This window comes from Cricetulus griseus, chromosome 7 (assembly GCF_003668045.3).
Source record: "Cricetulus griseus strain 17A/GY chromosome 7, alternate assembly CriGri-PICRH-1.0, whole genome shotgun sequence".
In the NCBI taxonomy this organism is placed as follows: Eukaryota; Metazoa; Chordata; class Mammalia; order Rodentia; family Cricetidae; genus Cricetulus; species Cricetulus griseus.
The window spans coordinates 69,245,082-69,311,514 of NC_048600.1; the positions used below are offsets into that span (position 1 = coordinate 69,245,082).

Sequence of the window (66,433 nt, forward strand, 5' to 3'; positions counted from 1 at the left end):
ACTAGCTAGCTATTACCGTTAATATCTGCTTTCTCCATGATTCATTCACTGTTGTTGGTTTTGTCTGCTTTATTTTCAAGACAGGGTTTCTCTGTGGTGTAGCTTTGAAGCCTGTGCTGGAACCCGCTCTGTAGACCAGGCTGGCCTCAAGCTCACAGAGATCCACCTGCCTCTGCCTCCTGAGTGCTGGGATTAAAGGAATATGCTACCACCGCCTGGATGTTCTGTCTTCTTTTGAGACAAGGATTCACTATAAAGCCATGGCTTGCCTAGAAGTCACTATGCAGATGAGGCTCTCCTCCATCTCTATCTGCCTTTCCTTCCTGGATGCTGGGAATGAGGGTGTGTGCTGCTACACCCACCATGATTTCATTCTTGGTATAGACTCAGAATATACATGGCAAGTGAAAACTAACTGTGGTATGATTTCCAGAACTTGAACATTTCAAGATGGTTTATTTCCAAGGCTGTCTATGCCAGACACATATTACCCACACTGTAAATTGCCCAAGACTAGACACCAGGAAGGGAGTGACTTTTCCAGTTTCATAATGTATCCTGGACCTCTTGTCCTCATCTATCCTTTGTCCCTTCAGAAATCCTTGGATTAGAAAAGAAGGTGAAGCCCTGTCCCTGCTATTAAAACCACCCATGTACTCACCCATGCACTCATCCATCCATAAATATACTCACTTATCTATCTTTATATCTAGCCATTCACCAATTCTCTCTATCCACTGATCCATACATTCATCAACTTACTCATCTATCTGGATACTCACCCATCTAACCCCCAACCCAGCCATTTGCTATCCATCTATCCACTCATCTGTCCACTCACCCATCTACCCATCCATCTACCCACCCACTCCATCCATCCACTCACCAATATGTATCTAAAGCCACAAAGTGCCAGGTGCCTTTCTAAGGCTCTGGGAGTCAAGTATGAGTAATCCAGGCCTGATCCAGCTTTGAGGGCCACAAGCTCACCCCAGAAGGACTAGAGGCAAACTGAAAAGTACAATAGGGTAGAGAGGAACAGGTGCTCTGAGAGCCTTCAATGCCCCCAGGCTGGATTTAGAATCTATATAGCACACTCGAGGACATAAAGGCTCACTCCCCAGGACCTTGAGCAGATCCTGCATGCTGGATATCCCGGAGACGCGGACACCATCCATGTGAGGCTTATCCCCTGCAAACTCAGAGTGTGTGTTCTGAACAGATCTCAGCACATCCTTCGAGACTGTTGAGTCTGAGACAGCAGTTAAACCACTGCTCTCCTTATGCATCTTCCAACCTTTAGGATCAGTCACTGAAGAACGGGAGAGCCTGGGGAGCCAAAACTGTCCTTAAACAGATAGGAAACCTAGGCCTCGATGAGGCAAGGTCAGCCAGCAGGGGGCAGAGCAATCAGTGAGGACCAAATTCACTAGGCTAGTTGCCAAGCTCTGCAGAGAACCCTGGAGAGATTCTCCAGGCACAGGCCCTCCTTAGGTGCAGGGAAGCAAAAATCTAATTCTAAAAGCAAAAGCCCAAACCAAAAACATTAAAATATGCAAAGCGTAAAGCTGTAAAAAGAAAACAAACTCTTAGAACTATGATATATGCACCCCGCCCCTTGTTTGAGATGAAATTTCACATAGCCCAGGCTGGCCTTAAACTCATTCTGTAATCAAGGACGACTTTGAACTTCTAATCCTCCTGCCTCCACCTCCTTAGTGCTTGAGATTATAGTTTTGTGATATGTCACTGGGTTTATGTGGTACTTTGTGTATGCCAGATAAGCACTACATCCCAGCCTTAGTATTTAAGGTTTTTCTGTATGGTTTGCTCTCTGAGAAGATTCTTTATATGTCATTTAATGGAAAATGCTTTTAGGGACATCGAAGGTCAATGTCTGCATGCCTTTTCTGTATGAAGCTGGACACTCACGATCTGAGGTTAGATGAGCCAAGCTTCTGCTGTAGTGCAAACATAACCACGAACAGTACATGTGGCTGTGTTCAAGATGTTATATGGACACTGAAACACCAAATACTATTTTTCCTTCATTTAACATTACTTTGGGTGGGTGGTGGTGGCGCACGCCTTTAATCCCAGCACACGGGAGGGAGGCAGGCGGATCTCTTTGAGTTCGAGGCCAGCCTGCTCTACAAAAACTAGTTCCACGACAGCCTCCAAAGCCACAGAGAAACCCTGTCTTGAAACCCCCCCAAAACAATCAAACAAACAAAAAATCCCCCCCAACAACAACAACAACAAAAACCAAAACAAAACCCCAAACCAAACAAAAAACATTACTTTGGGGGGTTGTGACTTTAATCCCAGCACTTGGGAGGTAGAGATAGGTGGATCTCTGTGAGTTTGAGGCCAGCCTGGTCTACGAAGTGAGTTCCAGGCTAGCTAAGGCTACATAGTAGAGCTCTGTCTAAAAAAAAAAAAAAAAAAAAATGTTAGTCAGGAGGATTGAAGAGATGGCTTAGCAGTTTACAGTTCTCTCCCAGGGGCAATGTGGGGAGACTTGAAACCATGCAACTTCCAGTGCCCTCTTCTGACCTCTATGGGCACCTGCAAGTACACCTACTCAGGTGCATGCACACACGAGCGTGTGTGTGTGTGTGTGTGTGTGTGTGTGTGTGTGTGTGTGTGTGTGTGTGTGTGTGTGAGTAGTAGTAGTAGCAGCAGCAGCAGCAGCACACTTGTAATGCCAGCCCTCAGGGGACTAAGGCAGGAGCATCAGAAGTGGAAGGCTATCCTGGGCTACATAGACAGTTTGAGGGCAGTTTGGACTGAATGAGATCCTGTCTCAACAAACAATAAAGTTAAAGGCTTTCTTCCCTCAGAAGTTACGCAGAGGAGTTGGAGAGATGGCTCAGCTGTTAAGCCCGCCAGCTGCTCTTCCACAAGACCCAAGTTTGATTCCCAGCACCCATATGTTGGCTCACAACCATCAAGGGCACCAGGCAGACAAAAAAAATCCCATAAAATAATTTGAAAAAATTATGCAGAGGCAGTAATAGCCAGCATAAGTCTCACCTCCTCCCACAGCTACACTCACTTATTTTTGTCCTAACCCCTCCCCGTGACCCTTCTGTGACCCCAATGCTCCCTCTCAGTTCCTCCTTTCTGGTCTATATCCTTGTTTCTTTTCTGAGCAGGGCTCTGATTGGCCCCATTCTCCATGACGGACCCTGGGAAGGGACTTTACTTGCTGTTGCTGTCCTGGAGAAGTCAGGACTGGAGATTTTGGTTGGCCTCTGCCCTCCCACACCACTGCTCCCTGGCTACTTCTCTACTCATAGTTCCTGTCCCCAGCAATAGTCTCCACAGGCATGCATACACCTGCACCAGCACACACACACACACACACACAAAAAAAAAAAAAACAAAAACAAAAAACAAAAACAAAAAAAACCAAACAAACAAACCAAAAAACAGGAATTTTTTTTCTAAAGAGACTAGAGAGATGACTTTGCAAGTAAGAGCACCCATTGCTCTTCCAAAGGACCTGAGTTCAGTTCCCAGCACCCAAGTCAAGTGACTCATGTTACTTTTGACTCCTGCTCTAGGGGATCTGACACCCAGCTCTGGCCTCTGCAGGCACCCGCACACGGAGGCACGTGCACATATACATAAATGAAAACAAACTGTTTAAAAAGTGTGCAAGACCCCTCTGCAGCCCACCAGAGGTGACCCTTCTGACAAATCAGTATAAGAAAATGATCTGTTCAAAGATGGCTACATGCGATATTTCAATTAGAATTGTTTCAGGGCAGCTTAGAATGTGAAACTATCCAAATCTGATACACCATCGGATCTCAACCTCCCTAATGCTATGACCCTTTAATACAGTTCCTCATGTTGTAGTGACCCCTACCATAAAATTATTTTCGTTGCTACTTAATAGCTGTAATTTTGCAACTGTCACGAATTATAAGTATCTGATATGCAGGATATAACTCCCAAAGGGGTTATAAGTATCTGATATGCAGAATATAACTCCCACTTCCCTACACTGACCTATGTGGTATACTTTCTAAGAACACAGCATGTAAAAGGATTAGCATGTCCTGACAAATGTGGTTTGAATATGACATGTCCCTCATAGGTTCACATGTTTTGAACACATGATCCCCAGCTGATGTCACTGTTTGGGAAGGTTTTGGAACCTCTAGGCCACTTCCTTGCTGGATGAAGTATGTCGCTGGGGATTAGCCTTCAGGCTTAATAGCCTTGCCCTCTTTCCTGAGTGTTGATGCCCCATGACAGGCAGGCCTCATGCTCCTGTTCCCATGAAAAACTCTATCCCCCTGTAACCCTAAGTCGAAAAGAGCCCTTCCTCCCTTAAGTTGCTCTTGTCAGTGAATTTTACCACAGCAGCAGCAAAATAAGACAACACAGGATGAAATATATCCTCACTGAAAGGAACATGAAAATATAGTTTTATTTTTAAAAAAAGATTTAATTTTCACATTAAGACCTTAGATAAATATGCTTAAAAATATTTACAGTGCTTAGCACTACAGCAAATTCAACTCTTTATCTGGCTGGATGTGGCTGCACATGCCCGTGTTCCCAGCACTCAGGAGGCTGAGGCATGGTGGTTTTGAGTTCAAGGTTAGGCTACATGGTGAGACCCCCATCTCAACAGAAACACTCCTGTATTCTTTCTTCTTGGATTGTGTTTTGCAGTTTTTCTCTGAGGAAGAATTACAGGTGTGATAATAAGAACTTGATGGGTTGGTGTGTTATCAGTAAAGCTGATGGTCTGGCAGGGGGTGCTGTCCCCTCTTTGTCAGATGAACAAAAATGGTGCCAGCTGCCATGAGAGAAGTCTTGAAAGCCCTCATGAGGACAGGGTGGGTGGTCGGGGTTTGTGGGTGGGGAAGCAAGGGGACAGGACATGACGACAACTACAACTCTGCTTGCTTGTTCCCTGGGCCAACTAAGGGAAGGCACTTCTTGGGTGATTCTGGTAGCGCAACCTCTGCCATCAGCGTTGCTGCCTATATACATCTCCTCCTGATCCATCCTGGGAGAAGAGCCGAGTCTTGCTCTCTCCTCCACAGACTTCGGAGGGAGCAGTGAGTCTGGGAGCCATGGTAGGTCCAGGCCTTGTGTCTACACGATGAGGACAGAGGCCTCTGAGGTGCAGCAGAGGGCAGGGTAATATGGAGGAGGAGGAACGGGCCCCCAGGACTCAGATGGTTCAGTGGCTTCTCCGTCTGCTGCAGCAGTGGCCAACCTGTGACTCCTTCTCCAGGTCCTGAAGTAGATCTTTCTGGAACTGCCTGTGGTACCAACAGAACAGGGGTTGCCTGAGGGAGCTTGAACCAACCCATTCCCCCATTCCTGAGGCGGGGGTCACCAGCTCTCTCCAAGGTGTTCCTCCAACACCTCCCCCCTCTGCCTGCAGGCATGTGAGGGGTGATTCTATTTGTTGACCAAGTGCCAAATCCTCACAGGTGTAGCTCTGGGTGGCTCCAGGCCGAGCCTCAAACCTAGCTGGGTCACCTTAGGTGACATGGAGTTTCAGTTTCCTCATCATTGAACAGAGATAACAGGACCCAGCTCTTAGGATCCAGAGGAGGATTCCCACCAGAAAATATGTCAAGTATTCAACTGCCGATGACATGGGACATTAGCGCTCACTTACAAAGCCTCAGGACCCATCTGTTGCAAGCATGGCTGTTCAGGTGGATTGTGTCCTGTTTCCTGTTTCCTCTTTCTCATGTTGAGAAACTGGGCTTCTTGACTCCCAAGGAAAGAGGAGTCATGTTCCCAAGACAGGTCCTGGGCTCACTTGTCAATCTAGTCCCCAGGCTCTTCCGGGTCCCTCTCAGCTGGAAATTCTGGCAGAAGGTTAGCAGTGGGAGAAAGGGGGATGATTACCTTGATATGGTCAATCTGTTCCCAGCTTGGTACTGTAGGTCCTCAACCTCCTGCCGCAGGGTGGTGTTTTTCAGTGCTAATATCAGATTCTTTTCTTTCTGTAACAAACCAAGAAGGAGCTTGGAAGGCTGTCTCACTTGGCACAGTGGCAGCCATCATCTCTCTCCTGGACACTGCTTCTTTCTAGACTAGCATTTCACTGTATGGAGCAAAACGGTAACTGGAAACAAGGTCAGAGTAAAGGTGGATTGTCGACTTGATCTTCACTATTGGAGAGTGTTAAAAACTAAAACAGTGCAGGTACAATGACTCAGTGGTTAAGAGTACTGGCTGCTCATGCCAAGGACCCAGGTTTGATTCCCAGTACACACATGGCTTCTCATAACTGTCTATAACTCTTCCAGGGGATCCAACACACTCTTTTGGCCCCTGTGAGCACTGCATACATGTGGTGCACATACAAATATGTAGGCAGAACACTCACACACATAAAAATAAATCTTAAAAGGAAAGAAAAGGTTGGGGGCTGGAGAAATGGCTCAGTGGTTAAGTGCATTGGCTGCTCTTCCAGAGGTTTTGAGTCTGATCTCCAGCAACCACATGGTGGCTCACAACCATCTGTAATGAGATCTGGTGTCCTCTTCTGGCATGCAGGCATACACATGCTGGCAGAACACTCTACATAATAAATAAATAAATCTTTTAAAAAAGCTTTAGAAAGCTGGGTGTTGGTGGTGCACGCCTTTAATCCCAGCTCTCAGGAGGCAGAGGCAGGTGGATCTCTGTGAGTTTGAGGCCAGCCTGGTCTCCAGAGAGAGTGCCAGGAGAGGCTCCAAAGCTACACAGAGAAACCCTGTCTCGAAAAACCAAAAAAAGCTTTAAAAATGGCTCAGGGTGCAAAGGGTGTTTTCTGCCAAGCTGGACAACCTGAGTCCAATCCCAGCAACCCAGATGGTGAAAGGACTCACTCCTGCAAGTCGTCATCTAACCTCTTCCACATGCGTGCTGTGGCATGCGCTGACCCACCCATGTGTACACAAAATAAATCAATCTAATAAAAACCCAAACAAGTCAATCCCACAAATTGACAGAACCTGAGGGTGATGCTGCCCCAGGTTCTGAGGCCTCAGTCCTGGGTCCTCAAAGGACCTCCGTTCTCCAGCTCCACCTTTGTTGAGGCTAGCCTCCTCTGCCTGCCTGGCCTCATCTCCATCCTCAGCCCCTGACTGCAGTGTGACAGCTGCCACCCCTTCTGTGAAGCTGGGGCTGATGGGGCCCCAGTGCTGCCCTAGTTAGAGCAGCCTGAGGACCCAAGACAGGAGTCGGGTGACAAGGAGCCGCTGCTGCTGCCTGACCCAGACCAGACTCCTGGCAAGTACAGCAGAGCCAAGCTGTCGGGGTTGGGGGGGGGTGAGGGGCGGGGTGTAGGACAAGCCAGAACTGGAAATACCCAGAAAGTGTCAGCCTGCTGCCCTCCCGGCACTGACCAGCATCTCCAGGAGGAGGAGCTGCTTCTCCAACTCGTGAATTCGCTCATTCTTCATCTCAATAACATGGTGCAAACTCTCCAGCTCTTGCTCCCAGAATGGGCCAGGGCTCCCATAATCCTAGAGAAGGACACAGAAGGACCCCATCAACCAGGAGGTAGCAAGGGACATGTGTAAGATTAAGGTCTCTTTATTCCAGAAGACACTAAGGTAAAACACAGGCCAGAGCTAGGTTATAGAACCCAGCCAGCGCGGCCAGAACAAAAAAGGGGCCAGCGTTCCCACGTGCAGCCCCTTAAGAAGCTCCCTTACGTCACCCCGGCTTTCCTTCACCATGCCCTTCTGGGCGAGTCCCCGGGTCCACCTGGTACCTGCCCCAGGACTATTGGGCGGGGCTAGGGTGACTCCCTACAGACATGGGTCTCCCCTGCTCCCCTCCCTATCCTGACAGCAGCTCACTGCATTGGTCTTGTGTGATCTCCCTGTCACAGCCAAGGTTGCATTTCTCTTATCTCCTTCCAGGGACACTCTTGGAGGCATGTGCCTGATAGGCACACAGCTGTAGTTCAGTAGGCTGATGTGCTATCTTGTGTCAGGTTTGCTAGTTGTCCCTAGTGCCCTCTGGAGCCACACAACTGTGTGCTCCACCATCTGTCTGCCTCTCACAGTGTAAATTGAGGACCCTCTTGCTGCGGGGATCTCAGTGAAGGGAGATGTGTCAGGTTTGAGGCTTGCTCTCTATGACTACCTACCCTTGACCTTCCCACAACACCAAGGATAAAGGCCCGCCAATGTTCTGCACCCACCTGGATGTGTTTCTTATACAGTCGGCTAAGGATGGACCCTTCCACCTCGTTCATCTGGGCCTGGATGGCCTCCTGTGATAAGGCTGGCATTGCACAGGAGTTCTGGAGAAGGGAGCAGAGAGGAGACAGCAAAGAGCTTGGCTTGTCAAGGTGATTCCCTCTCTGTTAGTTAAAAGGGAAGGACTGGGGTTCTTCAGTGTGTTTCTGGCCTGCACCATACACCGTCCAGGAGAGCAGGCTGAACCCACTGTTACTAGGGCTTGAAACATCCCAGCTCTGCCTCTCACTGTATAGCCTTTAATGGCTCTTGTGATGGTTAATGTTTATTGATACTATGACAGGATCTAGAACCATCCAGGAGCATGCCTGTGAGTGTGTTTCTATATCAGGGTCACTGAAGAGAGAAGAGACACTTGGAATCTGGGTGGTGCTGTGCCATATGCTGGGGTCCTGGACTGAATAGAAAGGACAGAGCAGGCTGAGCACCAGTGCTCGTCACTTCTGGGCTTTCTTACCACGGGTGCAATGTGACTGGCTGCCTCAGCTCCAGCCACCACACCTTTCCACCATGATGGAGTGACTCAAACCATGAGCCAACATGAACTCTTCTCCCCTAAGTTGCTTCTTGTCAGGTATTTGATCACAGTAGTGAGGAAAGCTAACTAATACAGATCCTTAAACTCTTGGGATGATGTCCTGGTTGTTTCAGACCAATGCCAACCTACATTCAAAGCTCAGCCAAGCTGGACTCCACCTGGTTTTCATCCTCCACTTCTGTCTACACAGGGGCTCAACATCACACCAGGTCCCCAACTTCAGGGCACATACTCTGTACCTTTCCCTTGACAGAGATCTCTTTAGCCATTCCCTTTGTGGCAGAGGCCAACGTCTTCCTATACTCCCAGGCTCAGTCCCACCCTATGGCTCTTGCCTCCCCTGGCCTTTCTGCAACTCTGGTATTCTGAACTTCCTTAGCCACCCTGTTTTCTCCCTTCCTCCATGCTTTTGAGCAAGTTGCTTGATGCTGCCCAGGGCTTCCATTCACTGAAGGATCCTGAGTATCTTCCAGGCTTAGACCTCATCCCTTTGGAAGTCTCTCTGAACATCTGCTTTCATGACACCATAGTCCCTGGGCCTCTTTGCAAGTCCCATTCTACAGTCCCTGCCATCTCCAAGATCCTCCTGACGGTCCTTGAGAAATACTCTACTTTGCTTTCTGTTGCTATGTGATAAAACATCCAACATAAAACAACATAGGGGCAAAGAGGATTCATTTCCACTTAAAATTCCAGGTTGCTGTCCATCATTGTGGGGAAGTCAAGGCAGGAATTTTAAACAGCTATTCACATCACATTCACAGTATTTAAAAAACAGAGAAATTAATGTATACATGCTCACGTGCTTTCTCAATTGTGCTAGCTTGATCTCACCACCCTTACATAGTTCAGGACCCTCTGAATTTCCTGGGTGTTGGGTGTTGTCCACATCAGGCTGGGTCTTCCCACATCAGTTAGCTTAATTGAGGCAATACCTCCCAGGCCAACCCAATGCAGACAATTCTTCATTGAAACTATGTCCCTCAGTTACACTAGGTTGTGTCAAGTTAACAATTAATAAAGCTGATGTGTTAGAGATATGGCTCAATGGTTAAGAGTGCTACCTTCTCTTTTAGAGGATCAGACTTCAGTTCCAGCACTCATGTGATGGCTCACAACTGTCTATAGCTCTTTCCAGGGTATTCAGCAACCTCTACTGGCCTCCAAGGGCATCAGACATACAAGTGGTACATAGACATACATATAGGCAAAAACATACACATAAAGTAACATAATAATAAGTTAATTACCCTTCCCTCCAGCCCTCCCCCAAAAAACCGCAAAGCAGAAAACACCATAGAAAAAGAAGCCAAACCTGATAGCATGCCAAGTCTCCTTAAGCAACTATTTGGTCACCACATCAAAGGGCCACGATGCATGGAAAGCAATCACCTCAGCTGCCCTTAACCTATTAGCATTAGTTTTTGGCTGCTTTGGGGCTCCATGTGGCTTCCTTGCCATTTCTCCACTACCCACACCCAAATGGCCAGGCCCTTCTCACCTGCAATGGGGCTTTGGCCTCTTGGACGGAGATACCAGAAGTGTCTTTCTCGAATGCACATGATGTCTGCAGGGCTGTGAAGAAAGGAGATCCCTATAAACTCAACACTTTCCACAAAACCTCTGTCAAGCTCCTGAGGTTTAGAAGGTTCTGATGATCACCCAAGGGCCCACTGGACCCAGGAGCTGAGCAATGAATGACCTTCTTCATATTTCTCTTTCCCAGGCTGGCTCAGGAGCTGTGTTGGTTAGAATATATTGTCAACTGGATACAATCTAGAGTCACTTAAGAGGAGAGGACCCTGTGGGGTGGTGGTGGCGTATGCCTTTAATCGAAGCACTTGGGAGGCAGAGGCAGGCAGATCTATGTGACCAGCCTGGTCTATAGAGCAAGTTCCAGGACAGGCTCCAAAGCTACACAGAGAAACTGTGTTTTGTTTTGAAAACAAAACAAAACAAAACAACAACAACAACAAACAAAATAAATAAATAAATAAATAAAGAAAGAAAGAAAGAAAGAAAGAAAGAAAGAGGGGCTGGAGAGATGGCTCAGAGGTTAAGAGCACCGACTGCTCATCCAGAGATCTAGGGTTCAATTTCTAGCACCCATATGGCAGCTCCCAACAGTCTGTGACTCCAGTTCCAGGGGATCCAATACACTCACACAGAAGGCAAAACACCAATTCATATAAAATAAAAATAAATTATAAAAAAAGAAGAGGGGACCTTTCCAGATGGTGGTGGTACATGTCTTTAATTCCAGCACTTGGGAGGTAGAGGCAGGTGGATCTTTGTGTTCAAGGTCAACCTGGTCTACAGAGACAGTTCTAGGACAGCTAAGGCTGCACAGAGAAACCCTATCTTGAAAAAAACAAAAAAACAAAATAAAATAAATAAAATAAAAAGAAACGGGACCCTCAGCTGAGAAACTGCTTATGTCAGGTTGGCCTATGGGTATTCTGTGGACCATTGTCTTCACTACTAATTGATATGGGAGGGTTCAGCCTACCGCAGTCTGGCAAGAGGCCTGGACTATTGTAAGAAACTAGCTAAGCATGGGCAAATGAGAGCCAGAAAGCAGGCTAGCAATCAGCATTCTTCCGGGGATCCTGTCTCTAGGTTCCTGCCCTACCTTCCCTCAATGATGGAGTGTGACCTGGAAGGAAAAGCCAAATAAACCCTTTCCTCTCCAAGCTGCTCCTGGTCAATGTTTCATCACAGCCACAGGAGGGAAGCAGGGCCAGAGTCAGACATTTGAGGGGCTTAACAAATCCCGGGGAACAGAAATGTCTTATCCTGAAAGAGAATGAGCCCTACCAGAGCAGTGGGCACTCACATGTCCCTAAAGGTCAGCCACAATGACCCTGCAGCAGGGATCCTGCAGCAGGCATGACAGTGTCCTGCTGCAGCAGGCCGGTGGAAAGGCATGCAGCTGAAGCTGCATCATGAAATTTCAAAAAGGACAGGGCACCTGTGGCAGGAATCCCCACAGTCCTGCCTTCCCTTCTTCAAAACTGAGAGACTGAGACTTGACAGCATGTGGCTCAAAGTCTATTGCTTCAACTGTGAAGTGGGGCCAGGCTGTCTCTACAGTCAGGGTCCGGAGAAAAGAACCCTGTCAGGTCTTCCCAGATGGGCAGGGCAGAGTGGTGGAGCACCACTCATCCTACTATGAGTCTGGTTGGAGTTACGACTCTACCTTCCCAGAAAGCCTCTTGGGAAAATCCCCAGGCCTGTGAAATTGATGACTCAGAAAAGGCCAATCAATGATCAGGCAGAGGGGTGCTACAGGGGTAATGGGGAAGCACCAGCCAAAAGGCCAGGGTTACAGAGGGCAGGGCCCCAGAAGACAGAGTCCACAGTTAGATATGGTGGTTCTCACCTGCAAACCAGTACTTGGAAGATTGAGATAGGGAATTACCAGAAGTTCAAAGTCAGCCTAGGTTATATAGTGAGACCTTGATACAAAAATCCCAAATAAAACCAGGTATGCTAGCACACACCTTTAATCCCAGCTTTAGGAGGCTGAGGTAGATGGATTTTGGTGAGTTCCAGGACAGCCTGGTCTACATAGTAAGTTCCAGGCCAGCTAGAACTATACAGTGTAGCCCAAACCATGACAACCACCATCAGCAGCAACAAAAATACCAAATAAATCTTTGTTTGCTTGAGTTAGGGCCTCACTATGATGATCTGAGTTTGATCCCCAAGACCCATGTAGTAGTAGGAGAGAACTGACTCCCAAAGGTTGTTCTCTGACCCTCCTTCACAAATGTTGTGGTATGTGTGCATTCACACCCAAACATGCATGCACACACACACACACACACACCACAAATAAATGCAATACACTTTACAAAAAAATAGAATTCTGAGTATTGAGAAGATCCTCCATAGGCATTCCCCTCAGGCTCCATAGTGGGTTACTTTCCATCTATATATTTATTTTACTAAAAAGTTTAAACCAGTGCCCACAGGGCAAGGTTTTCCCATGTGGCCATGTAGGCAGAGAAGGTGGATTTTAGACAGAAACTGGCAGAGTGGATAGATGGCCAAGCAGCAGTTCAGGCTTGTGAGGGTGTGTGTTTGATGTTAAGCTATCTTCCAGGGGTTCTATTGCCAAACATTCTGTGCCAATGTCAATATTTCAAGAGTTTGAAACTTGTGCCGGGTAGTGGTGGTGGTGGTGGCGGTGGCGGCCGCAGCGCACGCCTTTAGTCCCAGCACTCGGGAGGCAGAGACAGGTGGATCTCTGTGAGTTTGAGACCAGCCTGGTCTACAAGAGCAAGTTCCAGGGCAGCCTCCAAAACCACAGAGAAACCCTGTCTCGGAACACCCCCCCCCCCCAATAACGAGTTCGAAACTTGTTCAGACCTCTGTCATAGTTACTATGTTACTGGGGGTGGAAGAAGGATTGAATGTCAATGGAGAAGCAAATCTTCATGAAAAGGATCACTTTAAAGAACCAAATCTAGATGTCTAGACTCTGAAGAAGCAAGCAAACCCTTGTGTGTTATGGTCTAGTCTTACTTCATTTTTTTATGAGACAGGGCCTCACCTTGTAGCCTAAGCTAGCCTCAAATTTCATCAACCTCTTGCTTTAGCTTCTTGAATGTTGGATTACAGGCATGAGCCCAGAAGCCTGGCCTGGACCAGCCTTCCTTTTTGTAGCTTTACTGGTAACATGTTTGATACAGTGTTAAATGCAAAGAACAAAAACTGGAGAGAGGCTCAGGGTCACAAGGACATGCTGCTCTTACAGAGGACCAGAGTTCAGGGCCCAGCATCCACATAGCACAGCTCATGATCACCTGTAACTCCAGCTGTAGGGAATCTGACACCCTTTTCTGGCCTTTGAGGCTACTACACACATATGAATAACACACACACACACACACAATATATATATATATATATATATATATATATATATATATATATATATATATTACAGATGAATTCCACATGATCATGATGCTTATAAAAGAAGTAATTCTGGAGCCAGGTGTGGTGGTGCACACCTTTAATTCCAGCACTCAGGAGGCAGTGACAGACAGATTTCTGTGAGTTCAAGGCCAGCATGGTTTACATAATGAGTTTCAGGACAGCCAGAGCTACATAGAGAGACCCTCTCTTGAACAGAACAAAACAAAAAAGAAGTAATTCTGGAGAAGGGTCAGGAGGCTGTATGTTCATTTTCAAAGTCAATTTCAATGTTGTTAAAACATATATACCTTTCCCAAAGTAGCTATACAAAATGCCAACAGCACACAAAAAGATGTTAACTAGTTGGCAGTTAAATAAATGCAGATCAAAAGCCCAATTAACTAGGCATGGTGTCATACCTCTATGGTGACCTCAGTACTTAGGAGGTTGAGCTCAGGCCCCAGTTGGCTTAGTGACAAACAGTCTCAAAAGCAAACAAATTGGCTGGGTGTGGTGGCATATGCTTTTAATCCCAACACCCAGGAGGCTGAGGCAGGAGGATCACTGCAAGCTGGAGGCCAGGCTGGGCTATTAGTAAGTTCCGGCCATCCAGGGTTACACAGTGAGCTTATGTCTCAAACAATAGCAATAAAACAAGCAGAACTCCAAAACAAACACCCTCAATGAGATGCAACCTCATGCTCACCACAGTGATGACAGCAATGGACAAACAACGTACACCGATAAGGCTGGGAGTCACTGGGACCCTTAGACCTTGCTGGGAAGAGCACAACGTAGAACACTTCTATGGAAAGAGTTTGGGAGTTTCTCAAAAGGTTAAGTATAGAAATATCATATTCTCCTCTTACATGTAAAGTGAGGTGAAATGAAAACACCAGTCCAAGTAAGTTCTACAGTGGCTGGAGGCAGAGACAGCTTGGATATCCATGATGAATAAGTAAACAAAGTATGGTATGTCTATTTGGTGGAGTATTACTCAGCCATAAAAAAGAAATGGAGTCCGGATGTATGTTGTAACATGGAAGCATCTTGCTGGGTGAAGTAAGCCAGGCTATCTGATACCATGAAATCAGGGAGCAGGTTAGCAGTTGCCAGAGGCTGGTGGGAAGATTCAGAGTGACTACTCCTGGGTGTTCCTTTTTTTGGGGTGAGGAGAATGTTCTGGAACTGAGTGGTAGTAATGACTGCATGCATGGTGAATGCACTAAATGTTACTAGTGTCACACATACCAATGCTGTAGGTATGATTTGCTAATCTGAAAAAGTATACATGAACTTAGTCATTTCAATTCTAAAGTATTTAAAAACTAAGAATGTGACAAAACTTATTTAATTAAAAAATTAGTGTGTGTGTGTGTGTGTGTGTGTGTGTGTGTGTGTGTGTGTGTGTGGTATACGACATGACCATAGTACCTGTGGAAGCTGGAAGAGAGGACTTGTTCCCTCAGGACTGGAGTTCAGGTGGTTGTAAGCTTCTAGATGAGGATGCTGGGATCCAGACTCAGGTCCTCTGGAAGAGCAGCACATACTCTCAACTGCTGAGCCATACCTCCAGCCTTTGCTTAATTTTTTGAGACAGGTTTTTGCTGTGTATCTCAGTTGGCTTTTAACTCACTATGTTGCCCAGGCTGGCCTTAAATATATAGTCCTCTTACCTTTAGCCTTGTGTGATGGGATTGTAAGCCATGGGCCAAGTCTGACTATCCTAGCTGTAATTTCTTTTATATCTCTGTGTGTAAATGGTGTGTGTTAAGCACAAACACAAGCAGAGGTCAGAGGGTAGCCTCAGATGTTGATCTTGTTTGCTGCTGCAGACATTAGGTTAGTTGGACTGTGAGATCCTGGGGATCCACCTCCAATCTCACCTTATGAGAGCAGGGATTATAGGCACATACTGTGGTCCATCTTTACATGAGTTCTAGGGATTTGAACTCAGGTCCTCACATTTGTGCCACGTGCATTTTTATTCATGGAGCCATCAACTAGCCCTGTTCTAGCCTTAATTTTTAGTAGTCATCATTATAGGGATGGAATTATAAAATGAGTGATTTCATTTGTCTAGTTTTTCTAGACTGGGAGACCTCCCTTTTTGAGACACGGTTTGGAGTAGCCCAGGTTGACCTCCACTTAGTGTGTAGCAGAGGTTTACTTTGAATTCCTGATCCTCCTGTTGCCTCCATCTCCTAACTGCTGGGATTATAGGCGTGTGCTGCTACGCCCACCTAAAGTGGGTAGACTTCCTGTAGATGCTTTTAAAATGGAAGAAAAATGGGTGTGGTGGGGAGGATGCTCAAATAAAGGAAAGCAGAGCATGGTGACAGAATAGCAAAGGCACACCCCGAGAGAAAAGCCAAGGGCTCCCTGAGGAGCGTCCTGCGCCTCTCAGTCCTCACCTTGCCAAGCCTCCTCATGCCTTCCTTCCAGGATCCTTCCCTCTTTGTCCAGTGTCTCCAATTCTGTCTGTCTGTCTTCCACCTAGAGTGAAGAGGGGGGTCAGGAGTGAGATGGGGTGGGCTAAAGCACACTGTCTCTCAGCTGCTCACCACATACAGCCTGGGGCTATCTGGAGCTTCTTGATCGGCACCCCACCTCCTCTATGACTGATGGTAAAAGGGTGGTGAGGCAGGACAGAAGCCCTATGAGACACATCAGACCCTGGAGGTCCTGTCATCCTGAGGCTCAGAGGACTGTCTAGATAGAAAGTGTTGTGGGAGTCTTTTATTGCTCATATTCCATGGGGCAGGACAGGCCTCTCCTGGTCTACATAGAGCAACTCCCCTCCCCACCCCCACGATGCTCCAAGTTCTAAAGACTACAGTTCACTTCTGCCTTATGCTGTCAGGTTCCTGATCTGTCCCATAGAGAGCAGCAGCAGTCCCCCTTTCTCCCGGCTGACCACTTGTAGTCAGTATCACTGTCCCACACCTGAGCTGTGTGGTACTCCCACTGCACTCTGGGGACAAGGCTCAGTTGACAGTGATCTATCACAGCTGTCCCAGGAGAGCCTGTGTGCCCTGGGGGCAGCTCCTTTTCCCCACCCCCCAGGCACTGGTATCCCTCATTCAAATAAATCTTACAGTTAAGGATGCTGCAGGTCAGGGGTGGGGCCAGCAACATCAGGACAGTTGTGTTATCAAAACACCTTACAGCCCCACAGTTGTGCACATCTGACTCACCCTCTCAGAAAAGGCGGACTTTGGAAACTTCATCTAAGCAAACAATGTTCCAATGTATTCAGGGGGCTCCCAGAAGACCTGAGTTCCTGTTTTCCTGATGCTGTCTGAGACAGCACCCTCCTTGTCCACGGTTCTCTCAGGCTTGTCTGCTAAGCCAATAGAGACCAGCAGAAAATCTTTTTTTTTTTTTTTTTTTTTTTTTTTTTTTTTTAAAGACAGGGTTTCTCTGTCTTGGAGGCTGTCCTGGAACAGCTCTTTGTAGATCAGGCTGGCCCCAAACTCACAGAGATCCACTTGCCTCTGCCTTTCTAGTGCTGGGATTAAAGGCGTGCACCACCTAAATCTTAAAAACAATCTGGGTATGCACCAGGTGTGTAGAGGTGAGAAGTGTCAGTCTTCACCTTCCACCTGGTTGGTTTGAGACAGGGTCTCATCTCTGCTGCATCCTCCAGGCTAGCCTGTCTGCAACTCTCCAGGATTTCTCCTGCCACTCACCATAGGAGTGCTGGGATTACAGAGGTGTGCCACCACGTCTGTCTTTACATGGGTTCTGGGGATCTGAACTCATGATTGAATGGCAAATGCTTTTGTCCATCAAGTCCTCTCCTCAGCCTAAAATTACTTTAAATATAAAATTAACATTTATTGGATTATTGAGATGGTTCAGTAGGTAAAGGCACCTGCCACCAAGCCTGACAGCCTGAGTTTGATCCCTGGGACCCCACAGTGGAAGGAGAGGGTCAGCTCTTGTAGGCTGTGGTCCAGATTTCCACATGTTCACTGTGGCATGCTTGTACTCCTTCCTACACACAAAAATGTAATTAAAAGAACTGTTATTTATTTATTTATTTATTTATTTATTTATTTGTGGGTGTGTGGGTGTCTATGGGTGTGCACCAGCTGTGGTTCATGGAGCAGGGAGCAGGCTGTGGAATTGGTTCTCTCCCTCCAGCACTTGGGCTCTGGGAACTGAACTCAGGTCTTCAGCCTTGCCAGCAGCATCTTCACATACTCTGCTTTCTCATTGGCTCCCACAATTCTTTTAAAAAGCCACTCTGGGGACCTGGAGAGATGGCTAAATGGTTGAGAGCACTGGCTGCTCTCCCAGAGAACCTAGGTTCCATTTCTAGCACCCATTTTATTCCAAGGAACCTGATGTCCTCTTCTGGCCTCTGTGGGCACCCATATGCATGTGAGTATAACCTTCCCCCCTACCCCAATACACATCACAGATGAAAACAAAATAAACATTTTTTAAGCCACCAATTTAAAGCCAGACATGGTGATGTTTGCTGTAATCTCAGTACTGAGGCAATAGGGACAGGAGGTACAGAAGTTCAAGGTGAACTTTAGTTACATAGTGAGCTTGAGACCAGCCTCCAGGGTACATGAGATCCTCTTAAAGAAACAAGAAAAAAGCCGGGCATTGGTGGTGCACGCCTTTAATCCCAGTACTTGGGAGGCAGAGGCAGATGGATCTCTCTGAGTTCGAGGCCAGCTTGGTCTCCAGAGCGAGTGCCAGGATAGGCTCCAAAGCTACACAGAGAAACCCTGTCTCGGAAACCCCACCCCCCAAAAAAAGAAAGAAGAAAAGAAAAAAGAAACAAGAAAAAACAGAAGTGATGTGTCTAGAAGTCATTCTGGTCTTTCTGTCTCTCTGTTCATCCTCTAGAATTAGTTCAATGATCCAATCCAACCATGCCATGGGCATAGAAGGGCACTGAGGCCATCAGCTCCAATAACTGGCTGTTGTCATCAACTCCCTTAGTGATTGTGGCTGCATGCCCTATGGGTGGCAGCCAATGTTCCCCAAACTAAAGATCAAATGTGCGTGTGTGTGTGTGTGTGTGTGTGTGTGTGTGTGTGTGTGTGTGTGTGTGTGTGTGTGTTACAGTGCACGTGTGGAGAATAGAGTACAACTTTGGGGAATCAGTTCTCTCTACTATGAGTCCTTGGGGTCAAACTGAGGTCATCAGTCTCAGAGGCAAACACCTTTACCTCCTAATCCATCTCACCAGTCCCAACAGTTCCTTTCTCTTTTAAAAATTAAGTTTTATTTTTTACATTAAATTTTTTTAGTTAAAAAGTTTATTTATTTATTTAATATGTATGATTGTTTTTTTCCTGGATGTATATCTATGTCCTATGTGCTTGCCTGGGGCCTGATGAGGCTAGAAGAGGGCATCAGATCCCCTGGGACTGGCATTTATAGACAGTTGTGAGTGGCTCTGATGGTTCTGGAAACTGAACCCAGGTCCCCTGGAAGAGTTGTCAGTACTCTTAACCGCTGAGCCAACTCCCTGGTCCCAAAGGTTTTCTTCTTGACAAGATGAATATGAGATATTTATAAAAATAACCAAAGTAGGGCAGACGAGATAGCTCAGTAGGTAAAGGAGTTTGTGACCAAATAGAACAACTTGAATTCAATCCCCAGGAGACACATGGTGGAAGGGGAGAACTGATTGCTGTTAGTTGTCTTCTGGCCTCCATATGTGCACCACTGTATGCGAGTACACATGTACACACACAGAGTAAATAAAAAAAAAAAGTATTGTGAAGCTCCAGCTATGACAAACAAGGAAATTGAGGCCTCATGGGGGGGCTTTCAGGTTCAAGGCCAACCAGAGTTACATGAAGAGTTCAAAACAAAAATAGGACCAACCCAGGGCTGGAGAGAGGCTTGGTGGTTAAGAGCACTTGCTGCTCTTCCAGAGGATCAGGGTTCAATTCCCTGCAACCACATCAGGTAGCTCATGATTTCCTGCAACTCTAGCATCAGGCCATCTGATACCCTCTCCTGGTCTCCCTGGGAACCTGCATTTGCATGGTATTCACTTATATAAACATAGCTTATATATAAATAAAAAGATGAAACTAGACAACGAACAAAAGACATGATCACATGCTCCAATCAGCATAGAACCACTCAGACGAATATTAGCTAGAGTAAAGTGACGGAGATGGCTGGGGTTCTAGAAGCACCTAGCTCTGCACTCAAACTCTAAACTCAAAACTGTGTGACCACACAAGCTTCCAGACCTCAGTTCCCTCAGAATGGTAGAAATGCCTGCGGTATCTAGCACTACAGAGTTCAGAATGCTGGAGGTTCTTGCTTTATGTCTGAGAAACACGGCAGGCAGTCTCTGCAGAGCTGCGGTGGAGCTCTCAGCTTGCCTCCAAGTCTCAGGATATCACCCGAAACAAGATCACAAACTCAGGCAACACTGTGTCCTTCCACATAACAACCACTACAGACAGGAGACCTTGTCTCCAGGAGCATCTGCCAGCTGCAAGAAGGTCATAGCCTTCTCAGGGCCTGACAAAACCCTCTCCAGGCTAGCACTTGCACAGTGACACCTGGGGCTCCTTCCAGGCAGTTCCTAGTCTCCACTCCTCATCCGCTGCATTCCTGTTACACTGGGAATCGAACCCAGGGCCTTGTGCCTGGGAGGCAGGCACTTTGCCACTGAGCTACATCACTCTTGAGGTCCCTGTCACTTTCTTAAACATGAATATACAATGCAAATTGTTTCCAGTTACACAGGAGTCAGAATTTTTTGTAGAAATTAGGAAGAATACAGAAAAATGTAAAAGTAAACTCCTGTGATACATAGATAAGTCTGGAAGACGGCAGTGTATATTATACACCTCTATAACCATGTTTGGAACTAGAGTGCTATGTGTGGCTTCTAATACCTTAATTCTTTTCAGACATTATGAATATTTATCATGTTTCATTAATTGGCCTGTGAATATGTTAATTATAATGACATAGGTGAAACATTCTGGGGATAAACTTAGTTTTTTAATTTTACTGTGAGGCGTTTAGGTTATTTCTTTCTTTAAAAATTATTTTCACTGGGTGGTGGTGTCACATGACTTTAATCCAGCACTCGGGAGGCAGAGGCAGGTGGATCAAGACCAGCCTGGTCTACAAGAACTAGTTCTAGGATGGCCTCCAAAGCCACAGAGAAACCCAGTCTTGAAAAACATATATATATATATATATATATTTTTCCCCCCCTGGGGCTGAAGAGATGGGTCAATGGTTTAAAGTACCTGCTGCTCTTCCAGAGGACCTGGATTTGATTCTCAGCACCCACATGTGGCTTATACTTATCTGTAACTCCAGTTTCTAGGGAAGCCAACATCCCCTTCTGATCTCTTTGGGCACCAGGTACACACACAGTACAAAAACGTACATGGAGGCAAAACATTCATACTCATAAAATAATGTAAAAAATTTAAATTATATGTATATTAGTGTTTTGTCTGCATGTGTGTCTATGCACTGTGTGTGTCTGGTACCTAAAGGGCTGCTGGATCCTCTGGAAGTAGAGTTACAGATGGTTGTGAGTCACCACACACAAGTGCTCAGATTCAAACCTGGGTTCTCTGGAAGAGCAGCCAGTGCTCTTGCTGGCCATCACTTCAGCCCCTTATTTCTATTTTTGATTTTTTGTTTGTTTTTGTTAAGACAGGGTCTCTTGGAGCCCAGGTTGGCCTTGAACTTGCTGTGTAGGTGAAGATGAACTTGAATTCATGATCCTCCTGTCCTTACCTCCCAAGTGCTGGGATTACAGGTGTGAACTGCCATGCCCAATTTTCGTTTCTTTTAAGACAGGTTTTGTCTGGCCTGGGACTCACTCTGTAGATCCACCTGCCTCTGTCTCTCAAGGGCTGGAATTAAAAGTGTGTGCTATCATGTCTGACATTATTTCTTTTTTTTTTTTTAAAAAGATGCATTTTATTTTTAATTATGTATATGCATGTATCTGTCTTAGGATGTAGATGTGAGCACAGATGCCCATGGGTACCAGAAGAGGATGTAAGATCTCCTGGATCTAACTGGAGTTACAGGCAGTTGAGGGCCACTCAGCTTTGGAGCTGGGAGCAGAACTCCGGTCCTCTGAAAGAGCAGTACATGCTATCAATCACTGAAATATCTCTCTAGCCCCGTTATTTCTATTTTTAATCATCAAATTATATTTTATGAGCATACTGGTTTACAAAAGCTTGAGCAAGGGTGGGACAAAGCTCAATGGCAAGGCTTGTACAAGGCCCTGGTGCAACCCTTTCTTAGTGACTTTTCTCATTGTTGTAACTAAATGCATGACAAGAAGCAAAACAGAGGAGGAAAGATCCATTCTGGCTTAGAGTTCAAGGGGTTCAGCCCATCATGGCAGGGAAGGTATGGTGATTAGTGTCTAGGATGAACGGTTCCATTGCTTCTGAAATTAGGAAGCAGACATTGGACCATAGGAGACCTAAGAGCCCTTCTGGCTTTGATATGCCATAGACAGGAATCAGGGATAAGGTGATGTTATCTTGCCATCTCATTAATCATCAACCCTGACCTGTGTTTGCTTTGAACAGGGAAGGGGCTGGAGGTTTGACATACTTAGCTGCATGAGCATCACGGAGGAGGTATCACTGGAGTAGAGGAAAGGAGGTACTTGCTTATGGGGATTCGGGCAAGCCTGGAGTCTTTCACACTACCCAGCTTCTCAGCAGCCCAGATCAGAACAATACAACCGATGGGCAAATGCCTATGATGGTGGTTCTCAGCCTTCCTAATGCTGTGGCCATTTAATATAGTGCCTCTTGTTGTGTGTGGTGAATACCCCAACTATAAATTATTTTTGTTACTAAATAACTATAATTTTGCTACTATTATGAATCGTAATCAAAATATCTGTGTTCTTTCTCTCTCTTTCTACTTCCCTCCCTCTCTTTTGTTTTTTGTTTGTTTTGGGGGGTGGTAGTTTTTGTTTGTTTTCTTTTGAGACAGGGTTTCTCTGTGGAGTCCTGGCTGTTCTGGAACACAACACACTCTGTGGATCAGCCTGGCCTCAAACTCAAAGATCCGACTGCCTCTGCTTTCTAAACTCTGGGATTAAAGGTATGTGTGGCACCACCCCTGGGTCCAAAGGGTCTCAATCCACAGGTTGAAAACCATTGGTCTAGGAGGAGAGTATACCAGCACAACTGCCATCTCCCATCAGTGTGCTCCCTGGTCTTCTAGTTTCACTGCGAGCAGTAAGAAGTCCCTTTTTCAAGAACAGAGACTATAGGCTGCCCAGGGTAGGATATTTACAATCAGAAAGTGCAGAAACCAACTTCATGGCTAGTATAATAATGGGCTTGACACTCTAATGGGGCTGGTATCACACGAAGCCATTTGCTCATCTAAAACTAGATCCAGGTGTGGCAGCGCATGCCTGTCATTCAAGGCAGGAGAATCTCATGTTCTAGACCAGCCGGGGCTACATAGTAAGAATCTGTGCCAAAGAGAAGTAGGTTCTCTTGGAATGTAACAGTGGCCCTGGCAGTCAGTGGACAGAGAAAGAAGCCTAAAGACACAGAAGGGCAGTTGAAGAGTGGGCCAAATCCCAGTTCCCAGGAGGTGCTCCACTCGTCTTGAGAAGATTGTTCACAGGATAACGGGTGGTGTCAGTCTGAACAGTGGTCACTCAGCTTTGTGGCACAGGCTTACTCTTCCCAAGGCAGGTTTTGTTTAGTTTTATTATTTGTTTTTGAGACAGGGTCTCATGTAGACTAGGCTGACCACCAATTTGCTATATAGTAAGGATGACATAGAACTCTTCGTCTTCTTGCCCCTACCTCCCCAGGGCTATGATCATTGCTTGTTTCTAGGCAGATTACAGATGTCTCTTCATTGTATGATCTATGAACACACAAGTCAGATGTATTCCCTGCCACCCAATGATGCATATGATGGACCCAAATGGCTCTCCTGGGTCATTAACTTGAACTTTCACCATTTTAGGCTATCGCTATAGAAACTACAAGGTGACAGGAAGCACAGACTCAAGCATAACACCAATGGAGGCCAATGTGGGTGTGTTTACAGGAGGCTGGCATAGTCAGCCTCTCAGGGAAAGATTCTAGCCTTCTCCTATAAGTCCAACCACAAACCAGAAAGCAGAATTAAGGAGCTGTATGAGCTCAGAAGGTATGTCACCAAAGGTTGTGTCTCAAAGGTTCCTAGAATTTTTTTTTTTTTTTTTTGAGTCAGGTTGTTATACAGACTACCCTCAAACTCACTATCTAGCTAAAGATAACTTTGGATTTTTTGATTGTTTGTTTGTTGTTTGGGGGCTTTTTGTGTATCCTAGCTGTCCTGGAACACATACTGTAGCCCAGGCTGGCCTCAAACTCAGAGATCCACCTGCCACTGCCTCCCAAGTGATGGGATTAACTTCAAACTTCAACTTCAAACTCTTGATCCTCATGCCTCCACCTCCCTAGTTTTGGGATTATTGGCATGTACCACCATACCCAGTTTTATGTAGTGCTGGGGATAGAACCCAGGAACCTATATATGCCAGATAAACATTCTCCCAGATGAGTTGCGTCCCCAGGACCTAATTCTTAGGAATTTTTCTGGTGCATTTTAGGTTGAAAGGTCTAGCTCATTGTGTAACAATGGCTTTGAGGGAGCTCTGGGTATGGAAGCTGGCAGCGGATTTATCCAGAATGATTGATTTATGGAACATTATTTTCTGGCTAAAAGCATTAGCTCAGAGGCCATGTGAGAGCCAGAGCTGCTGTGACTGCTGGAACAGAGGCCATGCGCATGCCGGTGTGATGTGTCAGTAATGGCTAGGGCAGAAGGTGCAGTGACAGCTGCCGCATGATCAGACCAGCAGCTTCTCCCACGCTCCCTGACATGCATGCCTTTGGCAACCCCGGGGAAAAGGTCAAATCTGCTTGGGACCCCCACCTGCATATCACGGTTAGCCAGTGACAGTCTCATCCCTACCCACCTTCAAGTCTCAGCCAAGATACCATTGTTCATGTCACTCTCACTGATCTAGGGACAAAGTCACTGTGCTCCAGGTTAGGAGAACACAGGAAGTCCATCACTAGCAAATGCAGAGGGCTGTAAAGAACCAATGCACACACACAAACCAGCTAAACAAGAAGGACAATAGCCAGGCCCTTAGGTGGCCATTAGACAAAGGTGCTGCAGGCTAATTCTCGTGGGAAAATGCCCCTCGTGGGAAAATGCTCCTCGTAGAGCACCAGAAGCTAGCCAGATGCAATATAGTCCCAGATTTAGGGCTGGAGAGATGGCTAAGTAGTTAGGAGCACTTGCTGGCCTTCCAGAGAATTGCAGTTCAGTTCCTAGCACCCATGTCATCAGCTCACAACTTTCTGTAACTACAGCTGGCATATGTGTGGTATGCACGCACGCACACACACATACACACCAAAAGATCTTATAAGATTTATAAGATCTAGATTTATAAGAACAGTCACCCTCATCTATATGACATATGTGGAGAAACCAGGCTATTTCTTCTTCTTCTTCTTCTTCTTCTTCTTCTTCTTCTTCTTCTTCTTCTTCTTCTTCTTCTTCTTCTTCTTCTTCCTCTTCTTCTTCTTCTTCTTTTAAATCTTATTAACTCTTTGAGAATTTTTCCCAGTGTATTTTGTAGAGGCTATTTATTAATGGTGAGCTTAGAAGCAATTTCCAAATTTCCTACCTTTCTAAATTTTAAAACAGTTTTAAACTGCAATGATAAGAATAATGAAGTTTCCATGGTGGACTTGTAAATGCTTGCTATCTGGGACTTGTATCACTTCTACATCTGGCCTCTGCTTGAACCCCTCCAGTAATGAGGAACTCACTACTTCTCTCTCTCTCTCTCTCTCTCTCTCTCTCTCTCTCTCTCTCAATAAGGAATGCTTCACAAATTTGCATGTCATCCTTGCACAGGAGCCATGCTAATCTTCTCTGTGTTGTTCCAGTTTCAGCGTACATGATGCCGAAGCAAGCACTCTTTTTTTTTTTTTTTTTCAACCACTTCTGCACAAGAAATGGAAATCTGGCTGCTTTTAGCTTCTCCCAGTGGCCAAGATCCTGCATCCTAGTTCAGCAGAGGACAGAGGCTTTTACTCCTTGAGAACAAAGGTTGCAAGGCCAGACCTGCCCACCTCAGCATGAATGTCCATTGTCCCCACAAACTGGTTTGCTTCTTTTGGTGAGCCACAGGCAATGGCATCCTTAGATCACAACTTTAATTCTATGTCTTACCACCTGCCAGTCAGGCCGCTGGGGTCTTTGGTACATTCAACCTCTCATCAACTTTGTAGAACAAACCTAGACATAGGAGCCAATGTTGTGTCTCTCTTACATTGTACCAGAGAAGCCAGGTCACTGGCAAGGGCACTCAGTATATCTGTGACCTAAGGCAAGACCACGGGAGATCCCAACCCAGTGGAGTGGACATACAAATGTTTGCTAAGTTCTTTAAGATGACATTATATGTATTTATTACATTCAAAAATGCTTTGTTATGTGTCTGATATGGCTCAGTGGGTAAAGCTACCTTCTGACAGCACTAACAACCTGAATCTGGGAAGGAGAAAAGCTATTCCTGAGAGTTGCTATCTAACCTCCACACATGAAGTGGCTTGTGTGTTCACACAGACATGTAGATAGACACACACACACACACACACACACACACACACACACACACACACACACACAATACATGAAACAATTATCTATATAGGACATGGAAGAAAGGAGACTGTGTAGGGGGAATGAAGATTTTTGCTGTTGCTTTTTATTTTTTATTTTTTTTTAAACAAAGTCTCACTGTATAGGTCTGGCTGGCCTGAAACTTACTTGTAAACCAGGCTGACCTTGAACTCACTGTAGCTGAGGATGACCCTGAACTTTTGACTTTCCTACGTTACCTTCCAAGTTCAGGGATTAGAGGCATCTACCATCATGCCCAGTTTATGTAGTGCTGAATGGAAGCCAGGTTTCTATCTACTGAGCTACATCTCCAGCCCCTATTCCCAGGATATCAGCATGTTTGGAGATAGCAGTAACTTATAGTCCCAGGCTTGGCTTCTTGGTAAGGTCTAGAGTGCCCGGTCAGCCGAGCCATAGAGTACAGAGCTCATCAGATCCTTGGATCTATGTGCTGGAGGTACTAGGGAGGTCCTAACCATCGGGGGCCTGTCTCAAGCCTGGTGAGTTCTCATAAAGACTGGCAATGCTGCCAGTCACCCCACTCTGCACAAACCCAGCATCCTGGGCTTTCTGCACCTCTGACTTCCCTCAAGCTCTTGGGCTTTGATTGGTGGAACTTCTGCCAAACTTCCCCACCCAAGAAGCCTTCCTCTCAGTCCGGGAGGCTCTCCTGCTGCATGCCAGGCTAGGCCTTGGCCTGACTCCCAGTTGGCCCTCGTTGCTCTCCTCGGCACCTGCTCCATGCTCCGTACAAGGCAGTGGAGGGTGGAGGAGTGGCTGTGGGTGACAGGCTAAATGGGATGTGAAGAAAGTCAGTCATATATATATATGAGACAGAGTCTCTCTATGTAGTTCTGGCTGTCCTGGAACTTCCTATGTAGAGCAGGCTGGCCTCAAACTCACAAAGACCCACCTGCCTTTACCTCCCGAGTGCTGGGATTAAAGTTGCTACCACATCCAGCAAGTCTTCTACATTTTTTAATTAGGAAAAAGATTTTAAAAAATTGTATAGGTGTTTTGCCTGCTTGTGGTCTGTGTGCCGCATGCATGCTGGTTGTCCACAGAGGCCTGAAGAGGGTGTCATATCCCATGGTACTGAAATTTAAGATGGTTATGAACAGTCATGTGGGTGCTGGGAATTGAACCTGGATCTTCTGGAGAAGGAGTCAGTGCTCTTAACCACTGAACAATCTCTCCAGGCCCCTCGCCCTAGCATCTGACTCCCATCACTCCTCTCTGAGCCTCAGTGTCCACACATGTCACGTGGGGGAAGCTTCATTCCATAACTCAACCTGTTTCTCAGGGACTTCATGAGGCTGAGCAGGAAGTGAAATTCTCAGGGTGAGTCATTGTTGTGGTCTGACCCTGTGGCCCCTGGGCCTCTATCCTGGTGTCCCCTCCCCCAGGGGTATTGTCATCCTGCTGGGATGGATTGGGTGCTCAGGACTTGATACCTGCATTAGAAATTAAGCAAAAGCATCAACCAGGAGAAGTAGGAACAGGTGTAAACTTAGCCAAGAAGCAGCCTACTGTCCTGCTAATAGGTGTGTGATGGATAGAATCCAGCAAACGCACCTAGGTCCAGGGCAGACATGGCAGGCTGTCTGATGCAACCAAAGTAAAGGGCTTTGTAGCCACTGGAAGCCAGGAATGGTAACCCATGCCTATAATTTCAACATTGGGGCAGCTAAGGAAAATTGAAAGCTTGGGGCCAACCTGGGCTACATATTGAGACCTTTTCTCAAAAACAAAACAAAAAAATGTACAGCCTGGCATGATGGGGCATGCCTGTAATCCCAGTACTTGGAAGGGAGAGGCAGGTGGATTAGTAGTCCAAGGCCAGTCTTGGCTACACATTCAATTTGAGGACAACCTGGGATACTTATGACCCTATCTCAAAAAAGGAGGGCTGGGGGAAGAGAAAAATGAAAGAAAGAATTAAAAGTCATTGGAAGTACAAGGGAGTGCCAGAGAGAAAGAGACGCTGACAAAGCTAAAGACAGACATAAGCAGATGTCAGACAGAAGAATTGACATTCATTGCAAAATTAGTCATTTCCACAATGAGGGCTGATCAGGTGCAAGGGCTGTCCATCCCCACCTGGCTGGGATGGAGGGACTGGTGGAGAGCAATAGGAAACAGGACCTGGACCCCAGGGTCCCTGTTCCCTTCTCTGGGCCTCCTGCAGTCCTCTCTGTAGACACAGTTCTGGATCTGGGCTCCAACCTCCTGGGGCTTTTCAGACCTCAAGGGGCAGAAACCTGAGTCAGTCTCTTGGGCCCTAACCCAGCTTCAGGTCCCTGGGGGAGGGACAGGAAGGGAGGAGAGAGCTGCAGGAGACAACAGATCGCCTCCCTTTTTGGCCCCTCCCAGCTACCCTAAGGGCAGCCCACGCACTGTTCTGAGCTTGCAGGGAGGCCCTGATCCGCTTCCCCGGCTCTAAGGGGCGCAATGATCCAAGGCGAAACTCCGTTATGGGGCAGACTATGTCTAGCAACCCTTGGGGTTTGGTCCTAAACCCTGGGAGTTTAGGTTTCCAACAGGTCTCAAGTGATGCTGGCGCTGCAAGGCGGTGGACCACTCAGATTGCGGGCTTTAAGACCTTAGCTCCAGACTCTGAGAGGTCAAGAGTCCGGTCCTCAACCGCACAGTGACAGCCCCACACTTAAGACCGTTTGCCACAGACACACCAGTCATCTCCTCGCCGGGACAGCAGAGATCAACTTCAGTTTGCCTGGGGCTGAGTGTGTCAGTTCGGCTGCCGGCTGCCGGGTTGGCTCGGCACGGGCGGGGACAGATCAACCCGTCCTTGCACCCCGGTCTCTGTGCCAGCCCCCGACTGTTGTCCATCCGGTGTCCCCCCCCCCCCAGGCAGATCTCCGTGTCCCGGCGCCCAGTACCTTTTCCGCGCGCTTGCAGCGGCTGGGTCGGCTGTGCCTGCAGCCCATCCTGCTTCGTGCGTCCCGCCGGTTGTGACTCTCAACCAGCCGCAGCTGCAGCCGCGCCGGCTACGCGCCTTAAATGCCGGAAGAGCAGGCCTGCGTGGGGCTGGGGCCGGGGCCGGGCCAGGGCAGGTGCCAGAGGCGCTCAACACCAGAGAAGCACCTGCGGGCCCGGGCGCGAGGGATCCCGAGGAGCAACAGATAGTTCTCAAGACCCCTTGATGAGGAAGAGCTGAGAGGGAAAAGAATGAAAACAGTTAGACCAGGCGTGGTGGTGCATGCCTGTAATCCCAGTTTTGGGGAGGTGGAGGCAGGAGGACCACAAGTTCGAGGACAGTCTGGGGGCATATAGGGGGGTTCAAGGTCAGGCAGGGGTATATGATATCCTGTCACTGAGCTATAGCCGGGTTGTTTGTGCAAAACAGTTCTTCAACACCAACCCACACCCTGTGGCTCACAACTGCCTGTAAATCCAACTAGAAGGCTCTGTGGGTAAAGGCAGTTGCCTCTGAGCCTGGCCTGGGCTCCATCTCTAGGACCCACACAAGGAAGGAGAGAGCCTAGCTTGGGCTCCATCCCTTGGACCCACGCACGGAAAGAGAGAATGGTCAAGTACACCATGGCACTGCCTCCCCCACAAATAAATACACCTAATTTTTTTTTAAGCTGAAAAGATCAGTCAGGGTGGCTTGCATTCGTAGTTCCAACACTTGAGAGGCTGAGGCAAGATGATAGCCACAAGTTGGAGGTCAGTTTGGGCTACAGAGTGAGACCTTGCCTCCAAAGAAAATTAATTAAAATTAAAAAGTGGGCTGAGGAGATGGCTCTGTGAGTAGTAAAATTGCTTGCTACTGAGTTGATGACCTGAGTTCAGTTCCTAGGACTCACATCATGCAAAGAGAGAACCGAAATTTGTCCTCTGACCTCCGTATGTGGGTCATGAACACACACCCCCTCCCTCTCTCTCATACACACACACACACTCAATCAATAAACAAATAAATAAGTGGAATAAAAATATACTTCAAAGAGTGACAATGTTAGTGGTAAGACCCAGAGCCCAAGTAGAATACTCTCCCAATCCCGACTTTTCTAACACCCTGCAAATAAACGACACCCACTTTCATTTGTAAGGCTTCCACGAGGCTGGGTCAATCGATTTTCCCAGCTCACAAGATCTGTGACATGTTCTTCTCTCCTCAGGACAGACACAGCGACCTTGCCAGCAGACAAGTCGGATGGATGCAGCAGGAATAGGGACAATAGGGTCAGAATCTGGGACAGGAACTCTTATCTGTCTCCTCTGAGCCACTGGCTGAGGTTTCTGAGGGCAGCACACGGGAAGACAATAACAGCTTTGGAAATCAGCCCCAAAGAGTCCTGGGTGCTGGTTGGAAAATTAGTGTCAGGGCTGCAAACTAGTTGAAAGGTGTATTGGCAAAAGACACTCAACATAACACAAGACCTCTGGAGGCAAGGCCCCTCCACAGAGTATAAAACAACAGCAAGCTGGACGTGGTGGCTCATGCCTGTAGTCCACACCAGGGAGGCTGAAGCAGGGGGAATCACTGTGAGTTCCAGGCAAACCTGTACTACATAATGAAACCCCGAGTCTTAGTCACTGTTCTACTGCTGTGAGGACACTGTGACCAAGGTATCTCTTATAAAAGAAAGCATGCAATTGAGGGCCTGCTTACAGTTTCAGAGGTTTAGTCTGTTGCTGTGATGGCGGGGAGCATGCAAAGGCACTGGAACAGTAGCTGAGAGAGCTGCCTCCTGATGTGCAGGCAGGTGGGGGGCAGGCAGATGTGGGGGCAGATGGCACCGGGCCTAACAGGGGCTTCTGAAATCTTAAAGCCTACCCCCAGTGACACATACCTCCTCCAACAAGGCCACACCTCCTACTCCTTCTTAAACAGTCTACCAATTGAGAACCAAATATTCTAATATGTGAATCTATAGGGGCCATTCTCATTCAAACCACCACAGGAATGTTTATTATAGTATCCAAAGTGTAGGTGCGAAGGCTCAGTGGGTAAAAGGAGTTTGCCACCACCTTGGCAACTCAGTTCAACCCCCAGGACACACACGGTGGAAGGAGAGAACTGACTCCCTACCATAAGTTGTCCTCTGACCTCCACATGTACCTCATGGGGCAGAACACCCTAGTGACTGACCTACCTCTCGCTGATTTTTTCTTTTTTTTTTAGATATTTGTTTTATGTGTATGAATGCTTTGCCTGTATATACATACTGCTTGCAAGCTTGGTACCTATGAAGGTCAGAAGAGAGCACAGATCCCCTGTGAGCTGCATGTGGCTGCTGAGACCTGAACCTGGATCTTCTCCAAGAGTAGCAAGTGCTCTTTACTGCTGAGCCATCTCTCAAGCCTCTTTCTTTTTTTCCTATTACAAAAGCATGCCGGGTGGTGGCACAGGTCTTTGATCCCAGCACTTGGGAGGCAGAAACAGGTGGATTTATGTCATTAAAAGGCCAACTTGGTCTACAGAGTTCTAGCACAGCCAGAGCTGTTAAGACAGAGAAACCCTGTCTCCAATGCCCCCCAAAAGTATTATATTTATCATCATCATCATAAATATTATTATAATAAAGAGTTGTTATTATGATGATAAATATAATACTATTTTTTATTTTTATTTATTTATTTATTTTTGTTTTTCGAGACAGTGTTTCTCTGTGACTTTGGAGGCTGTCCTGGAACTAGCTCTTGTAGACCAGGCCAGTCTCGAACTCACATAAATCTGCCTTCCTCTGCCTCCTGAGTGCTGGGATTAAAGGTGAGTGCCACAGCCCAGCTAAAAATAATACTTTTTTTCTTTTTAAAGATTTTATTTATTTATTTATTTATTTATTTATTTATTTATGATGTATACAACATTCTGCTTCCATGTATATCTGCACACCAGAAGAGGGCACCAGATCTCATAACAGATGGTTGTGAGCCACCATGTGGTTGCTGGGAATTGAACTCAGGACCTCTGGAAGAGCAGTCAGTGCTCTTAACCTCTGAGCCATCTCTCCAGTCCCTAAATATAATATTTTTAATAAATGTAATTATTATTATAAGTGTGTGTGTGTGTGTGTGTGTGTGTGTGTGTGTGTGTGAGTCTAGGTCCCCGGTTCTGGGGATTCAACTCAGGTCATCAAGCTTGGTGACAAGTTCCATTACCCAGAGAGCCATCTCAATTGGCCTGTTTTGTTTTGTTTTGTTTTGTTTTTCTTTTTTTTTTTGAGACATGTGTCCTAGGCTGTCTTCAAAATTACTATGTAGCCAAAGAGGACCTTGAACCTCAAGATCCTCCTGCCTCTACCTCCTGAGTGCTGGGATGACAGGCTTGCACCATCACATTTGACTCCCAAGTCTTCTAAGTTTTCAACAGATGCTGGGAATTTTTCATGTAAAATGTAAAATAATGGTCTCCATCTCTGTCTATCTATCTGTCTTTCACATGCACACCCTCAACTCTACCTCTATCTCTACCATGCAAGCTAAACAAAATACTTGGAGGAAGTATCATTACATCTGGTCCAGGTGGACAGATGATGGATCAGGGCATGGAAAAATACCATGGAAGCAGAAGGAATGACTAAGTCTGTCTGGGAGCGCGAAGGTTGGGCAGCTGTCCCAGCATGCGATGGCTGCATTGGGCTCTGCAGTTTGGACATGGGCTTTTCTAACCCATATGGGAAATAGCATTTCTCAGCCACTTACTGTGAGGCATTTTCAGGGGTCTCAGTGGCTTGGTGTGGCCAGAGAGCGGGGTGAACAAGGCGCGTGGGGAAGACACATGCAGATCTGGGCGAGCTGTTTTGACTTTATCTTGTAGGCAAGGGCAAGATGTGTCAGATGGCCATTATGCAAGGCCACCGGGGAGGAGGGGATGGAAAGCACTGGTCCTGAATAATGGAGCAGTTACTTGAATGGTTCTAGGGGGAGTTGGTGAGGGAGCAGGAGGATTGCCTCCCCCAGGTCCACTCAGACCCTGTCCTGGCTTTTGAGCTCCCAGAATGCAAGGTGCCAGAGTACTTCTCTTGGCTCTCAGCCTGAGAGTCAGCCAGGATATTGTGGTTACTGGGGCCTCTGGTTACAACACGTCTATTTTTAAAAAACATTGCACTATCTCTTTAATCAGGGCCCTGGACAGGATCTAAGGACAGTAGCAGGGACCAGCCCTCCCCCTATCCCGGGGGCAATTCTTAATGAACTAACTTCTCAGGGAGGCAGGCTTGGCATCCCTGGGTAGCTGGGGCACCCCAAGTTCAGGTACAATTTGAAAACAGGGCAGGATTACAAGAAGAAGCCCCAACCCCACCTTTTCACGGCACTTTGTATGTGTGTCTGTGCCCATGTGTCCCTGTCTGTGGAAACCAGAGGACAACCTTGGCTGTCATTGCTCAAGCACTTTCTATCTTGCTTTTTGAGACAGGGTCTCTTACTGGTCTAGAACTGGCCAAGGAGGCTGGGATGGCTAGGATCCACCCCCTCAGTGCTAGGATTATATCATAACCCACCACATCCAGCTTTTTGAAACATGGGTGCTAGAGATGGAATTATGGTCCTCATTGTTGTATGGAAAATTTAACTGCCTGAGCCACTTGCCTGCATTTATTTATTTATTTATTTATTTATTTATTTATTTATTTATTAGACAGGTCTTGTAATGCAGGTTTGGATGGCCTAGAGTATACTATATTAAACAAGGCTTTCTTTGCCTCCTGAGGGTTGGGATAACACTCATGTACCACCACCAAGTACCTTTGAATTAGGGACATTTGATAGCAATGCAGCATCTTCCAAGAGTCTGGAAGATCTAGGAGCAGAGGGTAGAGGGGTCAGAAATGTGCCCCCCATCCCCTTCCCCAAACCCACTACCTGAGACTGTCCAATATGTGATTCAGGGGTGTAGTTTAACAGAGAGTGAGTACCCACTGAGATGTTCAAGCAGAGTGAGCATAGGTCAGCTTTGTTCGTAAAACTATGCAAGGGGCTGTGTGGGGGGGTCCCCAGGGAATGGATAATAAGAGTCATTTAATTGGGATTGGACAGGCTTTTGTGTTTGGTGCCTTTTCAGAGGTTGGTATTTCTCCTTAACTGAGTTGGAACTAGTTTCCAGAGAACTTCACTCTTAGGGCTAGAGAGACGGCTTAGAGTAGAGAGCCTTTGCCATGCAAGCATGAGGGCCCGAGTTTAGATTCCCCAGCACTCACTTTGTCCTAGTTCACTTTTTATTGCCTTAGCAAACACCATGGCCAAAAGCAGCCTGGGCAGGAAAGGGTTTGTTTGGGGGTACACTTCCAGGTAACAGTTATAAAGGGAAGTCAGGGCAGGAGACTGGAGGCAGGAACTGAAGCAGAGATCATGGCGGAAAGTTGCTTACATGGCTTGCTAGTTGGCTTTCTTCTACAACTCAGGACCAGCCACACTGAGTTGGTCCCTCCCACGCTAATCAGTAACAGAGAAAATGTCCCTATCCACTTGCCTACTAACCAATCTGGTGGAGGCATTTTCTCAAATGAGGTTCCCTTTTCCCATATGACTCTAGTTTGAGTTAAGGTGACAAAAGACTAACCAGCACACATGTGAATGCCTGGTGAACGTAGCAGCTGCCTGTAGTTCTGGCACTTAGAAGTTGGAGACAAGGGATCCCCAGAGCAAGCTGGCTAGCCAGACTAGATGAATCAGTGTGCTCTGAGTTCCATTGACCAACACTGACTCAAGATAAGGTGGGCACTGATCAAGACCTGATGTCTATCTTTGACCTCCACATGCATGTGCACTGACATGTGGGAGCATGCATCCACACTGTACACGTACACACACACATGCATGAGCACGACACACACACACACACACACACACACACACACACACACACACAAATACTAGAACTCTGCCATGCAGCAGAGAGGAGTCATTAGCACTTCGTTGTGCACTGAATTTGTGCCGTCTCCCATGCTAAGTGTCCTTCCTGTAAAACAAAACTAAGGCCTGGAGAAATGGCTCAGAGGTTAAGAGCACTAGCTGCTCTTCCAGAGGTCATGAGTTCAATTCCCAGCAACCACATGGCGGCTCAAAACCATCTTTAATTAAATCTAGTGCCCTCTTCCCTCTTCTGATGTGCAGGCAAATGTGCAAGCAGAACATTGTATACATAATAATTAATTAAATCTTAAAAAAACAAAAACCAAGCCCCCAAAACAAAGCAGAGAAAACAAAATGAAAGGACACAGGAAACTTGGAGGCCTCAGTCTCGACTGTGACCTTGACATGGGGAATCTGAGTGTGGGTTGTGGACAGAATCTATCAAGTTGCATATGTTAAATGTTTGCAGTGTTTTGTGTAACAATTATACCTCAACAAAACTGGTTTTCTGCCACCCAGGGGTGATACACACCTTTGATCCCAGCACCCCAGGGATAGAGGATCTCTGAGTTTGAGGCTAGCCTGGTCTACAGAGTTCCAGGATAGCCAGACCTACACAGAGAAACTGTGTCTCGAAAAAATAAACAACCAAAAGTTTTAATTTTCTTTATATTTTCTTTTTTTAACTTTAAGAGTTATTTAATGTCGGGTGTTGGTGACGCAGGCCTTTAATCCCAGCACTCGGGAGGCAGAGGCAGGCGGATCTCTGTGAGTTCGAGACCAGCCTGTCTACAAGAGCTAGTTCTGGACAGGCTCCAAAGCTACAGAGAAACCCTGTCTCAAAAACAAAACAAAACAAAACAAAACAAAAAAAAGAGTTATTTAGCTTATTTCATGTGTATGGGTGTTTTGCCTGCATTCATGTCTGTGTACTATGTGCATTCCTGGTACTGGTACAGGTGCCCTCAGAGGCCAGAAGATGATGTCAGATCCCCTGGAACTGGAGTCATAGGCATTGTGAGCCATCATGCAGGTAGGTACTGGGAACCAAACCCTGGAACACTGGAAGAGCAGCCAGTGCTCCTAACCATGGAGCCATCTCTTCATCCCTTTCCTCTTCATTATAGAGAGTGCTGGTGACAGAACTCAGCACAGCAAGGAAGGCACAGCGGAATGTATGGTGAACACAACTCTCACATGGGGACAGACCAGGAATCAACAAGTCTCCTACAGGAAGTGGGGCCAGGCTATACCCCTCAAGCCTGTTACCCAGCTAGCCACTTCATCCAGGTCTCACATCCTGAAAGGTCCACAGCATCCCAAAACAGGGCCACCAGCTAGGGAGCAAGTGTTCAAACATTTGATCCAGTTGGGAACATTTCATATCCAAATCACAGCAGCCTTCAAGAACCACTCCCTTCAATCAGTTCCCAGTTCCCACGTCCACTGCTTCCCCATAGACAGATTAAGATCCCATCAGTGAATCTTGTCACTGATGAGGTCAGAGCCTCATGTTCCAATCACTTCCCCAAATCCCCTTCTCTGCACATTGCTTCATGAATACAAGAGTCCTTGGAGAACATTCCAGAAGCACACTGTAACAGGGTCCCTGGGTTTAATCTCCATCACCACCACTGACTGAGGAGCTACCTTGATAGGCTGAACTCTTCGTCTACTCAGTCACTTTTAATCTTCAGCACCAACAAGGTTGGTGATAGGGGTTACTATTTCCACTACTCAGAAGCAGCAGCTTAGGCCCTGGGGCTATAACTCAGTTGGCAGGGTGCTTGCCTAGCATGTGTGAGGTTCTCCTATGTTTGAACCCCTGCAGAAACTGTCTAATAAAGAGAGAGAGAGAAAGATGGAGGGGAGAAGGGGAGGGGGAGGGGCCATCTTGGGTTTCAAGAGGGTAAGTCACTTAGAGTCATCCAGGAGATTTGAACCCTAATCTGTAGTATTCCATGAGTTGAACTCTAAACAACCAGAATAAGAAGGATCAGCACCCCATGATCCTCTGAATGATTCTTTGTGGGATCCAGTGAGGGCAATAAGAACTCCAAATGTCAGTGGAGTAACAAGCCAGGTTGCAGAGCATTATGGCACTGAGAACAGCCAACAAGGGCTGCTATTTCTAGCCTCCCAGAAAGGATTGTACGCAGGGGTGGGCAGGGCAGAGCAATGCTAAGAGGAGCTGGAGACCCCTTCAGCCTGCAGCCTCCAGCTCACCCTGTCACCAGATTGCCTGCCTGCCCGATGTCTAAATAAGGTTGAGGCTCACTGTAGCAGCTAAAAATAAACTCTACTCCCGGTCCTGCCTGGCGACCTCCCCAGCCCACAGGGCTCCCGGTGCTAGTGTTAATTCCAAATAACCAATTCCATGATTAACCAGTTAAGGGGAACTTTATGAGGTGCCCCCCACCCCCACCAAGTCGGGATTTGAGAGAGCAGCCCTGGGGCTGGCTTTTTGAGGTCCATTTTACGAGGAAGAGCCACACAGTTAGTTAATAGAAAATTGTTGTAAGCATTTTTACAGGGGCGAGATAATTGGCTGTTAGAAAAATACAAAGAAAAAGCAAGAATAGAAGCAAAAATATACACCATGAAGGTGAGGAGTCCCATATCATGGAGTAGGTGGTCACTGGTGTAGCTCAGAGTATCCTGAAAACATTTTGTAAGGCAAAGCATAGTCATAAATCAGGCAGTCATGAGTTCAGTGTAGGTTTAAAACTCTGTTTGTTTGGGTTTGGTTTTTTGAGACAGGGTTTCTTAGTGTATCCCTGGCTGTCCTGGAACTCACTCTGTAGACCAGGCTAGCTTCAAACTCACCTGCCTGTGCCTCCTGAGTGCAGGCATTAAAGGCGTGCACCACAACCACCCAGTTTAAAAACATGTTTTGCATGTACACTAAGTACACTAGGTTTAGGAAACAGAAACTTCTTCTTCTTCTTCTTTTTTTTTTCCCCCAGGTAGGGTTTCTCTGTGTACCCCTGGGTGTCCTGGAACCAGCACTATAGAACAGGCTGGCCTCGAACTCACAGAAATCCATCTGCCTCTGCCTCCTGAGTGCTGGGATTAAAGGCATGCACCACCACTGCCCGACTCAGAAACTAGAAATAGAAACCTAAGGTATGGGGACAATATTGTGGCTCCTTAACAACCATGTGGCTCCTGCTCTGGTACGAAGTAGGACTGGCTTTCTGAAGACTATCTTTGCAGGAATTGTAGAGCCAGGTCTCCTTGGGGACTGCAGAGGACCAGGACCCGAAGTCAGGAGTTGAAGGTCTCTTCCCAAACCTGAGCAAGCATCTCTTTCCTTCACTGAGATTTCTAGGGTCCGTCTGTCCTACAGATCTTTTTCAGTTCATGAAATCTTTCATAAAGATTGCAATTAACTGCCCACCCTGACGTGTGGAGAGTGCATGTAAGAGTCCGGATTTCCTTCTTACTCTTGAAAAATCCCCTGGTAGGTCCCCATGCATCTGCAGAGAAAACACGAGTTGGGCCGCTGCCGCCCCCTGCTGGAAAATGGCGTGCACTGAAGGTGGCTGTGAGTGGCCATGAATTCCTGCAGTCATGAGGTCAACAGCAGATGAAGCTACTGGGACACTGTCTTGTTATGTAATCTCAGAGTTGGATGCCCTGGTATTTCCCTGCCTGGCAAATGCGCGAGGAATGAATGAATGAGATGGGCTGTATAGTGCTCTGGAAACTGTAGAGGCCTCTCAAAGGGTTTATAACTATGGATTGGTAAATTGATATAGTCTGTCTTGGAACCCAACTCTCAAGACTTAAAAGAAGGAACTTCTTAATGCTCAATCCAGGTTTTTGTAAAAAAAAAGCTGAGCATGGAGTCTGGGAAGACTTAACAGTAGGTAAGAATGAGAGCTGAAAGTTGGGGGAAATGGTAACCACTGCCCGGGGCATATGCACCCCACCCCCACACATGTACACATAACTTATGCTCTTGCTCACTCATGTGCTCATCTCTCTCTCTCTCTCTCTCTCTCTCTCTCTCTCTCTCTCTCTCTCTCTCTCTCTCTCTCTCTCTCTCTCTCTCACACACACACACACACACACACACACACACACACGAGTCCCTGACCCTGTTAGAACACAGCAGAAAGGCAGAGTAGACAGAAGAAATGCTTAGACACCCACCTCTTCTTGGGCAACTTGGCAGAGCTAGATTGTTGACCCAATTTAACAATACTGAACTGGACCACTTGAGAGGCACCTGGGAATCCATTCCCTCACCAGGCAGAGAACAGGGAAGAACTGGGGCCTTGTCCTTCCTGCCCTGTTGTAGTAAGCAGAGGGGGAAGGAAGAGTTGCCTTAGTGGCTTTCTTTAGGAAGAAATAGTAACATAATCCAAGAATGGGAAAGCCAGTCTAACCATGACACCTGCTACTACAGGGGCAGAATACAGTTCTAGTCCACCATACAAGTCACAGCCTACACTGCCATATCAAAAGATGATAACAGTCATGTAGTTCAGTGGGTAGAGGGCCAGCATGACATGTCTGGGGGCCTGGGATCCATCCCAAGCTGTGCCTAATTCGAGGTGCAGGAAGCACACAGGTTTGTCACCCTCAGCCACCCCAGAGGTGGAAACTAGGGCATAAGGGAGTTGCCCCTGAGCACCCCAACCCCATTGGACTACATTAGATCATATCTTAAAATAACAAAAGAAAAAGTTAGATCCCATATCAAAAGACAGAGAAAAGCATAGGCTGAGGCTGTAGCTCTGGGGGCAGTGTTCCATTGCTATGTATGAAGCCCCAGGTTCAGTCCCCAGCACAGCATAAATGAGGCCTTGTTTTCATTCATGTTTTTTGTTTAAAACAAACAAAAAAAGCATAACAAATTTATTTAGTCAAAGTCTCACATGAGTCCAGAACCTTCAGATTGAAAACCCAAAGTTTACTTGGGTGTGGTGGTATAGTCCTGTGATTCCAGTTACTCCAGAGGGTGAAGCAGGAAGACAGCAAATTCAAGGTCCACCAGGGCTGCAGAGTGAGGTCAAGACTAGCCTGGACAACATACTGAGATCAGACTAGGTGCTCAGTTAGAATCTCCTTCCTCTCAGAAGCAGTGACTCCTCACACCGGCTCTAGCAACCAGAGCAAGTAAGCTTGAAATCTCCTTTCCTGTCTGTCTCCTTTGCTTTGGCTGAAGTACAGCTCTATCATTGTCCTTAATCTCGCCTTAAGGTCACCTTGAATTCCTGGATGAGGGTAATTATCGATAACAGTAAAACTGTACCCTGAAGCAGGAGTGATCAGCTTGTAAGAGTTGGACTGAGCTTCCTGGATGACTATTATTATTATTGTTCCTTTTTTTTTTTTTTTTTTGGTATTCCGAGACAGGGTTTCTCTGTGGCTTTGGAGGCTGTCCTGGAACTAGCTCTTGTAGACCAGGCTGGTCTCGAACTCACAGAGATCTGCCTGCCTCTGCCTCTGCCTGCTGAGTGCTGGGATTAAAGGTGTGGGCCACCACTGCCTGGCCTGTTACTTTGTTTTTGTTTTTATCTTTTGAGACAGGGTTTCCTTGCTTAGCCATGGCTGTTCTGGAACTTGCTCTGCAGACCAGGTTGGCCTTGAACTCACAGAGATCTTCCTGCCTCTGCCTCTCAAGTGCTGGGATTAAAGGCCAGCACCACCACTTCTTGGCTCAAGGATGAGTTTGGGGCCAACTTGAAGAACCAGAGCTGAGACAATGACAACACCTTGCCCAGGGTGCTGCCCACTGCAGCTCTTCCTCTACTTACACCTAAAGCTCATTTAAGTAACCCCCAAATGGTCTTGGGACCACTGGGCTCCTCTATCTTTTCCTCTTTTTAGTTTGACCACACTGAATAAATCTATTTTTCACTGTTACTCTTAACTGGTAAGGCAGTTGGCAGAGCCTAGGGAGTTGGGGCTGCTTAAGTTGGGTTTTTGCCCTAAAAACACCAGCTACAAGACCCTGTCTCAGGGCTGGAGTGATGATGGTTCAGTGACTGAGAGCACTTGCTATTCCTCTAGAGCAGAGTTCAGTTCTCAGCACCCGAATTGGGAGGCTCACAACTGCCTGAAACTCCAGTTTCAGAGGACTGGATAACCTCTTCTGCCTACTCAGACATCTGCCTACAGGTGGCGCTCCTCCCCATCTGCATAAATAAAATGTCTTAAAACCAAAACCCTGTCTTGAACCAAAAATCAAAGAAAAGGGTCAAGTGTGGAATGTAGCTCAGTGGAGGAGTGCTGACAGCCTTTGCTGTCTTGGAACTCTCTCTGTAGACCAGGCTGGCCTTTAACTCACACAGATCCGCCTGCCTGCCTTTGCCTCCTGAGTGCTGGGATTAAAGATGTGTGCCACCGCTGCCCATATACAACAAAAATTCATTGTTTCAAGCCAGTGAGAATGGCTTATTGGGTTAAGGTGTTTGCTGCCAAGCCTGCCAATCTGAATTTGATATCCAGGACCCACAGGGCAGAAGGAAAGAACCAACTCCCTCACAGATTGTCCTCTGATCCCATACAAGCACACAAAATAAAGAAAACAAAAAAGCAAAATAAAAGACACTTTAAAACTTGACAGTTTTGTCAGGCACTGGCTATTCATTAGGAACTAAAAGTTACAGTCCCACTTCTTACAGTAATTTGAAGGAATATTTCTGAGGCAAGATAAAATGAGAAACAAGACCCTCACTCAACAATAACAAATTCAAGAGATCGTGAAAATGAAGCAGTTTTAGAAACCATTCTGCAGAAAGGGGCATAGAGACAAAGCAAAAATGGCTGGGGTGCTGAGTGAAAGACAGGGAAATTCCTTCCCTTTCCTCCATAATTTGGGACTCAGGTACAGTCCTTGCATTCTTTTTGCATAGCTCCCTCCCCAAATTGCGCAATTTATTGTTTTAGTACAGTTTTATCTAATGAGCATCTTGGGCCTTGAGGTTGATCCCTTCCCCTCCCTCTCTCCCTCCTCCCCTCCCTTCCTCCCTCCCTCCCCCTCCCTCCCTCCCTCCCTCCCTCCCTTCTTTTCTTTTTTGAGACAGGGTTTCTCTATGTAGCCTTGGCTGTCCTGGAACTAGCTCTGTAGACCAAGTTGGCTTCAAACTCATCAAGATCCACCTGCCTCTGCCTCCTGAGTGCTGGGATTAAAGGCATGTACCACGATGCCTGGCAGGGCAGCCTGCTCCTTTTTCTAATGGTGGCTTCACAGGACTGCCTATAGCTTTCGAAGGCTCACAGTTTTCAAACAGGTGATAGCCACCGAATAAGGAGAGAGAAGTGCCTCAACCTCCTGCTTATCTGTGACTCTGAGAAGTTCTAAGGGTACCTCAGACGAAGACAAACCACACTGATTTATTTCTTACAGAAGAAAGATAGGGAATATGGGGGAGATAAGAAGAAAAAAGGAGCCCCTTCACCTGGAATCTGGTTGGAGCAGAAAAGCAAGAATCCCAGCACAATCACCTATTGCTTAAGGCGCTGCCCTCAATTCCCAGTTGTAACTCTACAATAAAACTTAACTAGAAATCCCATTTATCAAGAAGCACATGCACTCCACCCCCTGTGCAAGTTCAGTGGCTTCTGGTGTTAGCTGACCAGCTTGGAACCCTGACCAAAACACCTCTGGAGCCAACCTGTAACCTTTGTTATCAAATTAAGAAACAGGGTTGGAGTTCCCAGAAATGCATGGAGAAATGGAATGCCAAAAAGCTTCCAAAATCTTGTAGATAGTCAGAACGAGGACTCTTGAAACGGGAGTCTTTGAGAAGACCACAATCAACTCTCCAGTGTGTCTTAACTTTGTTCTGGGTGAAAAGTTTCTACACCCGGATAAGCCTCTCTGCCGATGCTGCAACCCCAACCAGACCAAATCAAATCAAATTAGAAAAAGCCCAAGTTTAATGGATACAATGCTCCCGGGTGGCCTTCCAGCCCCCCAGAGAGAAGACGGGAAAAGGGAGACAGGAAAACCACGATTCTTTTTGGGGGGGCAGTTTAAATACCCTGTGGGAGTGGTATTGAACATCTCTGGGGGAGGGATCATTGTTTGGTGGGCTTTCTGAGATGCAGTAGGGTTTGGAGAGAGTTAGGAGAGGGGGGCTTGGGTGGAACTTCCACCATAACACTGGGCACCATTTTTGTCTCGTAAGCTTCAGGCTTAAACGTATTTAATAAAACCACTAACTAGGCTTCACTATACCGCTAGTCCTGAAATTCTTTTCAGCGACGAAGTTCATGGGGTTTGGCTCTAGTGGAGGCTTCGAACTCCTCGCTCCGGCTGCTGCAGTGGCAGGGTGTGCTATCTCTGTCTTTTCAACGCTAACATTTCTGGCATTTTGTTTGTGCTTTGGAAAGTAAACCCTGGTGTTTTAGCAAAAGATTGCGGATCGCGGTAAACGCCACCGCCCCTCGCCGCAGCGTCAGCCGCAGGTGCTTCCTCTGGACTAACGAGGCCAATCTCCGGACTTTCAAAAAGCCTCAGGGGCCTAGCAGATGAAAAGTCAGATGCCAGGAGTCACGGGTACACGGGAGCGGGAAAATGAAAAGGACCTTTGCATTTCTGCAGAGAAGGGCCTGGGATGGGGAAAAAATCCGAACCCCGAGGTTCCGGGCGAAGCCTTCCGGAGCACTTCGCCGCGCCCCAGCAAGCACCGCCCATCTTCCACGCCCGGAGCTCAGCCCCGCCCCACCCGCGCTTTGAAAACTGCATTGAGCCCCTCCCTAGCGCTCGGCCCTGCCCCTTCCTCCTCTTAGCCACATCCCTCAGTCCAGTCTCTCACTCTCGGCCCTTTCCTGCCCTCTTATCCTCTCCCCTTTCCTCAGTTCCGCCCTCAATCGGCCCCGCCTCCCGTAGATCCTGTTTTGTCCTTAGCTCTCAGCTCCTCCCCTTGCTCCACTGGCTCTGCCCCTTCAGTAGGCCGTTGAGGGTGGGGCTGAAGTGGGCGGTACTGGGGGCGTGGCTAGATAAGTCCCTACTGTGGCCTGCAATCTGGGCAGCGCGGGGAGGAGCGTTGAACACTGTCCAGACTTTGCATAGCGACCTGCAGGCTTTAAAGGCACCTGTGAGCTGCAGTGCCTAGACCGACCGCGAGGACCGTCATCATGCATCGTGTACCGCTGCTGCTTGTGCTGGGCTTGTTGCTCTTGGGCCCCGCTGCTCCTGCGCGCCTCGGCCTCAAGCGCGTAAGTGCCCCTGACCCTGGAGTCGCGGTCCTGAAACAGACCCACAGCCAGGGGCTCCTGGGTCCCGATTATCCTGGAGGGACTCGTCTCTGGTTTCATTCTTTACCATTCTTTCTGGGTGCAAACCAGCAATGCGATCGCACTGGCCCCAGGCCCAGGTTCTCAGCCTGTGATTCGCTGCATTACCCACTATTTTCTTTCCCTGTTTTCTGCTTGGCTCTGAGGTCTTCCTGCCGGTGGGACGGTCGAATCAGGCTCGGAGGTCCACACTTGGCCACCAAGAGACCGAGGACCTATGATCCCGCTGCTCTTGGTTGTAAGCCACTGAGTCTCCCTTTACCCCCAATCTTTCACTTCCCATTTGTCTCTCTACTGCTCTCGTGCTACAGATGCCTGGGAAAGGGAAGTTCAGTCATTCTGAGGGAAAAGCCCAGTCCTATTGCCTTTTGCTGTGGCCCAAAGGGGCAGGTCCTCCAGATCCCTTCCCTTCTGCCACCTCGGGGAGGTTTGTCTAAGCCAGGAACCATAAAGGGGAAAGGGATGAGACTGTGAAAGTGGTGGTGGTGATGGGGTGACTTCTGATTCCTCTTCTGTTGTGGATTGTGGATGAGCCTCGGTCTGCTGTCTGTACAATGGGTGTGATGGCAACACAGGACTTTCATGAAGGAGATGTTTGCAGAATGCCAAAAGAATAGTGCGGTAGAGGCCAGTATGGCTTATCCTTGTTTTGTATAGAGGCAGGAAGTCTGTTACATGTGGGAGGAAGGACCTTTTGACTTTGTTTGCCCAGAGGCTAGGCAACTTGTCTCTTGGTGTCTTGCACAGCTGGCCTTGTGAGGTGGAGCCCAGTTAAGAGACTGTAAGTCTGAGGATACTTCTCATTCTCCTATGTGTGCTTTGCCTATGGCTGCCATTAAACTTCAGGGGCTCAGATAGACGATTTGGAAGGAGTCAGGCACTATAGGCACCAACTTCCTTCTGTGCATTAGGGACTTACTCAAGATCTCTCAGTGAGTGTCACTTTTGAGCCTTACCTTTTGTCATCTACAAGGTTGGCTCTGTAGGCTTGTTGCTCAGAACCTGACTACTCTGCAGTCATAGGCTGGAGGAGTCTGTGGAGTGACCAGTGAGTGAGTGAGCCTCAGGAGCCCTGGCTTCCTCTTGTATGGTTGACTGGTCTTGTGACCCTGGGCTGTGGCGATTCTCGGATAACAGTAGAATAGCTGCCTCTGTGCTGGGCAGATAGTAGGCAATTACTAGACTCTATGTTGTATACTGTGTATCATTTATTGTATACCTACTGTGTGCTATGGATTTTCCCTCTTTAAAATTTTTTTTTCGGGGAAGGGGGGGTCAGGCTCTCTGTAGCTCCAGCTTACCTAAACCTCTGTATATAGCAAGGATGACCTTGAACTCCTAATCCTCCTGCTTCTATCTCTCAATTGCAGGGATTATGGTAACTTTTCTAATGACATTAATTTTGCAATAATTTATAAGAGTAGGATAGCATTCTTTGTATTTACCTAATTGCCCTTGTTAGATCCCCATACTATCAGTGCAAGCTTGTTAAAACCATGAAGCCAGTGTGGGTCCATTACTGTGAACCAATCTAGGCTTTATTTCGGGCTCATCACTTTTCCATGAATGTCCTCTTTCTGTTCCAGCACCTGCTCTGGGGTGCCATATTGTCATCCCTGTCACATCTTCCCACTCTTCTCAGGCCTGGGACAGAAAATTTAAATGAGCTTGGCTGCCTTTTAGGAGCTGAGTCCTGTTGCTTTCTGTGTACAGACTTTTTACTCTGGCCATTGTCCTGGCAGAAGATTAGTTATGCCCATTTGATAAATGAAGAAGTTGAACCTCCAGGGGTTAGTTAACATGCCCGAGGCACCTGCTAGTGATAGTAGCAGCAGCAGCGGGTATGTGAGTTTAACTTATGCCTGTAGCTGTCCCTATATTCTGCCTATTCAGCCACATCTTTTTGTTGACACATTCTGGCTTGTTCTTCCTGTGTCTTGGTCTAGGCTGGGATAGCATCTGTTAGGTAGGCACTGTTGATCTCTGTCCTCTCTTTTCCTATGAGCTTGGACTCAGGTGCTGGAATGTCTTGCAGCTGCAGCTGCAGCTGCCCAGACCCTGCCAGTGGGCAAACACCTTGTGAGAAGTCCCCTAGGGCTGGGTGGAGAGGTGCTCAGGAGAAGGTGGAGGATTTTTTTTTCTTTTCTTTTTCTTTCTTTTTTCTTTTTCTCTCAAGACAGGGTTTCTCTGTAGCTTTGGAGGCTGCCCTGGAACTTGCTCTGTAGACCAGGCTGGCCTCAAACTCAGAGATCTGCCTGCCTCTGCTTCCTGAATGCTGGGATTAAAGGCATGGGCCACTACCGCCAGATATGGATGGAGGATTCTAAAAGGGCACTCTGGAAACTTCTCTAAGCCCAAAGTCAATCCACAGTGCAGATCAGGCTGCTGATTTGGGGAAAACAGCCTCCCACTATTTCACCTCAGGTTACTGCTCAGCCATTCTTTCACTTGGTCTTATGGCCGGCCTCTCCCCATTCCCCAGTCCATCCTTCTCCAAGCACAGCACTTTCTTCTGAAGGTGTTCTATTGCACTGCAGTCAGTTCTTTTGAATGTGACCTCTGAGGGCCTATGGTAAATGAGCCTGCTACCCCTCCAGTGTCAGTAAGTTCCTTCATTTAACGTGGCTAGTCTGTTGGTTCTGCAATGCCTGAACCAGCTGAGTTTCTACCTCAGGACCTTTGCTTGTGCTCTGTCTGTATCAATGGCTGACTTCTCATCCTGAAAGAACATCTTAAATGTCACCTCTCCACATCACCTTCTGGCACTCAGATTATAGTGGTTGATCTTTCTTTTCTTCCTTCCTTCCTTCCTTCCTTCCTTCCTTCCTTCCTTCCTTCCTCCTTTCCTTCCTTTTTTTCTACCCTCTAGTACTTAGGTTTGAACTCAGGGCCTCAGGCATGTTAAGCAATCTCTCTGCCAGCCTGGGTATTTACATTAGACTATAAGTCCCATAAGGATGGGCAGGACTGACTGCTTCCTATTGTTTACATAGCCCTTAGTCCCGGGCCTGAAATAGTTGCTCCACAAATACTTGTGGAATGAGGTTTGAGTGAAATATCTGCTGGTACCTACCCTGGCCCTGCCTTTCTTAGTCACAGTGTGGCCTTTCATTCCAGGGATCAGAAGCCCATGTCAAGAAGCTTGAGCATGGAGTTTAACAGGCTCACGGGGATCTCATGGAGTTGCTGGCAGGAAACAGAGGCCAGGGAGGCACATGGCTGTCATTTAGTGAGCCAGCTCATGCTTGGTATCTAACACCTTGTCATGAGTTCTTATATATGTGTTCCCACCTTTCCAACAGCCTTGAGAGGAAGCTATAAGCGTCTCCACTTAAAAGGTGTGGAAATCAGGACTCCAAGGCAGTTGTGTGATTTCAACGCAGGTCTGTTGGACTGGAGCCTAGTTTTTCTGAGTGGCACTACAAAGCCATACCTGTCCCTGCTCCCTGTAATGCTTTTTTTTTTTTTTTTTTTAAGACAGGGTTTCATCCCAAGTTGTCTGTGAACTCACTGAGGATGACTTTGAACTTCTGAGCTTCTTATATCTACCTCACAAGTGCTGGGGTTACAGGCATTGTGCATCATGCCTGGGTTTCATGTTGCTTTTTGTTCTGTTTTGAGGACAGGGTCTCACTATGTAGTGCAAACTGGCTTCAAATTTGAAATCCTAAGTGCTGGGATTACTAGTATATGTCACCTGCCTGGCTCCTTTAGTGTTGTAGTAGATTGTATGGGTGACTGACTCTGTGTCCCTTTTCCATAGGACAGAAGAGGCTTAGTCTCATCTCTTGGAATCAAGATTAAAACTTTTGACCCAAGATAGTGCCAAGCCTCATGCCATAGGGTCACACAGCTTCTTGTGTCTTAATTCCAAAATCAGGCAGAGAGAAGCTGTGGCCTAACTTGGATCAGGTATTCCTGGGTCCAGATGGCCATGGGTGTGTTAGGATGGAGGCCAGGCTGGGGTGCAGTATCAGCAGGTGTGGATAATGGCTATGCTGAGGGTCCTTGTACATGGCCTTTGAGGTGTGTGAGCGTATATAGGAAGGAGAGAGGGAGAGTGAAGGACAGGGGAAGGGAGGTGTACACTGAATTCCAGATGCTGAGGTCCTGGGATGAGTGTGGTCACATGAGTTGGACCTAGGGCACATGGAGGGAGATTAGGGAAGGGCTTCTGCAGAGGAGTGGTGGTTGACTCAGGTTGGGGATATGGTGTGGTTCATGATATGGGAGTAAGAATGTGCTTGTAAGATGGGAAAGTCATTTCCTGGGATTGCTCATCATTGAGGGACCCCTGTAGATCTTGTCCTGTTCCCTGAAGGGTGAGGCTTGGGTTACTTGTGTTTCCCCCACCCCGTGATAATGTCTTCCCTATTGTTGCTAGCCTTGGATTGGACATGGGGTGGGTCATGACCAGGCTCAATACAAGGGTGACTCTTCCAGGAGCTTGTCATATGGCAACCTAAAGCTGGCTAGAGAGAAATAGGTGGCAGGAGGGTGGGAAATTAGTGGAGGTACCCCCCTCCCCAAAGCTAGGTGGGGTTAATTCCATTTGCTAAAGAAATATTCAATTGGCCGGGCGTTGGTGGCGCACACCTTTAATCCCAGCACTCGGGAGGCAGAGGCACGCAGATCTCTGTGAGTTCGAGGCCAGCCTGGTCTCCAGAGCGAGTGCCAGGATAGGCTCCAAAGCTACACAGAGAAACCCTGTCTCGAAAAACAAACAAACAAAAGAAATATTTAATTTATTCATTGACAACTTGTATGCAATGTATTTAGATCATATCCAGTAAAATCCCCCACCATTTTTTTTTTTGTTTGTTTGTTTTTTGTTTTTGGAGACAAGGTTTCTCTGTGGCTTTGGAGGCTGTCCTGGAACTGGCTCTTGTAGACCAGGCTGGTCTCGAACTCGCAGAGATCCGCCTGCCTGTGCCTCCCGAGTGCTGGGATTAAAGGTGTGCACCACCACCGCCTGGCCTCCTCTTCCTTTTAATTACCCACTGAATCCAATTTGTGCTGCCCATATGTGCACAGTTTAGGGGGTGGGCTATCTATGAGTAATCCCCTGCCCCAGCACACAAATAATGAATCCTCCTCTCTCAGCTGCCAATGCTTCCTTATACCAGGGGTGAGTCCCCGGCTCCCTTCCCTCTCTACCCACTCCCTCCCCTTCCTCCCTCCCTCCCTCCGCTCCCTCCCTTCCTCCCTCTCTCCCTTCCTTCCTTCCTTTCTTCCTTCCTCCCTTCTTTCCTTTTAGCCTAGGCTGATCTAGAGTGACCACAAACATTCCATCATCTTGCCTCAACCTGAGTGCTTACATTACAGTCTTGCACCACCACAGCCAACTAAGACTCTCCTCCACTGCCCAAGACAGGGTTTTATGTGGTCAGACTGGCCTAAGATGGGCTGTCTAGTTGAAGATGATCTTGAATTCCCAATGTTCCTGCATCTGTCTTCCACGCACTGCCTGTGTCACCACACTGGGTTTGTGCAATGCTGGGGATAGACCCTAAGTTTTCTAATATGCCAGGCAAGCATTCTACCAACTGAACTACATCCCAGTCCCATTAGTTTTGAAGTTCAAGGTCTGGTTTAGTGGGCCTTAGTCTCACACTTGGGGAGACTGTCTTTGGAGTCCCACCTGAAGAATGGATCACACAAATGTTAACTGTTACTGTGGGGCTCAGAGGGGCACATGCAGGTCTCCATTTCTTCTGCGTCTAAACACTTCTTTTTCTCAACTTTCCCCTTTGTTGTCTGGTTGTCCCCAGCCTTCCCGATTCAGCAGCTTCTCCTGGGATAACTGTGATGAAGGAAAGGACCCTGCAGTGATCAAAAGCCTGTCGCTCCAACCTGACCCCATTGTCGTTCCTGGAGATGTGATTGTCAGTGTTGAGGGCAAGACCAGCGTCCCCCTCACTTCTCCTCAGAAGGTGAGCCCTGGGCCAGGGGGAAGACGCACAGGGAGTGGGCAACCGGCAGGTGCTGCAGGAGTGCATGCTCACTCAGATTTCACAGACTTACCCAGGTTCACAGAGTCTGGGGTCAGGGGATGGAAGGGAAACCCAGGCAGGCAGATCTCCAAGAGGCCAGTCTAGTATACATAATTCCAGGTTAGCCAAAGCCACATAGAAAAAGAAAACCTGTCTCAAAACAACCCCAAAAAACAAAGACCACCTCCCTACCAAAAAGAAAAAGAAAAATGCAGGTGATTGCAAAAGGAAGAAAATAAAACAAATCACGTGGAATCTTCATAGCCAAATGATGAATGCTAGGTCCTTTATCCATACTGTGTGTATTTATTTTTAATGGATATGAAAACAAACAGTGCTGTGTGTGTGTGTGTGTGTGTGTGTGTGTGTGTGTGTGTGTGTGTGTGTGTTGGTTTCCTGCATGTAGCCTTAGCTGACCTTGAACTTGCTGTGTTGGTGTGAGCTCCTGGCCCTCCTGCCTCCTGCCTGGGGTACTTAGGTCACTGCTGTTTGACTACACCCAGTTTATTGCCAGTTCTGGAGATGGACCCCAGGACCTCTCATGAATGTTAGGCAAGCACTTTGCCAAAGCTATACCCCCACCCTTTTGAGCCAGACTCCTAAGTAGCTCAGACTGACCCAGAACTTAATATAAGTAACTGAGATGGCCTTGAACTTCCTGTCCTTCTGCCATCACCTCCTGAGGACTGGCATTACAGTTATGTGCCACCATGCCTAGCTTCTTATAGATGTCATCTTGTAGTCTAACCCCCAATGGCTAGTCATCGTTGGCTGTTATGGGTCCTGTCAGAACAGCACACATTTGTACTAATGAGACAATATTATCAATTTGGAGACACCGTGCAAGGCTATAATTTGTCCTTGTAATGTTCTATTTATACTTTCAAATTATGTAGCTTCTCATTAATTTTATTTATTATTATTGTGTGGGTATATGATACATGGGGGGAGGCACACATGATACAGCGGGCACACACAGGTTAGAGGACAAAGCTGTATAGCTGGTTGTCTCCTTCCACTTTTTTGTGGGTTCTGGGGTGGGAACTCAGGTTGCCGGGCTTACATGGCAAACACCTTGATCTGCTGAGCTTACTGGTTCAGATGTACTGTTTTAAAGGTCTTTTGATATTCAATGCCAAAATGTCTCCAAACAATCAAACCAGGCTTGCACCTAAACTGACAGCTACATTTTCTTATCCTGCATTTTTTTTTTTTTTTTGACACTAAGCTTGTTCAAAGAGTCTTTGCCAGGTGTTAATGTTGTCCCTTATGAGCACAAATGTTTCTTTCACACTTCACTTGTTTTTTATATTTTTTGGGGAATACTAGCTTTTTCTCACTTATTGCCCATTTTTGCATGTGTTTAGATATTTTCTTATGGTGTTGTAGTTCTTTACTGTCTGGTTAGAATCACTACCACCTTTCTAGGATGTTCTTATATGTCCTGCAGTCTCTTTCTGGTCCAGACCTATACTGGAACAAGTTTCGTCTTGATTATTTAAAAGATTCTTGGGAGCTGAGCATGATGATGTGTGCTGTACATTCTAGCACTTGGCAGGAAGTACAGGAAACTCAGGTGTTCAAGAAATCCTCAGTCTCACAGCCAGTTTGAGACCAACCTGGGCTGTTGGGCCCAATCACAGTTCCTACATCTTAGGCATCTCGTGAACAAGAACTGAGCTAATCAGTGATGTGGGTGATGTTTTGCTGAGAGCCTAGCACACAGGATGTTCATGCTGGCACTCATTGACTTGTCAACCACCGTCAGTCTTCTTGCTGCCACTTGAGCTAGAAGATCTGTAGGAGTCCTCTGCCCGTGGCTTCCCCTTGCTGGGCCAGTACCTCTTCTTCAGCTATTACCCAGTAGTAGGAGGCCAAGCCCCGTGGATACAAGATTAGAATGTGTCCAAATCAGAAAGGCAGACTGGCCACTGGACTGTGAGTCTGCCAATGTGGTGTGAATGCCACTTCTCTGCTCTCATTGTTGAATCTAGAGTGTGTGTGTGTGTGTGTGTGTGTGTGTGTGTGTGTGTGTGTGTGGTGGCTGGAGGTCAATGTTGGGTGTTTTCCACAATCTCTCCACCTTAGTTGTTGAGATGGGGGCCTCACTGTGCCTTTCCTGGAGCTCGTTAATCCAGCTAGGTAGCTGGCCAGTGAGCTCCAGGGTCTGTCTGCCTCTGCCTCTCCAGTGCTGGGCCTGCACCACTGTACCCAGCTTTTACCTGGGCCCTGGGATCTGAAGTCAGGCCCTCATGCTTGCCTGGCAGGCACTTTACCAACTGAGCCATCTCCTCAGCCCTGATTGTTTTTAACTGTTTTTTTGTTTGTTTGTTTGTTTGACATGAAGTTTCTCTGTGTAGTCTTGGCTGTCCTGGAACTCACTCTATAGACCAGGCTGGCCTGGAACTCACAGAGATCCACCTGCCTCTGCCTCCCAAGTGCTGGGACTAAAGGTGTGTGCCACTACTGCCCTGCTGACTCTTAGATTCTTGACACTAGTGGATCTTCTTGTGATATGAGATCTAGACACAGCCCTGTCCAAGTGGAGGAATAACGACCCATATTAGGAGTGGGTAGCCAAGGGCCTCAGCAAGTGCCTGCCAACCCAAGGCAGAGGCCCAGATCCTGCTGGCAGTACCTCTGTTGCTCTGGTCTAGAGCTGGGAATAGTGGTACACACCCTTATTCCCAGCACTTGGGAAGCAGAGGCAGGTGGATCAATGTGAGTTTGAGGCTACCCTGTACATCCCACTCATGGAGCGGAGGAGGCAGAGACTGAAGGAACTTGACTAACTCCCTCAGGGGTGGAACTAACCTTCCAACCCAGGCCTTCTGGCTGTTCCTGATCTGAGGAGGAGTGGACTTGCCTAGAGGAAGGCAGGCTGGAGGGAAGGGGATTGTCCAATCAGGGTGGATTCCTATTAGTTAGCAGTGAGGCAAACGAGTCAGGCGATGCTGACATCACCCTTTCTCGGCCTTAAAGAAGATAGCTGATACTCTGACACTAGGACATTTGGAGATTCAGGTAGGAGGCTAGATCTAGTGGAGTCTGGAGGAATAAGGACCACACCAAGATTTATTTCTCAGAAGCAGGACCCTGGCCAGGGTGATGGCCCACAACTGTAGTTAATCCCAACATCTGGGAGGTAGAGGCCGGAGGGTTATGAAGTCATGGTCATTCTGTGCTACACAGCAAGTTTCAAAGCAGCTTGGGCCACATAAAATCCTGACTGAAAAACATCAAAATCCAAACAAACAACACAAAAGTGAAACCCCCAAATAAAATGAGGCTGAGACTGTAGGTTGCTTGCATATCCAAGCTGAAAGGGATCTGAAAACTGGCTTGGGGAGATGGCTTAGCTGACATCATGCTTCCTGTGCAAGTGTTAGCACTTGTATTCAATCCCCAGAACCTATGTAAAAAGCCAGGCATGATATAGTGTGCACATGTAGCCCTAAACCCGTGGAAGTGGAGATGGCGGGGATCCCTGGCAAAATAGCCTGGGTGAATCAATGAGAGACCCTGACTTAAAAAACAAAGTAGACGGTGCCTGAGGATACACACACACACACACACACCCCACACACCCCCACACCCTACACCCCCCCACACACATACACACACACACACACCCCACACCCCCCCACACCCCACACACCACCACACACACACACCACACACACACACACACACACCACACACACCACACCCCCCACACCTACACACCCCCCACACACACACACACACACCACCCACACACCCCCACTACCCTACACACACACCCACACACACACCCTACACACCACACACACACACACACACACACACACACCACACCCCCCACACCCTAACCCCCCCACACATACACCCCCCCCACCCCACACACCCCACCACACACACCACCACACACACACCACACACACACACACACACATACACCACACACACACACACCACACACACACACACACACACACACACCACACACATACACACACACACACCACACACACACTACCACATACCACACACACACACACACACACACACACACACACACACACACACACACCACACATGCCACACACACACACAGTGTCCTGAAACATTCACAGGAACCATGTGGAGTGCTGACTTCATGCTGTCCACTCTGCACCTTCCCCTTGCTGGCTTTGGTGGAACACAGATATGGTTCTGAGAGACAACTGGCATTCATGACAACTGATATAGTTAATCTTCTCCTTATACCAAGTGCAACTGGGCTGTTTGCCTGGGAGTCCTGGCTGCTTCTCCTCAGTATGTAGGCAGTCATTAGAACAGGAGTGGGACCAGGGTAGCTTGGCAGTGGGAAGAACATTCTAGATTTCTCATCCAGGTGAGTCTGGGGAGGTCATTCAGCTCCTGTAACCAGCCACAATAAGGCTCATAGACCAATCTCAGAGTAACCTCTCCACACATTTCCATTTGGTTTGTTTGTTTGAGACAGGGTCTAGAAAAATGTAGACAAGGCAGGCCTGAGCTTACAGTTCCCCTGCCTTTTCTTCCAGGGTACCATGATTTAGATGTGCACTGCTGGGCCTAGCTACATTTCCATTTATAATCCTGCCATTTGTGGGGCAACAGAAAAACTATGAGTGAGCCAGGAACAGCCAACACAGAGAAAGTTCCAATAGCTAAGACTGGACCTGGAAGGCAGGCCCACCCAGGACACGTGCCACAGCCAGCTGGCTAGTGGATAGTGACATTGGATAGTGACAACTGGAAGATGATTTGTGGGACATTCACATTTGATGATCAGTGCCCACCACATGCTCAGGAAAGGTGAATACTGGGACTGAGTGAGAACCTCACCCCCTTCCCCAGCTCCAAGCCAAACCTTCTACCCTTCATGGTAGCCTGGAAGAAGAGACGGGAACTGCAAGTTCAAAGTCATCCTGGTTTAGACCCTACCTCAAATAAACCAATGGAAATGGCCGGGTGTTGATGGTACACACCTTTAATCCCAGCACTAGGGAGAAGAGGCAGGCGGATCTCTGAGTTTGAGGCCAGCCTGGTCTACAGAGCTAGTTCCAGGACAGGTTCCAAAGCAATAAAGAGAAACCCTGTCTCAAAAAAACAAACCAAATCAAACCAAACAAAACAAAATCACCCAACCAAACAAAAAACCAGTAGAAACGTATAGATTACTCTGAGATTGGTCTATGAGCCTTATGCAGCTGGTTATGATACAAAACTTCAAGAGGCAGGAGCAGAAATGTGTGCCCTGGAGCTCACACTGTCACCTTGGTTAAATCCTGTGACAGGTGGAGCTCAACGTGGAGAAGGAAGTGGCTGGCTTCTGGGTCAAGATCCCTTGTGTAGAACAGCTAGGCAGCTGTACCTATGAGGACTCCTGTCAACTGTTGGACCTATACTTCCCCCCTGGAGAGCCCTGCCCGGAGCCCCTGCACAGCTATGGGCTGCCCTGCCACTGTCCCTTCAAGGAAGTGAGTACTTGGGGTGTCAAGGCACTGATGTCACTCCTGTGGTAGAGTGAGAGAGGGTGTGGTTTTTCCCATTCTGCTTATTGCTTCTGTAGGTATATGAGAACTGTTTTGTTGGAGGCCAGGGGCCTTGGTTTATCCATCTGTGGAATGGGGCAACTGTTAGATGTGACTACTGGAGTCCTTTATACTTACTCAGCCTGGAAAAGGGCTATGGCAGCCCTCCTGACTCCTAGCAGAATGGGAAGAGGGAGAAGATCACAGCTATAGGCAGTTGCCACCCTGACCTGGGCTCACTTCTCCCCCCTCAGGGCACCTACTCACTGCCCACGAGCAACTTCACAGTGCCTGACCTGGAGCTGCCGAGCTGGCTGAGCACCGGCAACTACCGTATCCAGAGTGTCCTGAGCAGCCAGGGGAAGCGCCTGGGCTGTATCAAGATTGCCGTCTCTCTCAAGGGCAGATAGCCCAGCAGCAGCCACCACGGAATGAAGGGGCACCAGGAAGGCGTGCCTCTTCTTTTGTGTTCCAGGACCCAGAAATGCCTGCCTCTAGCCCCATTCTCCTTCAGTTCTAGCCTCTGCAAATCACTGTACAACCTGACCTGAGGGAGGATGGGCCAGGCGGGTCCTGACGTCTGGGCTTTGAGCCATGCTCTTCCCCACCTCTACAACTTCCTAAGACTTTCTTTCCTGTCCAAAACAGTCAAGGAATGGGAACCAACATGTTTGGGGAATCTTAAGTTCAAACTGACCCAACCTTGGTCTCCTGAGGTTATCCCCACCCCCACCCCTTCTTTTTATTACTAACTTAAAACCGGAATAACAGTATTAACCTTTCTCATTCCACCCTAAGCCTCCTGCAAAGAGGCCTAGGTAATCTATCTTAGTCTGTCTCCGCCCCCCCCCCCACCTAACTTCCGTGATTAATTGCATTCTCTTCTCAACTTGCGTAGCCAACACAGGGGCTAATGGATCCAGGAAAGGCAGGGTGGTATGTGGCAGAGACCCCGTGGGAGTTGTGATGGGCATGCTCTATTAAGCTCTGTAAAAGCCCAGGTGCCTGCAGGGCCAAGCAGGGAACCTAGGGAGCCAAGGCAATCGTTTCCAGGCGAGGCTTTTCCTTTTCCTTTTTGGCATGCCACACATACAAGGAATGGATGACATTCCTTATACTAGTCAAGAAACAAAACCTCAAACCCAATAGCACATGTGCGCTGGTGCCAGATGGCCAGGGTCTGGAATGGCATATCTAGTCCTGGGGAGGTGCAGCCTAATGTGACCAGTAAGTGCCATGTAAGAATGTTGCCAGATATTCACAATATTTTTCTTCCTTAGTCCCCAAACCCAGACTTTTATATGAAATCTTAGAATTTGTAACTATTGGTAACAAATTGTTTTCTTTTTTTCTTTAAATAAACCGTACGGGTCAAAGGGGCATCATGGACTTGTCTGGGGGCTATCTGGCTCACAGGTGGTAGTTTCTTACATCTTCTCAGTCTCAAGTTATCTGGCATCATCTCTTCCCTCTTCAGGGTCAAGTCGGTGGTGCCTGGCCTCAAAGAGGGCTCAGCCTGCATTAGCACATTTCTAAGTGGCCTCTGAGAGCTGGGCACTGTGCCAGCCTCAGAGTACATCAGCATCAGGGTACAGGGGTTCACACCAGAGTGGGTGCCCCAGAAGCCACCATGTGGAACAGGGATCCCATGAAGAGAGTGGATCCTGGATCAGGTTGCACCATGACAACTTCCCAAGCCTCGGATAGCCCAGGTTTTCTGGACTGGAAGCCTAGGCTGGCAATAAACCTTTTTAACTTGCTGAGTGCCTTCTTTTTCTTGGCTGCCTGCTTCCCTGAGCATGGCTGGGTGTTTTGGAAGTTTGTTTGTGATGGGCTGTTGCTGTGGAAGGACTTGGTGGGTGGTACAGGGGAATCCAGGCATCACCAAACATGGGTGCTCGTGTTTATCTCAGCAGCAGCTGGGATTTCTGCTCTGCTCTGATTAACTGAGCCTGAGCTCTCAGGGTACGATTTCATGTTTCTTAGCCTAGAGTTTCTTGCCATTCTATCTTCCTTTGGTGTGTGTGTGTGTGTGTGTGTGTGTGTGTGTGTGTGTGTGTGTGTGTGTGTGTGTGTCTCGGGTGCTTTCTACTTTTAGTTTGAGACAGGGTCTCACTAACCTGGAACTTGCTATGCAAGCTAGGCTAGCTAGCTAGTGAGTGGTAGGGTATCTATCTGCCTGCCTCTACCTTACATCTCACCATCACTGTAATAACAAATTATTCCACCATGCCCAGTGTTTTACGTGGCTTTTAGGGATTTGAACTCAGTTCCTCACACTTGTAAGTACTTGACTGAGAGCCCCTCCCCATTCTTTCATTTTGAGACAGGGTCTCACTCTATTCTAGAGTGGCCTCAAACTCCTTATGTACCAGACTCCTATGTCCCTAAATTTGACTGCGTCCTTATGCCTTCAGGATAACAAGCCTATACCACCATGTCTAGCTCTCGTTTGATTTCTCGTTTGCATTCTGCTTTTATTCATTGGTTTTGCTAGGTGGTATATACTAGCCTAGAACTAAATCTTCCTGTTCGCTGGGATTATATGCTTATGCCACCAAATCTGCACCCAGTTCAGAACAGAACTTTACTACCTCAGGAAATTTTTTTGTTTGTTGAGACAGGGTTTCTCTGTGTAGCTTTGGAGGCTGTCCTGGAACTTGCTCTGTTGACCGGTCTGGCCTCAAACTCACAGAGATCTGCCTGCCTCTGCTTTCCAAGTACTGAGATTAAAGGCATGTGTCACAACCACCCAACACAGGAAATCTTTTATGTATGTCATACTTATTAAAATGTGCTTGGATGTCTCTTGAGGGGTGGAGGTAAGTTTTAAGGGTGACACCTCAGATCATGGGACAAAGTAGAATGTTGTATTTTGGGGCCTAGAAAGAAGGAAATGAGGTGTTAGGGAGCAGGCACTTGAAGAGAATATTGGCACACCAGCCTGTTTTTTTTCTGTTTGCTTCCTGCCCACAAGAGGTGAGCATGTCTGCATACATTCCACTGTGACACCCTGCTTCCCAACCCTATATAGATCATTCCCTCATGGTACCCCATTTCCCAACCCTGCATACATCATCCTGTTATACTACTCTGCTTTGCCATACACTGTTGTTGTTTCTTACTCTTTGTTCTTTGGGGGTGCCTGTCACCCATCTCCCAGTTAAGTCACATGGGCTTATTATAAATGCCCAGCCTTAGCTTGGATTGTTTCTTACCAGATTTTCTTAATTTATCCCATCTACCTTTTGCCTCAGTGTTTTTACATTTCTCTATTTTTGACTACCTTTTCTTTCCTTCTTATTCTGTGTCTGGCTGTGTAGCTGGGTGGCTGGCCTCTTTTCTTGTCCCTTGATTTTTTTTCTCTTTTTTTTCCTATTTATTCTCTCTGCTTGCCAGCCCTGCCCATCCTTTCTCCTGCCTTGCTATTGGCCACACAGCTCTTTATTAGACCAACCAGGTGTTTTAGACAAGCAAAGTAACACAGCTTCACAGAGTTCAACAAATGCAACATAAAAGAATGCAACACATCTTTGCATCATCAAACAAATGTTCGACATCATAAATGAACTAACACATCTTAAAATAATATTCCACAACAATACACCCTCCTGAATACTAGGATTAAAGGTGTGTGTCACCATGCCCAGTCTTCAAGGTGGGTTTTTAATTCTGTATGTGGGTTTTTTTCTCTTATGTTTCTCTCTTATTGAGAGGGTCTCAATGTAGTCCATGCTAGTCTCAAACCTGTGAAAGCTGAGAGTAACTGATCCTCCATTCTCAGCTTCCAGAGTTCTGGGATTGCAGGTGTGTGGTCCATGTGCATGCCACCATATATGGCATATATTTGGTGGCATACACACACACACACACACACACACACACACACACACATATGGAAACAGGGTCTCACTGTATAGCCATGACTAGCCTGGAATTCACTCTGTAGAACAGGCTGGCCTTGAACTCACAGAGATCCACCTGCCTCTGGCTCCAGGGTGCTGGGATCAAAGCCAGCTTGGAGCCAATCTGAAGGCAACCTAATGACTAAGTCTTGGCCAATTTGAGTAACAGAAAATGACAATAATTTGTTTGAACCTTTTAAATAAGAACACAGGATAGAGTCCTGTATACAGTGGAATCCTAAAGAAAAACAGAAATAGAAAAAGATCAGCAGCCTCAGGAGTAATGTCACAGGCAAGAATCCCATGTGGATGCTAAGACTGGGACCAAACAGCACAGGGAGCAAGTATCCGAATGCTCTCAAAAGTCTATCTGGCAGGGCGTGATGGCTCACACCAGCCCTTAGAGGATTATAATTCAAGGCTAGCCTGGGCTATAGTTGAGACCCTGTGTCAAAAACAAGACAAAATCCTATAAAATGAATAATTACCAAAGGACGTGTGCCATTTCTCTGACGTTCTCTTTAGAAGTATAGAGTCATTTCAATATAGCCAGTTATTTCAATATGATCAGACAGCCCTGAATAGCTCTGCAAGGTTGTCACGGCCAGGAGCAATAAGGGAAGATCTAGAACAGTCACATACCGGGAGAGATATAAAGTATAAAGACATGCTGTGAGATCTCTGTTTCGATGCTGGATCAGAATAACTTTTCAGCCATGTTTGTGACACGGTTCTGGCTGTGGTCGTGGTGGGCTGTTAGCATTAATGACTGGTAGGGGAGGCAATATACAAACTATTGTGTCTTGCTTTAGAAGTTTTTCAAAACTAAAAGGTTGTGAGACTGCTTTGTGGAAGTTTCTATTGGTTTCTTTTACGTGTATTTATTAGGTATGTGCAGGGAGAGCAAGTATTCAGGCATTTGTGCCATGGTACAAATATGGAGGTCAGAGGATAACTTTTGGGAGTCAGTCTCTCCTACTGTGGATTGGGGATTAAACTGATGTTTGGCAATTGTGGGTGGTTAATTACCTTTGCCTGCTGAGTCATCCCAATTTAAAAATTATTTTAATTAGCATAAACTTCCATTTCATTGTTGCATTTTCAAACAAAATTTGTTGATTCTCTTCCCTCCTCCCTGTGCCCCCTCCTGTGGACCTTTTCCCTTCTGGTAAGTGCCTTTCTGTGTCTACATCACATGGCGTGTTCTATTACCCTCCCTCAAATCCTCCCCCACAACACTGATTTCTGCGTCTCACAGTCCCCTTTCCGGTTTCATTATCTGTACCCACACCATGCACACAGTTCCTTCTAAAGAAGAAAAAGCCCCACAGATCTGAGCCTGCTCTTATGTCACTTCACCCTGGAAAGGAGAGAATACACAGACGTGTTGCCAACATATAGGCTCTGGGGAAGGCAGCAGCTCTGTCATGAGATCTGAGGATGAGAAGTGGTTAAGTTGTTAGAGGCCCAAAAGGAATAAAAAAAAGAGTAAAAGAGGCCCAAAAGGAATAAAATAGGTGGAGGGGGAGCATGGTGCTTGGGGGATGGGACAGGCTGGCACGGCTGCAAGGAGAAGGCACTTGATGTCAGAAAAGGCTGGGAAGATAGGAGGGGCTGTTAGTTCCCAAGACCATCAAGATTCAATTTCTAGAGGAATCATCAGTAAGTTACTTCCAAATGGAGTGTCATCCATGCCACAGAGAAGTTTACCTGGGATTGGGTACCAGCTTATGGGGCTTTTGTAGCTTTGAGTCAGGTACACCCTGGAAATAACCAACAATAAATATTGTCACTCTAAGAGAGTTACCAGCTAGCTTTACTCATTCACACAGCTAATAAACCCGCTGCTGCCTTTGTGCTATGTATGTTCATACAGCAGTATGAACTTAGTAGCTAATTTGTTTTTGTTTTTGAGATTATGTCTTACTGTGTTGCCCAGACTGGACTCCAATTCATGATCCTCCTGCCTCAGCCTCCTGAGTGCTGAGATTACAGCCATGTGCCATCATGCGTTAGCTTGGTAGCTAATCTTTAAAGTCTTTTTCTTCTTTGTGTGTGTATGATGTTTATGCGATAGCGTATGTGTGGAGGTCAGAGGGCAACCTCAGGTGTTCAATGTCCTTTTGCCTTCCACCTTGAGACAAGGTCTCTGATTTTCAGCTTTGCATGTGCCAGGCTCCCTGCCTTTGGGCTTCCGGGGTTCTCCTGTTTCTGCCTCCCATCTGTCTGCAGGAGAAATGAAATTGCAGACTCATGCAACCACAGACTTATGCAACTATGCTTGCTTTATGTGGTGCTGGGGATTCAAACTGGGGTCATCAGACTTGTGCTTTATCCACTGAAACTTCTTCTTAGCCCTGCTAAATATTAAAAAAGAAATAAAAAATATAGTGTTTGTATGTGTGTGTGCATGTGACATGAATGTGCATGTACTACTGAGTGTGTGTGCCTGTGCCATAGTGCTTGTGTGTGTGAAGGTCAGAGGACAACTTCTAGAAATTGGCTCTCTCCTTCCACCATGTGAGTACAGGAGACTGATTTCTTGTTTTGTTTTGTTTTTCAAGACAGGGTTTCTCTGTAGCTATGGAGCCTGTCCTGGAACTCTCTCTGTAGACCAGGCTGGCCTTGAACTCACAGAAGTTTGCCTGCTTCTGTGTCCCAAGTGCTGGGATTAAAGGTGTGAGCCACCACTGCCCAGCTTGGAGACTGATCTTGAGTTGTCAGGTTTTGCAGCAGCTCCCTCACACCTAGAACTTTAAAACATTTTAATTTTAAGATAGGCTCTTGCTAAATTACCTAAGCTGGCCTTGAACTCACATTGTGGTTTACACACATACACATGCACACATCCTGGCAGGTCTGGGAATTCTCTGTGTAGGTCGATGAGGCTGTTCTTGGATTGACAAATATCCTCCTGCCTCTGTCTTCCTAATGCGTCCATTAAAGGACTGCACCACCACTGCCAGGCTTCATTGTAAATTTTTAAACCTTAATCTCCTGAGTAGCAGGGACTTTGGGCACAACACCAGGCCCAGCTTGGAAGACTATGTATGTAAAATATTTCAAACAGAGAACTGGGTGTGTGGTTCACACTTAAACTACCACTATTGGTGTGTTAGTTTCTCTTCTCTTAGCTTTGAACAAATACCTGGCAAAAGCAACTCAAGGGAAGAGGGTTTATTCTGACTCAGTTCAGAGCAGTGCAGTGCCGTCCCTCCCAGCCAGGCAGGCATGCATGGTGGCAGGCGTGGCTGGGTCCATAATTTTAGAACTCCAAAAATCGTAACAGGTCTTATTAGTTTGTATTCCCTGTATAAAGTGCTGGCTTAATAATAACTTGTCATTCAAGATCTCATGCGATGGCCGTATTCACTGTTACCTGCTCCTGCCTTTTCCTCCTCTCCGTGTTCCCCTTCTCCCCAAAGCCCCTTCCATTTTTCATGGTGTATGTGTATATGCGTATAAAATCTAGATTCCATGTATGAGAGAAGCCCTTTGATATTTTTGCTTTTAACCCTGGCTCTTTTTGCTCAGCAGACTGCTCTCCAGCCCCAGCCACTGTTTGTCTACCAGTTCCTGCTGTTCCTCAAAGGTCATCCTCACGTGGGCAACTTCCCCAGCCTCCCACTCACAGGCTGACACTATTCAGCCATTTCAACCACCTGTTTCTTTTTCTTTGGGTGACCTTGGTGAAGATTCAGATACAGCCAAATGGGCGTCATTCCTCTCTGTAACTCAAACACATTTGCCCAGTAGAAAAATGCAACAGGCAATGGTGGCGCACACCTTTAATTCCGGTACTCAGGAGGCAGAGGTAGAGGCAGGCAGATCTCTGTGAGTTTGAAGACCAGCCTGGTCTACAAGAGCTAGTTCCAGGACAGTCTCCAAAGCCAAGAGAAACCCTGCCTCGAAACCCCCCCCCAAAAATGTAACAATGCTTTAGGGATCACGACTCACCGCTGGCCCCCTGATCTTCTGTATCTTAAATATCTTGCTTCCAATACCAAGTCCCAGCTTTTCCCAGAGATACTGCTAATCAGAGGCTGCTTGCCTGCAGAAGTTGAGGTCTAGATGCTGATAAGCGTGTGTTCCCAGGGTGCATAGCATTCACTCATCCTCCCAAGGGTAGGGGACATGGGACTGGTCCAATCTCACCTGCACTTATTTTGTCATTCCAGATAACCTTGGGCTTTTCTTGTTATAACAGAGCCACACTCCCGGTGAAATCCCAGAACATTCAAACATTTAGGGGCAAGAAGAGGTGGCATCCTGATTCCTGGAAGTCTCCCTTCTACTTGGCAAGCTCTGAGGACAGAGTGCATGCCACATCCTCTCAGAGCCCAGTCCTGGTAAAGCCCCAAGCTCCTGGGGATAAGGTGTTTTAGAGTGAGGGTGACACTTCTCTCCTCTTAAATTGCCCCTTATTTATTTATTTATTTATTCATTCATTCATTCATTTTTGAGGTAGGGTCTCACTCTGTAGTTCTGGTTGTCTTGAACTCACAGAGATCTACCAGCCTCTGCCTCCTAAATTCTGGGATTAGAGGCATGTACCACTATGCCCGGCTTGTTGTTGTTGCTATTATTATTATCATCTATTTGAGACTCTCACTTAGCCCAGGCTGGCCTGAAACTATGTAGCCAAGGTTGATCTTGAACTCCTGATCCTCCGACCTCTACTTTTAGAACAGGTACAACAACACCTGGTATTGTTTGTATTTTACATTTATTTTATTTTACAGAGTCTCACTATGTTGTAGCCCAGGCTGGCCTTGAAACCAAAATCCTTCTGTCTCGGTCGCTTGAATGCTGCAGTTACAGGTAGGTACTACCTTGCCTACATTTCCCTCTCTTTAGTCTTGAGTTATGGAATCCTTGCCTGCTCCCGCAACCATTAATTGTGGAAAGTACTGAGTAAAGAAAGAGCCCACAGAGCAAATAGCATGCCCTCTACTCTATTGCTTTACCTTAGGCAAAGTTTCTGAATCTCAGGTTCATGCGCTAGCACAGTAAAGCAAATGCTTTATTATTGACATATAGGTTCTTCCCCCTCCTCCAGCCTGTCCAGTAGAAAGTTTGAGATACAGTCTCGGGGGAAGGCAAAGGAATGGGGGGGATTGATATGTAAAAAAGAGTGCTTCTGCCAGGCGTTGGTGGCGCACGCCTTTAATTCCAGCACTCGGGAGGCAGAAGCAGGCAGATCTCTGTGAGTTCCAGGCCAGCCTGGTCTCCAGAGAGAGTGTCAGGATAGGCTCTAAAGCTACACAGAGAAACCCTGTCTGGAAACAAAACAAAAAACAAAAAAAAAGAGTGCTTCTAAAATTAAAAAAAAATTAAAATAAAAAAAAGATACAGTCTCAGATAACCCAGCTGGGTCTCAACTCACTAGGTAGCCCTTGTTAGCCTTGAACTCTTAATCTTCCTGCCTGCACCTTCCAAGTCCAAGTGTCAGGAACACAGGGGTACCCCACCACACTGGATTGCCAAGCTTAGGCAGCTCTTGTTTTATTGTGCTGTATAGATATTGCCATTTTTCTTTACAGCTCGAAGCCCTGAGACAACCCTGTGTCAAGCCAGTCCACCAGGGCTACCTTGTCAGCAGCGTGTACCCATGCTTTGTCCATCGTATTTAGCAATTTGTACATTTTGAAGGTTTTTATCCGTATCACTTCTGTTATTGTGACCTGTGGTCGGTGATCTCTTAAAAAAAGATTTTTAGGTATATGTGTATGTCTGCACGTGCACATGCACACAGATGCCTAAGGAGGCCGAAGGGGAGTGTAGGAGCCCCAGAACTGACGTTACAGACAGTTGTGAACTATACAATGAGGGTTCTTGGAATGGATCTCTGGTCCTTTGCAAGCACAAGATGTGCTCTTAACCACTGAGCATCTCTCCAGCCTCTGGTCTCTTTCAAAAAAAAAAAAAATGACTTTTGTTACATTTATCTGTCTCCTGTCTTCTCTCTCTCCACCACATTGGTGATGGGAATTGAACTCAAGTTGTCAGGCTTGGCAGCTGGTATCTTTATCTGCTGAGCTCTCTTGCTGGTCCAATCTTTATTTTTGTCTTTTTAGACAGGGTCTCATGTCGCATAGGCTGGCCTGGAACTTGGCTGTGTAGCTGATGGTGACCTTGAACGTGTGATCCCTCTGCCTCCACCACTCCAGTGTTGGGATGACAGGCCTAGGCCACTGAGGTCATTGTGCCTGCTGCCAGTGATCCTCTGTGTTACTATTGTAATTGTTTTGAGGGCTCCTTGACCACTCTCCCTCTGCTCTCTGTTCTTCTGTATACAAAGGTGCTATAATTAAGCCCATTGTGAGTATGGTAAATTACTTGCTGAGCAGTTGTGAGGACTTGAGTTTGAATTCCCAGAGTCCACATAAAGTTGTATGCTGCAGTATATCTGTAATTCCACTGCTCTAACCTTGAGGAGAAAGGAAGGGATAGAAGATCCTTGGGAAGTTTATGGACCCCCCCTACACAC

The 66,433-nt window shown here is 47.1% G+C and overlaps 2 protein-coding genes and 1 non-coding gene across 3 annotated transcripts; 1 reads left to right on the forward strand and 2 right to left on the reverse strand.

Moving 5' to 3' along the window:
• Window positions 1-4,425: 4,425 nt before the first annotated feature.
• On the reverse strand, window positions 4,426-29,633 carry Ccdc69 (coiled-coil domain containing 69). The gene is made up of 7 exons (XM_027427464.2): window positions 29,322-29,633; window positions 16,122-16,203; window positions 10,283-10,356; window positions 8,186-8,287; window positions 7,380-7,499; window positions 5,893-5,990; window positions 4,426-5,291 (listed from the first exon to the last, which is right to left on the reverse strand). Exons 1-7 carry the CDS (start codon window positions 29,367-29,369, stop codon window positions 5,210-5,212), a joined length of 606 nt encoding a protein of 201 aa, XP_027283265.1. The 5' UTR covers window positions 29,370-29,633; the 3' UTR covers window positions 4,426-5,209.
• Window positions 25,606-25,712, reverse strand: LOC113836866. The gene has a single exon (XR_003487385.1). It is a non-coding gene; the product is annotated as a U6 spliceosomal RNA (small nuclear RNA).
• Window positions 29,634-44,210: 14,577 nt separating the features above from the next.
• Gm2a (GM2 ganglioside activator) lies at window positions 44,211-57,798 on the forward strand. Its single transcript, XM_027427463.2, has 4 exons — window positions 44,211-44,427; window positions 50,277-50,438; window positions 55,802-55,984; window positions 56,293-57,798. The coding sequence occupies exons 1-4, from the start codon at window positions 44,347-44,349 to the stop codon at window positions 56,446-56,448; spliced, it is 582 nt and encodes a 193-aa protein (XP_027283264.1). The 5' UTR covers window positions 44,211-44,346; the 3' UTR covers window positions 56,449-57,798.
• Window positions 57,799-66,433: the final 8,635 nt, after the last annotated feature.

Excerpts from the sequence above, each read along its gene's own strand:
- Ccdc69 (XM_027427464.2), bottom strand. The coding sequence starts at position 29,369 with ATGGGCTGCAGGCACAGCCGACCCAGCCGCTGCAAGCGCGCGGAAAAG. Across the intron at positions 16,204-29,321 it reads GCTGCAAGCGCGCGGAAAAG|GTGGAAGACAGACAGACAGA; the intron begins GTACTGGGCGCC and ends TCTTCACTCTAG. Across the intron at positions 5,292-5,892 it reads AACAGATTGACCATATCAAG|GCAGTTCCAGAAAGATCTAC; the intron begins GTAATCATCCCC and ends TTGGTACCACAG.
- Gm2a (XM_027427463.2), top strand. The coding sequence starts at position 44,347 with ATGCATCGTGTACCGCTGCTGCTTGTGCTGGGCTTGTTGCTCTTGGGC. Across the intron at positions 50,439-55,801 it reads CCCTCACTTCTCCTCAGAAG|GTGGAGCTCAACGTGGAGAA; the intron begins GTGAGCCCTGGG and ends ATCCTGTGACAG. Across the intron at positions 55,985-56,292 it reads GCCACTGTCCCTTCAAGGAA|GGCACCTACTCACTGCCCAC; the intron begins GTGAGTACTTGG and ends CTCCCCCCTCAG.